The following is a 72,089-nucleotide window of genomic DNA, read 5'->3' on the forward strand; positions in this document are numbered from 1 at the left end:
TGTCATAGGCTGATGTATTACAGAGTCAGCAGAAGAAGTCGAGGATTCATCAGATGATGATAAGTCACGAGCGTAGAACGACTTATTCATCTCAAACTTATTTGGCGTTTTCAATAGCTTCCTCTTATTTGGGGGCGTGCTTTCCTCATCTGAATCATTCGGGGTTGAATAACCCTCTGATGTATCGGATTCCTGAGATCCCCTTTTACATTGCGCAGATTTATGTAAAAGAGCGGAGTCTTGCCCCATAATACTATTTTCGCCTTGAGATTGGGATATATGCATATCGCAAGCCTGGTCTCCATGGGATATAACAGCTTTTGGGGTTGGGAGGGCAGGCACTTTATCAGCATACTTATTACTAGAGTGCAGCATTTTCCTGTGCTCCTCCTCCAATATGGCCGACTGAGCACATGCTGCTATGGCAGGCCTCTTCTGGGCATCAGCGCTTTCAACGGGGGGTACTTTTGACTCTGCGGGCTGCCTCTGCATCTGAGGGTCCCACTGAACTGTAATAGAGTTCTTTTTAGGGACTGCGCCCAAATCCCCCTTAGCAAGCTGTGGGACTTTCCCTTCTGCCCCAACCAATATGGCCGCCGTCCCTGCACTCTGTATTTTAGCTGCCAGCAATATCTCATTTTTATCCTCCACCTTCCCCTTTAAATGATCAGTGTTACGGAGCGCTGCCGGCTCCTTACTCACTGCGGTCAGCTCAGCTGATCTTCCTGAAGCTGCCGCTGCTCTCTGGCCGGGATCTCTGCTCCGCTGGCTGTCATCCAAGATGGCCACCGCTACCTCTCCCCTCGTGCTGCGGCCGCTGCGCTCCGCAGCATCACCTTCCTGCCGCTCCGATCCTTTAGCCCCGAGGCTCATCTTGTTCCCCGACATCTCCTTGCTCTTTATCTTCTTGTCGGGTTTTGCCATGTCGCGTGTACCGGCGCTGGATCCCTCACAAGCCGAGGCCGACACCGGAGCTTCCACTAAGCGCTGCTGGCCATCAGCGCTGCAAGCCACGCCTCCGCCGTTGATTTTCTATGGGAATTGCAGAAATGACTTCTAAGCCTCAAAATAATGACTTTTTTTCCTAAGGTGGTAGGAATGAAACTCAGTGCGGGCTGGATGGGGTCCCCCCTGGGCACCGCAGACCTAAGCTTGTTTAACTCCTACCTCTTAAAGGGACCGAGAAAAAATGACCTTTTCTGCACTCCAATGTAAGTCAATGGGGCGATTTTTTGGCTATGTGCTAGAAATGAAATGCAGTGCGGATTGGATGACAGGCACCCTAGGCACCCAGGATCGGCTTTAGTTTCACGTGTATCTCTTAAGCCGGCAGAGAAAACCCACCTGATATGCGCTCCACACAATTGAATAGAGACGCCGTTGATTTTCTATGGGAATTGCAGAAATGACTTCTAAGCCTCAAAATAATGACTTTTTTTCCTAAGGTGGTAGGAATGAAACTCAGTGCGGGCTGGATGGGGTCCCCCCTGGGCACCGCAGACCTAAGCTTGTTTAACTCCTACCTCTTAAAGGGACCGAGAAAAAATGACCTTTTCTGCACTCCAATGTAAGTCAATGGGGCGATTTTTTGGCTATGTGCTAGAAATGAAATTCAGTGCGGATTGGATGACAGGCACCCTAGGCACCCAGGATCGGCTTTAGTTTCACGTGTATCTCTTAAGCCGGCAGAGAAAACCCACCTGATATGCGCTCCACACAATTGAATTAGAGACGCCGTTGATTTTCTATGGGAATTGCAGAAATGACTTCTAAGCCTCAAAATAATGACTTTTTTTCCTAAGGTGGTAGGAATGAAACTCAGTGCGGGCTGGATGGGGTCCCCCCTGGGCACCGCAGACCTAAGCTTGTTTAACTCCTACCTCTTAAAGGGACCGAGAAAAAATGACCTTTTCTGCACTCCAATGTAAGTCAATGGGGCGATTTTTTGGCTATGTGCTAGAAATGAAATTCAGTGCGGATTGGATGACAGGCACCCTAGGCACCCAGGATCAGCTTTAGTTTCACGTGTATCTCTTAAGCCGGCAGAGAAAACCCACCTGATATGCGCTCCACACAATTGAATTAGAGACGCCGTTGATTTTCTATGGGAATTGCAGAAATGACTTCTAAGCCTCAAAATAATGACTTTTTTTCCTAAGGTGGTAGGAATGAAACTCAGTGCGGGCTGGATGGGGTCCCCCCTGGGCACCGCAGACCTAAGCTTGTTTAACTCCTACCTCTTAAAGGGACCGAGAAAAAATGACCTTTTCTGCACTCCAATGTAAGTCAATGGGGCGATTTTTTGGCTATGTGCTAGAAATGAAATTCAGTGCGGATTGGATGACAGGCACCCTAGGCACCCAGGATCAGGCTTTAGTTTCACGTGTATCTCTTAAGCCGGCAGAGAAAACCCACCTGATATGCGCTCCACACAATTGAATAGAGACGCCGTTGATTTTCTATGGGAATTGCAGAAATGACTTCTAAGCCTCAAAATAATGACTTTTTTTCCTAAGGTGGTAGGAATGAAACTCAGTGCGGGCTGGATGGGGTCCCCCCTGGGCACCGCAGACCTAAGCTTGTTTAACTCCTACCTCTTAAAGGGACCGAGAAAAAATGACCTTTTCTGCACTCCAATGTAAGTCAATGGGGCGATTTTTTTGGCTATGTGCTAGAAATGAAATTCAGTGCGGATTGGATGACAGGCACCCTAGGCACCCAGGATCAGCTTTAGTTTCACGTGTATCTCTTAAGCCGGCAGAGAAAACCCACCTGATATGCGCTCCACACAATTGAATAGAGACGCCGTTGATTTTCTATGGGAATTGCAGAAATGACTTCTAAGCCTCAAAATAATGACTTTTTTTCCTAAGGTGGTAGGAATGAAACTCAGTGCGGGCTGGATGGGGTCCCCCCTGGGCACCGCAGACCTAAGCTTGTTTAACTCCTACCTCTTAAAGGGACCGAGAAAAAATGACCTTTTCTGCACTCCAATGTAAGTCAATGGGGCGATTTTTTGGCTATGTGCTAGAAATGAAATGCAGTGCGGATTGGATGACAGGCACCCTAGGCACCCAGGATCGGCTTTAGTTTCACGTGTATCTCTTAAGCCGGCAGAGAAAACCCACCTGATATGCGCTCCACACAATTGAATTAGAGACGCCGTTGATTTTCTATGGGAATTGCAGAAATGACTTCTAAGCCTCAAAATAATGACTTTTTTTCCTAAGGTGGTAGGAATGAAACTCAGTGCGGGCTGGATGGGGTCCCCCCTGGGCACCGCAGACCTAAGCTTGTTTAACTCCTACCTCTTAAAGGGACCGAGAAAAAATGACCTTTTCTGCACTCCAATGTAAGTCAATGGGGCGATTTTTTGGCTATGTGCTAGAAATGAAATTCAGTGCGGATTGGATGACAGGCACCCTAGGCACCCAGGATCGGCTTTAGTTTCACGTGTATCTCTTAAGCCGGCAGAGAAAACCCACCTGATATGCGCTCCACACAATTGAATTAGAGACGCCGTTGATTTTCTATGGGAATTGCAGAAATGACTTCTAAGCCTCAAAATAATGACTTTTTTTCCTAAGGTGGTAGGAATGAAACTCAGTGCGGGCTGGATGGGGTCCCCCCTGGGCACCGCAGACCTAAGCTTGTTTAACTCCTACCTCTTAAAGGGACCGAGAAAAAATGACCTTTTCTGCACTCCAATGTAAGTCAATGGGGCGATTTTTTGGCTATGTGCTAGAAATGAAATGCAGTGCGGATTGGATGACAGGCACCCTAGGCACCCAGGATCGGCTTTAGTTTCACGTGTATCTCTTAAGCCGGCAGAGAAAACCCACCTGATATGCGCTCCACACAATTGAATAGAGACGCCGTTGATTTTCTATGGGAATTGCAGAAATGACTTCTAAGCCTCAAAATAATGACTTTTTTTCCTAAGGTGGTAGGAATGAAACTCAGTGCGGGCTGGATGGGGTCCCCCCTGGGCACCGCAGACCTAAGCTTGTTTAACTCCTACCTCTTAAAGGGACCGAGAAAAAATGACCTTTTCTGCACTCCAATGCAAGTCAATGGGGCGATTTTTTGGCTATGTGCTAGAAATGAAATGCAGTGCGGATTGGATGACAGGCACCCTAGGCACCCAGGATCGGCTTTAGTTTCACGTGTATCTCTTAAGCCGGCAGAGAAAACCCACCTGATATGCGCTCCACACAATTGAATTAGAGACGCCGTTGATTTTCTATGGGAATTGCAGAAATGACTTCTAAGCCTCAAAATAATGACTTTTTTTCCTAAGGTGGTAGGAATGAAACTCAGTGCGGGCTGGATGGGGTCCCCCCTGGGCACCGCAGACCTAAGCTTGTTTAACTCCTACCTCTTAAAGGGACCGAGAAAAAATGACCTTTTCTGCACTCCAATGTAAGTCAATGGGGCGATTTTTTGGCTATGTGCTAGAAATGAAATTCAGTGCGGATTGGATGACAGGCACCCTAGGCACCCAGGATCGGCTTTAGTTTCACGTGTATCTCTTAAGCCGGCAGAGAAAACCCACCTGATATGCGCTCCACACAATTGAATAGAGACGCCATTGATTTTCTATGGGAATTGCAGAAATGACTTCTAAGCCTCAAAATAATGACTTTTTTTCCTAAGGTGGTAGGAATGAAACTCAGTGCGGGCTGGATGGGGTCCCCCCTGGGCACCGCAGACCTAAGCTTGTTTAACTCCTACCTCTTAAAGGGACCGAGAAAAAATGACCTTTTCTGCACTCCAATGTAAGTCAATGGGGCGATTTTTTGGCTATGTGCTAGAAATGAAATTCAGTGCGGATTGGATGACAGGCACCCTAGGCACCCAGGATCAGCTTTAGTTTCACGTGTATCTCTTAAGCCGGCAGAGAAAACCCACCTGATATGCGCTCCACACAATTGAATTAGAGACGCCGTTGATTTTCTATGGGAATTGCAGAAATGACTTCTAAGCCTCAAAATAATGACTTTTTTTCCTAAGGTGGTAGGAATGAAACTCAGTGCGGGCTGGATGGGGTCCCCCCTGGGCACCGCAGACCTAAGCTTGTTTAACTCCTACCTCTTAAAGGGACCGAGAAAAAATGACCTTTTCTGCACTCCAATGTAAGTCAATGGGGCGATTTTTTGGCTATGTGCTAGAAATGAAATGCAGTGCGGATTGGATGACAGGCACCCTAGGCACCCAGGATCGGCTTTAGTTTCACGTGTATCTCTTAAGCCGGCAGAGAAAACCCACCTGATATGCGCTCCACACAATTGAATTAGAGACGCCGTTGATTTTCTATGGGAATTGCAGAAATGACTTCTAAGCCTCAAAATAATGACTTTTTTTCCTAAGGTGGTAGGAATGAAACTCAGTGCGGGCTGGATGGGATCCCCCCTGGGCACCGCAGACCTAAGCTTGTTTAACTCCTACCTCTTAAAGGGACCGAGAAAAAATGACCTTTTCTGCACTCCAATGTAAGTCAATGGGGCGATTTTTTGGCTATGTGCTAGAAATGAAATGCAGTGCGGATTGGATGACAGGCACCCTAGGCACCCAGGATCGGCTTTAGTTTCACGTGTATCTCTTAAGCCGGCAGAGAAAACCCACCTGATATGCGCTCCACACAATTGAATAGAGACGCCGTTGATTTTCTATGGGAATTGCAGAAATGACTTCTAAGCCTCAAAATAATGACTTTTTTTCCTAAGGTGGTAGGAATGAAACTCAGTGCGGGCTGGATGGGGTCCCCCCTGGGCACCGCAGACCTAAGCTTGTTTAACTCCTACCTCTTAAAGGGACCGAGAAAAAATGACCTTTTCTGCACTCCAATGTAAGTCAATGGGGCGATTTTTTGGCTATGTGCTAGAAATGAAATGCAGTGCGGATTGGATGACAGGCACCCTAGGCACCCAGGATCGGCTTTAGTTTCACGTGTATCTCTTAAGCCGGCAGAGAAAACCCACCTGATATGCGCTCCACACAATTGAATTAGAGACGCCGTTGATTTTCTATGGGAATTGCAGAAATGACTTCTAAGCCTCAAAATAATGACTTTTTTTCCTAAGGTGGTAGGAATGAAACTCAGTGCGGGCTGGATGGGGTCCCCCCTGGGCACCGCAGACCTAAGCTTGTTTAACTCCTACCTCTTAAAGGGACCGAGAAAAAATGACCTTTTCTGCACTCCAATGTAAGTCAATGGGGCGATTTTTTGGCTATGTGCTAGAAATGAAATGCAGTGCGGATTGGATGACAGGCACCCTAGGCACCCAGGATCGGCTTTAGTTTCACGTGTATCTCTTAAGCCGGCAGAGAAAACCCACCTGATATGCGCTCCACACAATTGAATTAGAGACGCCGTTGATTTTCTATGGGAATTGCAGAAATGACTTCTAAGCCTCAAAATAATGACTTTTTTTCCTAAGGTGGTAGGAATGAAACTCAGTGCGGGCTGGATGGGGTCCCCCCTGGGCACCGCAGACCTAAGCTTGTTTAACTCCTACCTCTTAAAGGGACCGAGAAAAAATGACCTTTTCTGCACTCCAATGTAAGTCAATGGGGCGATTTTTGGCTATGTGCTAGAAATGAAATTCAGTGCGGATTGGATGACAGGCACCCTAGGCACCCAGGATCAGCTTTAGTTTCACGTGTATCTCTTAAGCCGGCAGAGAAAACCCACCTAATATGCGCTCCACACAATTGAATAGAGACGCCGTTGATTTTCTATGGGAATTGCAGAAATGACTTCTAAGCCTCAAAATAATGACTTTTTTTCCTAAGGTGGTAGGAATGAAACTCAGTGCGGGCTGGATGGGGTCCCCCCTGGGCACCGCAGACCTAAGCTTGTTTAACTCCTACCTCTTAAAGGGACCGAGAAAAAATGACCTTTTCTGCACTCCAATGTAAGTCAATGGGGCGATTTTTTGGCTATGTGCTAGAAATGAAATTCAGTGCGGATTGGATGACAGGCACCCTAGGCACCCAGGATCAGCTTTAGTTTCACGTGTATCTCTTAAGCCGGCAGAGAAAACCCACCTGATATGCGCTCCACACAATTGAATAGAGACGCCGTTGATTTTCTATGGGAATTGCAGAAATGACTTCTAAGCCTCAAAATAATGACTTTTTTTCCTAAGGTGGTAGGAATGAAACTCAGTGCGGGCTGGATGGGGTCCCCCCTGGGCACCGCAGACCTAAGCTTGTTTAACTCCTACCTCTTAAAGGGACCGAGAAAAAATGACCTTTTCTGCACTCCAATGTAAGTCAATGGGGCGATTTTTTGGCTATGTGCTAGAAATGAAATTCAGTGCGGATTGGATGACAGGCACCCTAGGCACCCAGGATCAGCTTTAGTTTCACGTGTATCTCTTAAGCCGGCAGAGAAAACCCACCTGATATGCGCTCCACACAATTGAATAGAGACGCCATTGATTTTCTATGGGAATTGCAGAAATGACTTCTAAGCCTCAAAATAATGACTTTTTTTCCTAAGGTGGTAGGAATGAAACTCAGTGCGGGCTGGATGGGGTCCCCCCTGGGCACCGCAGACCTAAGCTTGTTTAACTCCTACCTCTTAAAGGGACCGAGAAAAAATGACCTTTTCTGCACTCCAATGTAAGTCAATGGGGCGATTTTTTGGCTATGTGCTAGAAATGAAATGCAGTGCGGATTGGATGACAGGCACCCTAGGCACCCAGGATCGGCTTTAGTTTCACGTGTATCTCTTAAGCCGGCAGAGAAAACCCACCTGATATGCGCTCCACACAATTGAATTAGAGACGCCGTTGATTTTCTATGGGAATTGCAGAAATGACTTCTAAGCCTCAAAATAATGACTTTTTTTCCTAAGGTGGTAGGAATGAAACTCAGTGCGGGCTGGATGGGGTCCCCCCTGGGCACCGCAGACCTAAGCTTGTTTAACTCCTACCTCTTAAAGGGACCGAGAAAAAATGACCTTTTCTGCACTCCAATGCAAGTCAATGGGGCGATTTTTTGGCTATGTGCTAGAAATGAAATTCAGTGCGGATTGGATGACAGGCACCCTAGGCACCCAGGATCGGCTTTAGTTTCACGTGTATCTCTTAAGCCGGCAGAGAAAACCCACCTGATATGCGCTCCACACAATTGAATAGAGACGCCGTTGATTTTCTATGGGAATTGCAGAAATGACTTCTAAGCCTCAAAATAATGACTTTTTTTCCTAAGGTGGTAGGAATGAAACTCAGTGCGGGCTGGATGGGGTCCCCCCTGGGCACCGCAGACCTAAGCTTGTTTAACTCCTACCTCTTAAAGGGACCGAGAAAAAATGACCTTTTCTGCACTCCAATGTAAGTCAATGGGGCGATTTTTTGGCTATGTGCTAGAAATGAAATGCAGTGCGGATTGGATGACAGGCACCCTAGGCACCCAGGATCGGCTTTAGTTTCACGTGTATCTCTTAAGCCGGCAGAGAAAACCCACCTGATATGCGCTCCACACAATTGAATAGAGACGCCATTGATTTTCTATGGGAATTGCAGAAATGACTTCTAAGCCTCAAAATAATGACTTTTTTTCCTAAGGTGGTAGGAATGAAACTCAGTGCGGGCTGGATGGGGTCCCCCCTGGGCACCGCAGACCTAAGCTTGTTTAACTCCTACCTCTTAAAGGGACCGAGAAAAAATGACCTTTTCTGCACTCCAATGTAAGTCAATGGGGCGATTTTTTGGCTATGTGCTAGAAATGAAATGCAGTGCGGATTGGATTACAGGCACCCTAGGCACCCAGGATCAAGCCAAGTTTCACGTGTATCTCTTAAGCCGGCAGAGAAAACCCACCTGATATGCGCTCCACACAATTGAATTAGAGACGCCGTTGATTTTCTATGGGAATTGCAGAAATGACTTCTAAGCCTCAAAATAATGACTTTTTTTCCTAAGGTGGTAGGAATGAAACTCAGTGCGGGCTGGATGGGGTCCCCCCTGGGCACCGCAAACCTAAGCTTGTTTAACTCCTACCTCTTAAAGGGACCGAGAAAAAATGACCTTTTCTGCACTCCAATGCAAGTCAATGGGGCGATTTTTTGGCTATGTGCTAGAAATGAAATTCAGTGCGGATTGGATGACAGGCACCCTAGGCACCCAGGATCAGCTTTAGTTTCACGTGTATCTCTTAAGCCGGCAGAGAAAACCCACCTGATATGCGCTCCACACAATTGAATAGAGACGCCGTTGATTTTCTAACAAATTTAAATTTTATTAAAGAAATTAAGGATTAACAAAAAGCACCATAATAATGCAATCTAGAAGCTACAATAACAACTTAACGGTGAATTAAGGAGAGGAGTAGGTAAAGAGAAAGGGGAGATAAAGGGGAAGGGAAAAAATAAAAAGAGGGGTCAGGGGGTCATCATGGAAATCAAATCTACCGTTAAATTTTTAATGCAGAGTAACAATAGGTAGTTTATATTACATATCCGGGTGTGTTTCCATAAGATACCATATAAGCATGCTAAGTCTCACCTCTTAAATGACCTTACATAGGATAAGGATAGGGTAGAAACCATCCCAAAATAAACAAAGATAGGGTAGTAAGTGTGAACTAGAAAAAGAGATAGAATTGTGCATGAGTACTGCGGTTGTGTACTAATAAGGCCCATGGCCTATCTTATTCCTATCTTCTTTATAGATATCATCTCATGTCCAACAGTAGACACAACGTACCTTTATAATTGTCGTTGGCAACACAGAGGCACCGATCAGATCAAGGCTTCAAGAATTGGCTTCTTCTATGAAGTATGGACTAAACGAACGTCAATGTTCCTCCGTATGATGTATGTAAATGCTTACTACTTTATATTGTCACTCTGTGGATCTATCTATGTTGTGTGATTGGTGGGATCTGAACTCAATAAAAATTTATATTGATCTGATTCTTTAAAATTTACCCAGTTAATCCATTTAGTGTGAAATTTCTTCCCCATATCCAAGTCTTCTGATACTAATTCTTCTAATCGATGTATCATATTTACTTCATCAACCCATTCAGAGATATGGGGTGCTGAAGTAGATCTCCACTTTCTCGCTATTATTGCTCTAGCTGCGGTCAGGAGAATACCAACCATAGAGTTTTTCACAGTGTGTCTCTGTCCTGGGATCATTGATAATAAAACTTGTTTGGGCTGATTATCCACCTGTATATCCACGATGTTGTTTATGATATTAATTACATCTGACCAGAATCTTTTTGCTATGGGACAATCCCACCATATGTGTAACATAGTGCCTCTCCCCACACCACACCTCCAGCAGAGATCGCTACGATTCGGGTACATTGAAGCTAATTTGGCCGGTACAAGGTACCATCTAGCCAAAATTTTAAAGTTCCTCTCTTGTATTTTGCAAGAGATGGAAGTCTTGTGCGTTATATAAAAGGCCATAGAGACCTCCTCAGATGTAAAGGAGACCTCTAGTTCCCTTTCCCAACTTGTGAGGTAATCCGGGCGAGATTCCTCATCACTAGATACCAGTAATTTATAAATCACTGACACTGCCTTAGACGTGGCGGAAGGAGAGACACATAATTCTTCAAAGGGCAATAGATTCCTGACCAATCTGAGTGTATTTTTCTGTCTTTCAATAAACGAAACTAACTGTGCGTATTGGAGTCGTACTGTTTCCACTGGAAGAGCTTCTCTTTCCTCCTTAAAAGGGAGGTCCTCTAGTTGTTTAACACCGTTCTTGGAAAGTAGTGAGTGAAATGTGATGTTCCCTTCAGTAGGAATACCTAAGAAGGAGCTTTTGTGTAAGGCTGGAAGGAATCTCAAATTTCTGCCTAATGGTATAAGGGGGCCGTCCGGTTTAAATTGTTCAGACACCATATGTTTGGGAGAATTTATTAAAGATGCAATGGAGGCACTAATTGGAGATGAATATATAGATCTAATATCCTTCAAAATGTCTTTAGGGGTCCACAAGATAGCTGCTGGTTCAAAATTTGTAATATGTGCTTCCAATTGTATCCACAATTTGTCATTTCTATGTTTGAAAGCATCCAACACCCTATTCAGAATAGCCGCCTGGTAGTATGCTTTACAACTTGGTAATGTTAAACCCCCCTCTAATTTGGGTCTGATGAGTGTCTTGGAAGCTATGCGTGCAGGTTTTTGGGCCCAAACAAATTTAGTGAAGGTCGAGTTCATCCTGGATAGATAGGGCTGCTTCAAGGTTGCCGGTACCGCTTGAAATAAATACAACAAGCGTGGCAGAACATTCATTTTTAGAATATTAATCCTTCCTATCCAGGAGAACTCCTTCCTTTCCCACCCTCCCATATCACTTTTTATTTTTTTCAATAAGGGGTCAAAGTTCTCTTTTATTATGGTTTCTGGGGAAGTCGCTATTTGTGTCCCTAAATAGCTAAGTGCATTTGTCCTCCAATTAAACGGGTAATTTTCCATTAAATGTTTCCTGATCTCGTCTGATAGGGCGATGGTAAGCGCCTCACATTTGTTTACATTAAGTTTATAATTACTATGAAGGGCAAATTCCTCAATGGTGGCCAATAGGGAGGGCAAGGATGTATGTGGCTGTGTAATAAAAAGGAGAAGATCATCTGCATAAGCTGAGCAGACATGGTGTCTTTTCCCTAACCTGATACCTCTAATGTCCGGATTGTTTCTTATCGAGATCAGCAAGTGTTCCATGCATAAAACATAGAGTATTGGTGAAAGAGGGCATCCCTGACGTGTTCCATTTCTAATATTTATTGTACGGGATAATGTGCCATTAATTTTTAATTTAGCGGTGGGGTTATTATAAAGTGCCATTATTTTAGATGTTAGATTTGGGCCTAATCCAATTTGTTTTAGCGAGAGCTCCAGAAACCTCCAATCGACCCTATCAAACGCTTTCTCGGCATCTAGAGCAAGAAGCACTGTGCCGAGTTTTGTGTTGTGTGAGTAATTAGCAAGAGCAAACGCTCTAAGCGTATTGTCTCTTGCTTCTCTGTTTTGAATAAATCCCACTTGATCCGGATCGATTAAAGACCCCAAGAGCCCCGCAAGTCTATTTGCAATGATTTTTGAGTATATTTTTGTGTCTACGTTCAGTAAGGAGATCGGCCTATAGTTGTTACAAGAGCTAGAGTCCTTGCCTTCTTTCGGGATTACTGTAATGAATGCTTCTAAAGCTGATGGAGGAAATTTTTGCAATGTGGAGATGGAGTTAAATGCTTTTAGGAGATATGGAGATATGAAATCTAAAAATAATTTATAAAATTTAGCTGTGTAACCATCTGGGCCCGGAGATTTGCCATTTGGAAGATTTTTAATGACTTCTTTAATCTCAATTAACGTGAAATCTTTATCTAGCATACTACTCTCATCAGGGGATATTTCAGGGAGTCTAGTTTTGTTGATATACTCTGTCAGGGAATCAGAAGAGGACGCTATATCTGAAGATCTGTTGTTCTTGGGAAGCTGATATAATTTATCATAAAATTTTTTAAATGTGTCTGAGATTTCTTCTGTCTTATATGTGATCATCCCTTTTGTATTTCTGATAGAGGGTATGATATTAGCCGTTCTTTTATTTTTTAGGGCGTTTGCCAAAAATCTACTAGGCCTGTTACTCCAAATATAAAAACTCTTACCACAAATTTGTACAGTTCTTTTATACTGCTCGTGGATTATATCCTTTATTTTGCTTCTAGTTTCATTCAGCTCTATTAACGTCTCTGACAGCAAGGACTTTTTATGTACAGCTTCTAAGTCGTTCAATTTGGATAAGAGGCCATTCAGCTTTTTTGTTTTGTCCCTTTTAAGTCTTGCCCCGTGTGAAATCAAAATACCCCTTGTAGAGGCCTTAAAGGCTTCCCACTTAAAAACATCTGCAGTAGAATCTCCTTTATGCGCCTGTTCAAAAATATCAAATGTGTTTTTGAGGTCTGCAACACAAGCCGCATCATCTAACAGAGACTCATTCAATCTCCATATCGCAGCCGGCTTCTTTTTAGGAAGAAGGGCCAAAGTGGTGTGAACTGGTGCGTGATCAGACAGGACTATATTTCCTATTATGGCGTCTTTAACTGAACTCAGAAGGGAATGTGCTGTGAAAATATAATCCAGTCTAGAGTATGAGGCGGTTGGGGCTGAAAAAAAAGAATAATCTCTTCCAGTGGCATTCAGCAGTCTCCATGAATCATACAATTTAAGCTCCCTCAAGGATTTTTGGATCTTTTTAATTTCTCTAAAGGCAATTTTTGTTTTACCCGATGATGTGTCTACCAGCGGATTCATAGGAATATTAAAATCCCCTCCAAGTAGTATCTGACCCTTCGCAAATATTTGTAGCGTGTTAAGTGTCTCAGTGATAAATTTGGCCTGATTTTGGTTTGGAGCATATAGGTTTGCTAAGGTTAGTGTCTCTTCTGCAATTATGCAATTGATAAAAATATATCTGGCCTCTGGATCGATTTTTACATCTACTAGTTTGTAAGGAAGTGTTCTATGGATGCCTATAGAGACCCCCTTTGTCTTTTTATCGGGGGAGGTTGCGTGAAACCAGTTTGGGAAATATCTATTTTTCCCTAGGTCAGGGATTTTGCCTGTTTTAAAATGGGTTTCTTGAAGCATAACTATGTGTGATTTCCTTTTATGTAGTGAGTATAGTATGTTTGAGCGTTTTTCAGGTGTATTAAACCCATTAACGTTTAATGTTGTGATGGTGATGTCTGTCATCGTGCTTGTGCGAATGTATGACTTACAATTGGGCGGATGTCTATGTCTGTCGTGTTGTCTTGTTCTTGTCGTTCAGAGATGTCCTCTGTGTTGCCAAGGACTGTTCGTAACCACAACCGCAGGAGGATGAAGGGTGAAGGGAAGGACTAGACGGAACTAGGAAAAAGGAGAAGATAAGATTAAGCACTTCAGAAAGAAAAATACAATCAATATAAACAGATAAAATTAAACAACGGAAAAGAAAAAAAAAAAAAATAAAAAAAACTAAACTAACAAAAAAAAGCGATATAAATCGCAAGGAACTATTTATGACAATTAGTCAATGAGTCTTGTTAAGCAAGACAAACTATTGGGAGGGTGGGTTGGAACGTTGATAGGCCTAAATGAGAACAAAAGTGTCTTGGCCTATTCTACATCATAATATCGTTTAGGAGGGAATAGAAAAGCAATGTAATTAAAATATTTATTAGAAAGTCCTACATGGAATCTTTTGTTAAATCATCTATCCAAAAATCCCATTACCTATTACCCATATAGATAGCAACCCTCGAGCTCCAAGGCAAATGATAATTATCTAAAATATGTTAAAACAACAAACAGAAGCTCCAGGATTGCTACCAATCTAATAAAGTCCTTCCTCTAAAACACTTCTCTATCACTATTGGAACTATCCTTAGTACTGACGTTTAAACAATAACATATCTGAGTAAAACTAACAATCAGCTGCTACTCAAGGAGGAAAAAATGCACAGCAACAAAAACATCATATAAACAACTTAGTCAGGGAGTAGCATCTCGGTCCAATCTTCAACGCGGTCCAGGCTGTTGATTCCTCTGCGTCTTCCTCTCCCTCTCTCTTTTCGGCAGTGGTGGCATGTCCCGTCTCTCAACATCATCTGTGTCTTCAGGTCTTGATCTCGAAATATAGCTAGGCGGAGGTAGTATCATGGTCTCATGAAGATCGCACCATTCATGGAGGTAGAGATTTTGAAGCTTTAACACTGTCAGGAACTCCGGCAGGTCCTTGGGTTCTCTTAAAATAAGAGTGCTTCCCTCAAATCTCACAGATAAAGAAAACGGAAATCCCCACTTATATGGAATATTGAGCTCCTGCAATTTTTGCGTAAGTGGTCTCAGCGTAGCTCTTTGTCTCAGGGTCAGTAGTGATAAATCTGTAAAAAGCTGGATCTTCGCACCATTAAAATCAATATTATGGATTTCTCTCGCCCTCTTCATGATGTCTTCCTTTAGTGCGTAATAATGCACTCTGCATATGGTATCTCTAGGCCTTCTTGAATCTTTTCCCTTTGGCTTTAGAGCTCGATGAACCCTATCAAGTTCTATGTGGGTATCAAGGGATCTTCCTAGAATCTTGTTGAATAATGAAGACACCGCACCATATAGTTCCGCAGACTTAACCTCCTCTGGTAGCCCTCTAATCCTTATATTGTTACGACGACTCCTATTCTCGACGTCATCAAGTCTGAGGGTTATCATCTTCTGTGAAATTTTTAGGGTTTCTGTAATGTAGGTCAATTCCCTTATTTTATCCTCGTGTTTCGTCTGAGATTTTTCAATGCCCACTGTTTTTTTTTCCAGGATTGTAACTTTATCCTGCACCTCAGTGAGATCTCTTTTCCATGCTGCCTTAAGATCTTTTCCTAGATTATTCAAATCTTGCTTGGTAGGGATTAGCGACAGCAACGCCTGTAGCTCAGGATGACCCTGTAAGGCCTTCATAGCATTTTCCGAAGTGGCTGTATGCACATGCACATTTGTCATAGGCTGATGTATTACAGAGTCAGCAGAGGAGGTCGAGGATTCATCAGATGATGATAAGTCATGAGCGTAGAACGACTTATTCATCTCCAACTTATTTGGCGTTTTCAATAGCTTCCTCTTATTTGGGGGCGTGCTTTCCTCATCTGAATCATACGGAGTTGAATAACCCTCTGAAACATCGGCTTCCTGCGATCCCCTTTTACATTGGGGCTGGGAGTGCAAACACTTTATCAGTAAGCTTATTACTAGAGTGCAGCCTTTTCCTGTGCTCCTCATCCAATATGGCCGACTGAGCACATGCTGCTATGGCAGGCCTCTCTTGGGCATCAGCGCATTCAACAGGGAGTACTTTTAAATCTGCGGGCTGCCTCTGCATCAGCGGGTCCCATTGAACAGTAATAGAGTTCTTTTTAGGGACTGCACCCAAATCCCCTTTAGCAAACTGTGGGACTTTCCCATCTGCCCCAACCAATATGGCCGCCGTCCCTGCACTCTGATTTTTAGCTGTTTGAAACATCACATTTAAATCCTCCACCTTCCCCTTTAAATGATCCGAGCCACGGAGCGCTGCCGGCTCCTTACTCACTGCGGTCAGCTCAGCTGATTTTTCCGAAGCTGCCGCTGTTCTCTGGCCGGGATCTCTCCTCCGCTGGCTGTCATCCAAGATGGCCACCGCTACTTCTCCCCTCGTGCTGTGGCCGCTCCGCTCCGCAGCATCCCCTTCCAGCTGCTCTGCTCCTTTATCCCCGAGGCTCATCTTGTTCCCCGACATCTCCTTGATCTTTTTCTTCTTGTCGGGTTTTGCCATTTTGCATGTGCCGGCGCTGAATCCCTCACAATCGGAGGCCGACACCGGAGCTTTCACTCAGCGCTGCTGGCCATCAGCGCTGCAAGCCACGCCTCGCCGTTGATTTTCTATGGGAATTGCAGAAATGACTTCTAAGCCTCAAAATAATGACTTTTTTTTCCTAAGGTGGTAGGAATGAAACTCAGTGCGGGCTGGATGGGGTCCCCCCTGGGCACCGCAGACCTAAGCTTGTTTAACTCCTACCTCTTAAAGGGACCGAGAAAAAATGACCTTTTCTGCACTCCAATGTAAGTCAATGGGGCGATTTTTTGGCTATGTGCTAGAAATGAAATGCAGTGCGGATTGGATGACAGGCACCCTAGGCACCCAGGATCGGCTTTAGTTTCACGTGTATCTCTTAAGCCGGCAGAGAAAACCCACCTTATATGCGCTCCACACAATTGAATAGAGACGCCGTTGATTTTCTATGGGAATTGCAGAAATGACTTCTAAGCCTCAAAATAATGACTTTTTTTCCTAAGGTGGTAGGAATAAAACTCAGTGCGGGCTGGATGGGGTCCCCCCTGGGCACCGCAGACCTAAGCTTGTTTAACTCCTACCTCTTAAAGGGACCGAGAAAAAATGACCTTTTCTGCACTCCAATGTAAGTCAATGGGGCGATTTTTTTGGCTATGTGCTAGAAATGAAATGCAGTGCGGATTGGATGACAGGCACCCTAGGCACCCAGGATCGGCTTTAGTTTCACGTGTATCTCTTAAGCCGGCAGAGAAAACCCACCTGATATGCGCTCCACACAATTGAATTAGAGACGCCGTTGATTTTCTATGGGAATTGCAGAAATGACTTCTAAGCCTCAAAATAATGACTTTTTTTCCTAAGGTGGTAGGAATGAAACTCAGTGCGGGCTGGATGGGGTCCCCCCTGGGCACCGCAGACCTAAGCTTGTTTAACTCCTACCTCTTAAAGGGACCGAGAAAAAATGACCTTTTCTGCACTCCAATGTAAGTCAATGGGGCGATTTTTGGGCTATGTGCTAGAAATGAAATTCAGTGCGGATTGGATGACAGGCACCCTAGGCACCCAGGATCAGCTTTAGTTTCACGTGTATCTCTTAAGCCGGCAGAGAAAACCCACCTGATATGCGCTCCACACAATTGAATAGAGACGCCGTTGATTTTCTATGGGAATTGCAGAAATGACTTCTAAGCCTCAAAATAATGACTTTTTTTCCTAAGGTGGTAGGAATGAAACTCAGTGCGGGCTGGATGGGGTCCCCCCTGGGCACCGCAGACCTAAGCTTGTTTAACTCCTACCTCTTAAAGGGACCGAGAAAAAATGACCTTTTCTGCACTCCAATGTAAGTCAATGGGGCGATTTTTTGGCTATGTGCTAGAAATGAAATGCAGTGCGGATTGGATGACAGGCACCCTAGGCACCCAGGATCGGCTTTAGTTTCACGTGTATCTCTTAAGCCGGCAGAGAAAACCCACCTGATATGCGCTCCACACAATTGAATTAGAGACGCCGTTGATTTTCTATGGGAATTGCAGAAATGACTTCTAAGCCTCAAAATAATGACTTTTTTTCCTAAGGTGGTAGGAATGAAACTCAGTGCGGGCTGGATGGGGTCCCCCCTGGGCACCGCAGACCTAAGCTTGTTTAACTCCTACCTCTTAAAGGGACCGAGAAAAAATGACCTTTTCTGCACTCCAATGTAAGTCAATGGGGCGATTTTTTGGCTATGTGCTAGAAATGAAATGCAGTGCGGATTGGATGACAGGCACCCTAGGCACCCAGGATCGGCTTTAGTTTCACGTGTATCTCTTAAGCCGGCAGAGAAAACCCACCTGATATGCGCTCCACACAATTGAATTAGAGACGCCGTTGATTTTCTATGGGAATTGCAGAAATGACTTCTAAGCCTCAAAATAATGACTTTTTTTCCTAAGGTGGTAGGAATGAAACTCAGTGCGGGCTGGATGGGGTCCCCCCTGGGCACCGCAGACCTAAGCTTGTTTAACTCCTACCTCTTAAAGGGACCGAGAAAAAATGACCTTTTCTGCACTCCAATGTAAGTCAATGGGGCGATTTTTTGGCTATGTGCTAGAAATGAAATGTAGTGCGGATTGGATGACAGGCACCCTAGGCACCCAGGATCGGCTTTAGTTTCACGTGTATCTCTTAAGCCGGCAGAGAAAACCCACCTGATATGCGCTCCACACAATTGAATTAGAGACGCCGTTGATTTTCTATGGGAATTGCAGAAATGACTTCTAAGCCTCAAAATAATGACTTTTTTTCCTAAGGTGGTAGGAATGAAACTCAGTGCGGGCTGGATGGGGTCCCCCCTGGGCACCGCAGACCTAAGCTTGTTTAACTCCTACCTCTTAAAGGGACCGAGAAAAAATGACCTTTTCTGCACTCCAATGTAAGTCAATGGGGCGATTTTTTGGCTATGTGCTAGAAATGAAATGCAGTGCGGATTGGATGACAGGCACCCTAGGCACCCAGGATCGGCTTTAGTTTCACGTGTATCTCTTAAGCCGGCAGAGAAAACCCACCTGATATGCGCTCCACACAATTGAATTAGAGACGCCGTTGATTTTCTATGGGAATTGCAGAAATGACTTCTAAGCCTCAAAATAATGACTTTTTTTTCCTAAGGTGGTAGGAATGAAACTCAGTGCGGGCTGGATGGGGTCCCCCCTGGGCACCGCAAACCTAAGCTTGTTTAACTCCTACCTCTTAAAGGGACCGAGAAAAAATGACCTTTTCTGCACTCCAATGCAAGTCAATGGGGCGATTTTTTGGCTATGTGCTAGAAATGAAATTCAGTGCGGATTGGATGACAGGCACCCTAGGCACCCAGGATCAGCTTTAGTTTCACGTGTATCTCTTAAGCCGGCAGAGAAAACCCACCTGATATGCGCTCCACACAATTGAATAGAGACGCCGTTGATTTTCTATGGGAATTGCAGAAATGACTTCTAAGCCTCAAAATAATGACTTTTTTTCCTAAGGTGGTAGGAATGAAACTCAGTGCGGGCTGGATGGGGTCCCCCCTGGGCACCGCAGACCTAAGCTTGTTTAACTCCTACCTCTTAAAGGGACCGAGAAAAAATGACCTTTTCTGCACTCCAATGTAAGTCAATGGGGCGATTTTTTGGCTATGTGCTAGAAATGAAATGCAGTGCGGATTGGATGACAGGCACCCTAGGCACCCAGGATCGGCTTTAGTTTCACGTGTATCTCTTAAGCCGGCAGAGAAAACCCACCTGATATGCGCTCCACACAATTGAATTAGAGACGCCGTTGATTTTCTATGGGAATTGCAGAAATGACTTCTAAGCCTCAAAATAATGACTTTTTTTCCTAAGGTGGTAGGAATGAAACTCAGTGCGGGCTGGATGGGGTCCCCCCTGGGCACAGCAGACCTAAGCTTGTTTAACTCCTACCTCTTAAAGGGACCGAGAAAAAATGACCTTTTCTGCACTCCAATGTAAGTCAATGGGGCGATTTTTGGGCTATGTGCTAGAAATGAAATGCAGTGCGGATTGGATGACAGGCACCCTAGGCACCCAGGATCAGCTTTAGTTTCACGTGTATCTCTTAAGCCGGCAGAGAAAACCCACCTGATATGCGCTCCACACAATTGAATAGAGACGCCGTTGATTTTCTATGGGAATTGCAGAAATGACTTCTAAGCCTCAAAATAATGACTTTTTTTCCTAAGGTGGTAGGAATGAAACTCAGTGCGGGCTGGATGGGGTCCCCCCTGGGCACCGCAGACCTAAGCTTGTTTAACTCCTACCTCTTAAAGGGACCGAGAAAAAATGACCTTTTCTGCACTCCAATGTAAGTCAATGGGGCGATTTTTTTGGCTATGTGCTAGAAATGAAATGCAGTGCGGATTGGATGACAGGCACCCTAGGCACCCAGGATCGGCTTTAGTTTCACGTGTATCTCTTAAGCCGGCAGAGAAAACCCACCTGATATGCGCTCCACACAATTGAATTAGAGACGCCGTTGATTTTCTATGGGAATTGCAGAAATGACTTCTAAGCCTCAAAATAATGACTTTTTTTCCTAAGGTGGTAGGAATGAAACTCAGTGCGGGCTGGATGGGGTCCCCCCTGGGCACCGCAGACCTAAGCTTGTTTAACTCCTACCTCTTAAAGGGACCGAGAAAAAATGACCTTTTCTGCACTCCAATGTAAGTCAATGGGGCGATTTTTTGGGCTATGTGCTAGAAATGAAATGCAGTGCGGATTGGATGACAGGCACCCTAGGCACCCAGGATCAGCTTTAGTTTCACGTGTATCTCTTAAGCCGGCAGAGAAAACCCACCTGATATGCGCTCCACACAATTGAATAGAGACGCCGTTGATTTTCTATGGGAATTGCAGAAATGACTTCTAAGCCTCAAAATAATGACTTTTTTTCCTAAGGTGGTAGGAATGAAACTCAGTGCGGGCTGGATGGGGTCCCCCCTGGGCACCGCAGACCTAAGCTTGTTTAACTCCTACCTCTTAAAGGGACCGAGAAAAAATGACCTTTTCTGCACTCCAATGTAAGTCAATGGGGCGATTTTTTTGGCTATGTGCTAGAAATGAAATGCAGTGCGGATTGGATGACAGGCACCCTAGGCACCCAGGATCGGCTTTAGTTTCACGTGTATCTCTTAAGCCGGCAGAGAAAACCCACCTGATATGCGCTCCACACAATTGAATTAGAGACGCCGTTGATTTTCTATGGGAATTGCAGAAATGACTTCTAAGCCTCAAAATAATGACTTTTTTTCCTAAGGTGGTAGGAATGAAACTCAGTGCGGGCTGGATGGGGTCCCCCCTGGGCACCGCAGACCTAAGCTTGTTTAACTCCTACCTCTTAAAGGGACCGAGAAAAAATGACCTTTTCTGCACTCCAATGTAAGTCAATGGGGCGATTTTTGGGCTATGTGCTAGAAATGAAATTCAGTGCGGATTGGATGACAGGCACCCTAGGCACCCAGGATCAGCTTTAGTTTCACGTGTATCTCTTAAGCCGGCAGAGAAAACCCACCTGATATGCGCTCCACACAATTGAATAGAGACGCCGTTGATTTTCTATGGGAATTGCAGAAATGACTTCTAAGCCTCAAAATAATGACTTTTTTTCCTAAGGTGGTAGGAATGAAACTCAGTGCGGGCTGGATGGGGTCCCCCCTGGGCACCGCAGACCTAAGCTTGTTTAACTCCTACCTCTTAAAGGGACCGAGAAAAAAATGACCTTTTCTGCACTCCAATGTAAGTCAATGGGGCGATTTTTTGGCTATGTGCTAGAAATGAAATGCAGTGCGGATTGGATGACAGGCACCCTAGGCACCCAGGATCGGCTTTAGTTTCACGTGTATCTCTTAAGCCGGCAGAGAAAACCCACCTGATATGCGCTCCACACAATTGAATTAGAGACGCCGTTGATTTTCTATGGGAATTGCAGAAATGACTTCTAAGCCTCAAAATAATGACTTTTTTTCCTAAGGTGGTAGGAATGAAACTCAGTGCGGGCTGGATGGGGTCCCCCCTGGGCACCGCAGACCTAAGCTTGTTTAACTCCTACCTCTTAAAGGGACCGAGAAAAAATGACCTTTTCTGCACTCCAATGTAAGTCAATGGGGCGATTTTTTGGCTATGTGCTAGAAATGAAATGCAGTGCGGATTGGATGACAGGCACCCTAGGCACCCAGGATCGGCTTTAGTTTCACGTGTATCTCTTAAGCCGGCAGAGAAAACCCACCTGATATGCGCTCCACACAATTGAATTAGAGACGCCGTTGATTTTCTATGGGAATTGCAGAAATGACTTCTAAGCCTCAAAATAATGACTTTTTTTCCTAAGGTGGTAGGAATGAAACTCAGTGCGGGCTGGATGGGGTCCCCCCTGGGCACCGCAGACCTAAGCTTGTTTAACTCCTACCTCTTAAAGGGACCGAGAAAAAATGACCTTTTCTGCACTCCAATGTAAGTCAATGGGGCGATTTTTTGGCTATGTGCTAGAAATGAAATGCAGTGCGGATTGGATGACAGGCACCCTAGGCACCCAGGATCGGCTTTAGTTTCACGTGTATCTCTTAAGCCGGCAGAGAAAACCCACCTGATATGCGCTCCACACAATTGAATTAGAGACGCCGTTGATTTTCTATGGGAATTGCAGAAATGACTTCTAAGCCTCAAAATAATGACTTTTTTTCCTAAGGTGGTAGGAATGAAACTCAGTGCGGGCTGGATGGGGTCCCCCCTGGGCACCGCAGACCTAAGCTTGTTTAACTCCTACCTCTTAAAGGGACCGAGAAAAAATGACCTTTTCTGCACTCCAATGTAAGTCAATGGGGCGATTTTTGGGCTATGTGCTAGAAATGAAATTCAGTGCGGATTGGATGACAGGCACCCTAGGCACCCAGGATCAGCTTTAGTTTCACGTGTATCTCTTAAGCCGGCAGAGAAAACCCACCTGATATGCGCTCCACACAATTGAATAGAGACGCCGTTGATTTTCTATGGGAATTGCAGAAATGACTTCTAAGCCTCAAAATAATGACTTTTTTTCCTAAGGTGGTAGGAATGAAACTCAGTGCGGGCTGGATGGGGTCCCCCCTGGGCACCGCAGACCTAAGCTTGTTTAACTCCTACCTCTTAAAGGGACCGAGAAAAAAATGACCTTTTCTGCACTCCAATGTAAGTCAATGGGGCGATTTTTTGGCTATGTGCTAGAAATGAAATGCAGTGCGGATTGGATGACAGGCACCCTAGGCACCCAGGATCGGCTTTAGTTTCACGTGTATCTCTTAAGCCGGCAGAGAAAACCCACCTGATATGCGCTCCACACAATTGAATTAGAGACGCCGTTGATTTTCTATGGGAATTGCAGAAATGACTTCTAAGCCTCAAAATAATGACTTTTTTTCCTAAGGTGGTAGGAATGAAACTCAGTGCGGGCTGGATGGGGTCCCCCCTGGGCACCGCAGACCTAAGCTTGTTTAACTCCTACCTCTTAAAGGGACCGAGAAAAAATGACCTTTTCTGCACTCCAATGTAAGTCAATGGGGCGATTTTTTGGCTATGTGCTAGAAATGAAATGCAGTGCGGATTGGATGACAGGCACCCTAGGCACCCAGGATCGGCTTTAGTTTCACGTGTATCTCTTAAGCCGGCAGAGAAAACCCACCTGATATGCGCTCCACACAATTGAATTAGAGACGCCGTTGATTTTCTATGGGAATTGCAGAAATGACTTCTAAGCCTCAAAATAATGACTTTTTTTCCTAAGGTGGTAGGAATGAAACTCAGTGCGGGCTGGATGGGGTCCCCCCTGGGCACCGCAGACCTAAGCTTGTTTAACTCCTACCTCTTAAAGGGACCGAGAAAAAATGACCTTTTCTGCACTCCAATGTAAGTCAATGGGGCGATTTTTTGGCTATGTGCTAGAAATGAAATGCAGTGCGGATTGGATGACAGGCACCCTAGGCACCCAGGATCGGCTTTAGTTTCACGTGTATCTCTTAAGCCGGCAGAGAAAACCCACCTGATATGCGCTCCACACAATTGAATTAGAGACGCCGTTGATTTTCTATGGGAATTGCAGAAATGACTTCTAAGCCTCAAAATAATGACTTTTTTTCCTAAGGTGGTAGGAATGAAACTCAGTGCGGGCTGGATGGGGTCCCCCCTGGGCACCGCAGACCTAAGCTTGTTTAACTCCTACCTCTTAAAGGGACCGAGAAAAAATGACCTTTTCTGCACTCCAATGTAAGTCAATGGGGCGATTTTTTTGGCTATGTGCTAGAAATGAAATGCAGTGCGGATTGGATGACAGGCACCCTAGGCACCCAGGATCGGCTTTAGTTTCACGTGTATCTCTTAAGCCGGCAGAGAAAACCCACCTGATATGCTCTCCACACAATTGAATAGAGACGCCGTTGATTTTCTATGGGAATTGCAGAAATGACTTCTAAGCCTCAAAATAATGACTTTTTTTCCTAAGGTGGTAGGAATGAAACTCAGTGCGGGCTGGATGGGGTCCCCCCATGGGCACCGCAGACCTAAGCTTGTTTAACTCCTACCTCTTAAAGGGACCGAGAAAAAATGACCTTTTCTGCACTCCAATGTAAGTCAATGGGGCGATTTTTTGGCTATGTGCTAGAAATGAAATGCAGTGCGGATTGGATGACAGGCACCCTAGGCACCCAGGATCGGCTTTAGTTTCACGTGTATCTCTTAAGCCGGCAGAGAAAACCCACCTGATATGCGCTCCACACAATTGAATTAGAGACGCCGTTGATTTTCTATGGGAATTGCAGAAATGACTTCTAAGCCTCAAAATAATGACTTTTTTTCCTAAGGTGGTAGGAATGAAACTCAGTGCGGGCTGGATGGGGTCCCCCCTGGGCACAGCAGACCTAAGCTTGTTTAACTCCTACCTCTTAAAGGGACCGAGAAAAAATGACCTTTTCTGCACTCCAATGTAAGTCAATGGGGCGATTTTTTGGCTATGTGCTAGAAATGAAATGCAGTGCGGATTGGATGACAGGCACCCTAGGCACCCAGGATCAGCTTTAGTTTCACGTGTATCTCTTAAGCCGGCAGAGAAAACCCACCTGATATGCGCTCCACACAATTGAATAGAGACGCCGTTGATTTTCTATGGGAATTGCAGAAATGACTTCTAAGCCTCAAAATAATGACTTTTTTTCCTAAGGTGGTAGGAATGAAACTCAGTGCGGGCTGGATGGGGTCCCCCCCTGGGCACCGCAGACCTAAGCTTGTTTAACTCCTACCTCTTAAAGGGACCGAGAAAAAATGACCTTTTCTGCACTCCAATGTAAGTCAATGGGGCGATTTTTTTGGCTATGTGCTAGAAATGAAATGCAGTGCGGATTGGATGACAGGCACCCTAGGCACCCAGGATCGGCTTTAGTTTCACGTGTATCTCTTAAGCCGGCAGAGAAAACCCACCTGATATGCGCTCCACACAATTGAATTAGAGACGCCGTTGATTTTCTATGGGAATTGCAGAAATGACTTCTAAGCCTCAAAATAATGACTTTTTTTCCTAAGGTGGTAGGAATGAAACTCAGTGCGGGCTGGATGGGGTCCCCCCTGGGCACCGCAGACCTAAGCTTGTTTAACTCCTACCTCTTAAAGGGACCGAGAAAAAAATGACCTTTTCTGCACTCCAATGTAAGTCAATGGGGCGTTTTTTTGGCTATGTGCTAGAAATGAAATGCAGTGCGGATTGGATGACAGGCACCCTAGGCACCCAGGATCAGCTTTAGTTTCACGTGTATCTCTTAAGCCGGCAGAGAAAACCCACCTGATATGCGCTCCACACAATTGAATAGAGACGCCGTTGATTTTCTATGGGAATTGCAGAAATGACTTCTAAGCCTCAAAATAATGACTTTTTTTTCCTAAGGTGGTAGGAATGAAACTCAGTGCGGGCTGGATGGGGTCCCCCCTGGGCACCGCAGACCTAAGCTTGTTTAACTCCTACCTCTTAAAGGGACCGAGAAAAAATGACCTTTTCTGCACTCCAATGTAAGTCAATGGGGCGATTTTTTGGCTATGTGCTAGAAATGAAATTCAGTGCGGATTGGATGACAGGCACCCTAGGCACCCAGGATCGGCTTTAGTTTCACGTGTATCTCTTAAGCCGGCAGAGAAAACCCACCTTATATGCGCTCCACACAATTGAATAGAGACGCCGTTGATTTTCTATGGGAATTGCAGAAATGACTTCTAAGCCTCAAAATAATGACTTTTTTTCCTAAGGTGGTAGGAATGAAACTCAGTGCGGGCTGGATGGGGTCCCCCCTGGGCACCGCAGACCTAAGCTTGTTTAACTCCTACCTCTTAAAGGGACCGAGAAAAAATGACCTTTTCTGCACTCCAATGTAAGTCAATGGGGCGATTTTTTGGCTATGTGCTAGAAATGAAATTCAGTGCGGATTGGATGACAGGCACCCTAGGCACCCAGGATCGGCTTTAGTTTCACGTGTATCTCTTAAGCCGGCAGAGAAAACCCACCTGATATGCGCTCCACACAATTGAATAGAGACGCCGTTGATTTTCTATGGGAATTGCAGAAATGACTTCTAAGCCTCAAAATAATGACTTTTTTTCCTAAGGTGGTAGGAATGAAACTCAGTGCGGGCTGGATGGGGTCCCCCCTGGGCACCGCAGACCTAAGCTTGTTTAACTCCTACCTCTTAAAGGGACCGAGAAAAAATGACCTTTTCTGCACTCCAATGTAAGTCAATGGGGCGATTTTTTGGCTATGTGCTAGAAATGAAATTCAGTGCGGATTGGATGACAGGCACCCTAGGCACCCAGGATCGGCTTTAGTTTCACGTGTATCTCTTAAGCCGGCAGAGAAAACCCACCTGATATGCGCTCCACACAATTGAATAGAGACGCCGTTGATTTTCTATGGGAATTGCAGAAATGACTTCTAAGCCTCAAAATAATGACTTTTTTTCCTAAGGTGGTAGGAATGAAACTCAGTGCGGGCTGGATGGGGTCCCCCCTGGGCACCGCAGACCTAAGCTTGTTTAACTCCTACCTCTTAAAGGGACCGAGAAAAAATGACCTTTTCTGCACTCCAATGTAAGTCAATGGGGCGATTTTTTGGCTATGTGCTAGAAATGAAATTCAGTGCGGATTGGATGACAGGCACCCTAGGCACCCAGGATCGGCTTTAGTTTCACGTGTATCTCTTAAGCCGGCAGAGAAAACCCACCTGATATGCGCTCCACACAATTGAATAGAGACGCCGTTGATTTTCTATGGGAATTGCAGAAATGACTTCTAAGCCTCAAAATAATGACTTTTTTTCCTAAGGTGGTAGGAATGAAACTCAGTGCGGGCTGGATGGGGTCCCCCCTGGGCACCGCAGACCTAAGCTTGTTTAACTCCTACCTCTTAAAGGGACCGAGAAAAAATGACCTTTTCTGCACTCCAATGTAAGTCAATGGGGCGATTTTTTGGCTATGTGCTAGAAATGAAATTCAGTGCGGATTGGATGACAGGCACCCTAGGCACCCAGGATCGGCTTTAGTTTCACGTGTATCTCTTAAGCCGGCAGAGAAAACCCACCTGATATGCGCTCCACACAATTGAATAGAGACGCCGTTGATTTTCTATGGGAATTGCAGAAATGACTTCTAAGCCTCAAAATAATGACTTTTTTTCCTAAGGTGGTAGGAATGAAACTCAGTGCGGGCTGGATGGGGTCCCCCCTGGGCACCGCAGACCTAAGCTTGTTTAACTCCTACCTCTTAAAGGGACCGAGAAAAAATGACCTTTTCTGCACTCCAATGTAAGTCAATGGGGCGATTTTTTGGCTATGTGCTAGAAATGAAATTCAGTGCGGATTGGATGACAGGCACCCTAGGCACCCAGGATCGGCTTTAGTTTCACGTGTATCTCTTAAGCCGGCAGAGAAAACCCACCTGATATGCGCTCCACACAATTGAATAGAGACGCCGTTGATTTTCTATGGGAATTGCAGAAATGACTTCTAAGCCTCAAAATAATGACTTTTTTTCCTAAGGTGGTAGGAATGAAACTCAGTGCGGGCTGGATGGGGTCCCCCCTGGGCACCGCAGACCTAAGCTTGTTTAACTCCTACCTCTTAAAGGGACCGAGAAAAAATGACCTTTTCTGCACTCCAATGTAAGTCAATGGGGCGATTTTTTGGCTATGTGCTAGAAATGAAATTCAGTGCGGATTGGATGACAGGCACCCTAGGCACCCAGGATCGGCTTTAGTTTCACGTGTATCTCTTAAGCCGGCAGAGAAAACCCACCTGATATGCGCTCCACACAATTGAATAGAGACGCCGTTGATTTTCTATGGGAATTGCAGAAATGACTTCTAAGCCTCAAAATAATGACTTTTTTTCCTAAGGTGGTAGGAATGAAACTCAGTGCGGGCTGGATGGGGTCCCCCCTGGGCACCGCAGACCTAAGCTTGTTTAACTCCTACCTCTTAAAGGGACCGAGAAAAAATGACCTTTTCTGCACTCCAATGTAAGTCAATGGGGCGATTTTTTGGCTATGTGCTAGAAATGAAATTCAGTGCGGATTGGATGACAGGCACCCTAGGCACCCAGGATCGGCTTTAGTTTCACGTGTATCTCTTAAGCCGGCAGAGAAAACCCACCTGATATGCGCTCCACACAATTGAATAGAGACGCCGTTGATTTTCTATGGGAATTGCAGAAATGACTTCTAAGCCTCAAAATAATGACTTTTTTTCCTAAGGTGGTAGGAATGAAACTCAGTGCGGGCTGGATGGGGTCCCCCCTGGGCACCGCAGACCTAAGCTTGTTTAACTCCTACCTCTTAAAGGGACCGAGAAAAAATGACCTTTTCTGCACTCCAATGTAAGTCAATGGGGCGATTTTTTGGCTATGTGCTAGAAATGAAATTCAGTGCGGATTGGATGACAGGCACCCTAGGCACCCAGGATCGGCTTTAGTTTCACGTGTATCTCTTAAGCCGGCAGAGAAAACCCACCTGATATGCGCTCCACACAATTGAATAGAGACGCCGTTGATTTTCTATGGGAATTGCAGAAATGACTTCTAAGCCTCAAAATAATGACTTTTTTTCCTAAGGTGGTAGGAATGAAACTCAGTGCGGGCTGGATGGGGTCCCCCCTGGGCACCGCAGACCTAAGCTTGTTTAACTCCTACCTCTTAAAGGGACCGAGAAAAAATGACCTTTTCTGCACTCCAATGTAAGTCAATGGGGCGATTTTTTGGCTATGTGCTAGAAATGAAATTCAGTGCGGATTGGATGACAGGCACCCTAGGCACCCAGGATCGGCTTTAGTTTCACGTGTATCTCTTAAGCCGGCAGAGAAAACCCACCTGATATGCGCTCCACACAATTGAATAGAGACGCCGTTGATTTTCTATGGGAATTGCAGAAATGACTTCTAAGCCTCAAAATAATGACTTTTTTTCCTAAGGTGGTAGGAATGAAACTCAGTGCGGGCTGGATGGGGTCCCCCCTGGGCACCGCAGACCTAAGCTTGTTTAACTCCTACCTCTTAAAGGGACCGAGAAAAAATGACCTTTTCTGCACTCCAATGTAAGTCAATGGGGCGATTTTTTGGCTATGTGCTAGAAATGAAATTCAGTGCGGATTGGATGACAGGCACCCTAGGCACCCAGGATCGGCTTTAGTTTCACGTGTATCTCTTAAGCCGGCAGAGAAAACCCACCTGATATGCGCTCCACACAATTGAATAGAGACGCCGTTGATTTTCTATGGGAATTGCAGAAATGACTTCTAAGCCTCAAAATAATGACTTTTTTTCCTAAGGTGGTAGGAATGAAACTCAGTGCGGGCTGGATGGGGTCCCCCCTGGGCACCGCAGACCTAAGCTTGTTTAACTCCTACCTCTTAAAGGGACCGAGAAAAAATGACCTTTTCTGCACTCCAATGTAAGTCAATGGGGCGATTTTTTGGCTATGTGCTAGAAATGAAATTCAGTGCGGATTGGATGACAGGCACCCTAGGCACCCAGGATCGGCTTTAGTTTCACGTGTATCTCTTAAGCCGGCAGAGAAAACCCACCTGATATGCGCTCCACACAATTGAATAGAGACGCCGTTGATTTTCTATGGGAATTGCAGAAATGACTTCTAAGCCTCAAAATAATGACTTTTTTTCCTAAGGTGGTAGGAATGAAACTCAGTGCGGGCTGGATGGGGTCCCCCCTGGGCACCGCAGACCTAAGCTTGTTTAACTCCTACCTCTTAAAGGGACCGAGAAAAAATGACCTTTTCTGCACTCCAATGTAAGTCAATGGGGCGATTTTTTGGCTATGTGCTAGAAATGAAATTCAGTGCGGATTGGATGACAGGCACCCTAGGCACCCAGGATCGGCTTTAGTTTCACGTGTATCTCTTAAGCCGGCAGAGAAAACCCACCTGATATGCGCTCCACACAATTGAATAGAGACGCCGTTGATTTTCTATGGGAATTGCAGAAATGACTTCTAAGCCTCAAAATAATGACTTTTTTTCCTAAGGTGGTAGGAATGAAACTCAGTGCGGGCTGGATGGGGTCCCCCCTGGGCACCGCAGACCTAAGCTTGTTTAACTCCTACCTCTTAAAGGGACCGAGAAAAAATGACCTTTTCTGCACTCCAATGTAAGTCAATGGGGCGATTTTTTGGCTATGTGCTAGAAATGAAATTCAGTGCGGATTGGATGACAGGCACCCTAGGCACCCAGGATCGGCTTTAGTTTCACGTGTATCTCTTAAGCCGGCAGAGAAAACCCACCTGATATGCGCTCCACACAATTGAATAGAGACGCCGTTGATTTTCTATGGGAATTGCAGAAATGACTTCTAAGCCTCAAAATAATGACTTTTTTTCCTAAGGTGGTAGGAATGAAACTCAGTGCGGGCTGGATGGGGTCCCCCCTGGGCACCGCAGACCTAAGCTTGTTTAACTCCTACCTCTTAAAGGGACCGAGAAAAAATGACCTTTTCTGCACTCCAATGTAAGTCAATGGGGCGATTTTTTGGCTATGTGCTAGAAATGAAATTCAGTGCGGATTGGATGACAGGCACCCTAGGCACCCAGGATCGGCTTTAGTTTCACGTGTATCTCTTAAGCCGGCAGAGAAAACCCACCTGATATGCGCTCCACACAATTGAATAGAGACGCCGTTGATTTTCTATGGGAATTGCAGAAATGACTTCTAAGCCTCAAAATAATGACTTTTTTTCCTAAGGTGGTAGGAATGAAACTCAGTGCGGGCTGGATGGGGTCCCCCCTGGGCACCGCAGACCTAAGCTTGTTTAACTCCTACCTCTTAAAGGGACCGAGAAAAAATGACCTTTTCTGCACTCCAATGTAAGTCAATGGGGCGATTTTTTGGCTATGTGCTAGAAATGAAATTCAGTGCGGATTGGATGACAGGCACCCTAGGCACCCAGGATCGGCTTTAGTTTCACGTGTATCTCTTAAGCCGGCAGAGAAAACCCACCTGATATGCGCTCCACACAATTGAATAGAGACGCCGTTGATTTTCTATGGGAATTGCAGAAATGACTTCTAAGCCTCAAAATAATGACTTTTTTTCCTAAGGTGGTAGGAATGAAACTCAGTGCGGGCTGGATGGGGTCCCCCCTGGGCACCGCAGACCTAAGCTTGTTTAACTCCTACCTCTTAAAGGGACCGAGAAAAAATGACCTTTTCTGCACTCCAATGTAAGTCAATGGGGCGATTTTTTGGCTATGTGCTAGAAATGAAATTCAGTGCGGATTGGATGACAGGCACCCTAGGCACCCAGGATCGGCTTTAGTTTCACGTGTATCTCTTAAGCCGGCAGAGAAAACCCACCTGATATGCGCTCCACACAATTGAATAGAGACGCCGTTGATTTTCTATGGGAATTGCAGAAATGACTTCTAAGCCTCAAAATAATGACTTTTTTTCCTAAGGTGGTAGGAATGAAACTCAGTGCGGGCTGGATGGGGTCCCCCCTGGGCACCGCAGACCTAAGCTTGTTTAACTCCTACCTCTTAAAGGGACCGAGAAAAAATGACCTTTTCTGCACTCCAATGTAAGTCAATGGGGCGATTTTTTGGCTATGTGCTAGAAATGAAATTCAGTGCGGATTGGATGACAGGCACCCTAGGCACCCAGGATCGGCTTTAGTTTCACGTGTATCTCTTAAGCCGGCAGAGAAAACCCACCTGATATGCGCTCCACACAATTGAATAGAGACGCCAGTTGATTTTCTATGGGAATTGCAGAAATGACTTCTAAGCCTCAAAATAATGACTTTTTTTCCTAAGGTGGTAGGAATGAAACTCAGTGCGGGCTGGATGGGGTCCCCCCTGGGCACCGCAGACCTAAGCTTGTTTAACTCCTACCTCTTAAAGGGACCGAGAAAAAATGACCTTTTCTGCACTCCAATGTAAGTCAATGGGGCGATTTTTTGGCTATGTGCTAGAAATGAAATTCAGTGCGGATTGGATGACAGGCACCCTAGGCACCCAGGATCGGCTTTAGTTTCACGTGTATCTCTTAAGCCGGCAGAGAAAACCCACCTGATATGCGCTCCACACAATTGAATAGAGACGCCGTTGATTTTCTATGGGAATTGCAGAAATGACTTCTAAGCCTCAAAATAATGACTTTTTTTCCTAAGGTGGTAGGAATGAAACTCAGTGCGGGCTGGATGGGGTCCCCCCTGGGCACCGCAGACCTAAGCTTGTTTAACTCCTACCTCTTAAAGGGACCGAGAAAAAATGACCTTTTCTGCACTCCAATGTAAGTCAATGGGGCGATTTTTTGGCTATGTGCTAGAAATGAAATTCAGTGCGGATTGGATGACAGGCACCCTAGGCACCCAGGATCGGCTTTAGTTTCACGTGTATCTCTTAAGCCGGCAGAGAAAACCCACCTGATATGCGCTCCACACAATTGAATAGAGACGCCGTTGATTTTCTATGGGAATTGCAGAAATGACTTCTAAGCCTCAAAATAATGACTTTTTTTCCTAAGGTGGTAGGAATGAAACTCAGTGCGGGCTGGATGGGGTCCCCCCTGGGCACCGCAGACCTAAGCTTGTTTAACTCCTACCTCTTAAAGGGACCGAGAAAAAATGACCTTTTCTGCACTCCAATGTAAGTCAATGGGGCGATTTTTTGGCTATGTGCTAGAAATGAAATTCAGTGCGGATTGGATGACAGGCACCCTAGGCACCCAGGATCGGCTTTAGTTTCACGTGTATCTCTTAAGCCGGCAGAGAAAACCCACCTGATATGCGCTCCACACAATTGAATAGAGACGCCGTTGATTTTCTATGGGAATTGCAGAAATGACTTCTAAGCCTCAAAATAATGACTTTTTTTCCTAAGGTGGTAGGAATGAAACTCAGTGCGGGCTGGATGGGGTCCCCCCTGGGCACCGCAGACCTAAGCTTGTTTAACTCCTACCTCTTAAAGGGACCGAGAAAAAATGACCTTTTCTGCACTCCAATGTAAGTCAATGGGGCGATTTTTTGGCTATGTGCTAGAAATGAAATTCAGTGCGGATTGGATGACAGGCACCCTAGGCACCCAGGATCGGCTTTAGTTTCACGTGTATCTCTTAAGCCGGCAGAGAAAACCCACCTGATATGCGCTCCACACAATTGAATAGAGACGCCGTAGGAATTTTGATACTTACCTAACGGGAAATTCCTGTTCTTGAAGTCCGTAGGCGGCACACCATGGGTTAAGTCTAGGATCCCGAGTGCAAGGCAGAAGAGACATGCTCAGCAGTATCCAATCAAAAAAGGACACATGGTATAAGAGGCCGGATCAACCACACCAACACAGAGTTCGTATGCAGCAGTATATTTAATAAGGGAGGGTGTGTTGTGCCCCCAAAGGACATCAAGAACAGGAATTTCCCGTTAGGTAAGTATCAAAATTCCTACGTTCTTGCAGTCCTAAGGCGGCACACCATGGGACCAACACAGCAGTGTAAAGCACACACGGGTGGGAAATAAATCCAATACTTAGACACTAGTACTTTTCTGCTTAAGGCTGCTTTTTAGGGATAAAAATCCCGTAGAAGGAGGTAAAAAAGGTCAAGCTTTTCTTAAACATGAAGCAGCTCTCAGCCCTCTTGAAGAACGATCTTGAAATCCAGGCCAGTCAACTGACATGGCCCTGCTGAATAAGCTGTAGTCCCATCTAGAGCTTGAGGAATAAGAAGTGAACAAGCCATAAGCACTATTTTTATATTTCTTGAGGCTGTGAAGTTCTCCTTTTCCCGCAGAAACAAATAACCAGGTTTCCCAGAAGTAGCACTTCTATCATCCAGGGGATTGATTGAAGCATCTGAAGAAGCGTCTGAAGGAGGAAAGATAATCCTTGAACCATGGCTAATTGCTAATTTAAGCCAACTTGGAGGAGAAAGATTGGAAGCCAACCATCTTCTGAACAGAACGGGCTAAAGACACACAGAGACCTTTTGGAGATTTTCCAATTGTCTGCTGTAGTCCAAAGCAATCTATCGTGTTAAGCTAAAAAGCTCCAAAGCCTCCCCATATTCTCAGCCGGAAAGATCCCGGCGAGATAGGGGGCTGAACCAAAACCATCCTAGGAGGGGCGTTCCAGGCTGAGGCGAGTGATTCGTCCAAACTAAAGATATTTTGGACTTGAAAACCAGATGTCTGGTATGTTACTTCCCTTCTTCGTACAAATAAACAGCAGAGTTATAAGCTGGAACTGAAACCATATATCCCTGGTAAATGATTTAACAAAATAGTCAGGTATCAAGGGTCCCCTTGACCGCCTGTACGGGTCCGGAGAACACGCCCTGTGAATATAGATAGCTTAAAAAAATGGAAAGGAGTGTATGAATAACACACATGAGCATACTGTACAACAGACGGCATACTATAAGGGTAGAACGGACCTCCGAGCCGGTTTGTCAGAAATGACAAGTTTCTGTATAGCTAAGAGTTGTTCCTTGGATACTAGAATCTATTGGAGAGGCTGTACACAAGGTAGGCAAAAAAAGAGAAACCAGATAGTTACTCACTTATTAGGAGGGACGCTGTCCAACATCAGGGATTATGTCATTCTATGGCAGCCGGACCACACCAAAGGGAAGGGAAAAGAGCTGCACTCTCGGTCCCGGATTCTCTCCTCTTCCTCAGCGGTAGTCGGATTCAGAGAGGAGAACTTCAAAAGCCAGGGAACCCCCGGTCTGAATACATACCAAAGTATCAGGACACACCTGTTCCCGCAATATCCATAGAATGGTGGCTCTTGGAAAAAGACCATTGATAGGGCTGGTGTAATCTGTGATTCCTCCTGCTACGTTCTGGCAGGAGAAATAAATCTGAAAACAACAACTCCTAGAAAAACAGCCAGCATCAAAAAAACAATATACATAGTCTCCCTTAGAATGTCGGTATTAACAATACTAGGAGGCTTCCCTGTAAAGCCCGTGGAGAAGGAGAATCGCCTAAAAAAAGGTTCTCCCCGCTAAGCTAGGAGTAGACTGCCGCAGGGAAAGACATTGAGACAATTCTTCCTAGCCGCATAAAGAAAAACACACCGAACAGGTTAGATGACAAAAAGTAATACATCCCAGATCCCATAAACGGGGATAATGTGGAAAACACATACAGTAAACATTTATCATGACTAATGGTCAATGATATGAGCTAGGCTTGCATCGCAAGGTATCCCATCGAGGCTGTGATGATCCTAAACAGGGTAGACAGTCACTTATGTGTGTAATGAAACCCAAGTCTTGAATTGTGGGGCTACCATCACAGACAGGGATTAGTATCCTACTTACGAGACTCCTAGAGTGTAGCTCACTAAGCTCAGGTAACAAAAATTTTTTTTTTTTTTTTTTTTCAGCAGGCAAGCAGATAATTTAAAGTCTCATAACAAGAGACTAATGTGCCGGAATATTATTCTTACATTATTGAGAGAGTGGCGATGTAGCGACCAGCAGATAACGAGCAGCCGCCTTCTGGAGTATACTGTTTCCGGAGCAGCACATATCCACTATAGTGGCAGAGTATGCTAAGCAAAAACTGGACTGGAGGTGGCGGCGGGTTAACAGAGGAGAACTGGTACTGATAATTCCAGTAGCAGGATGTCAGTAAAGAATCGTGGCGGTTTCACAGTTCAGTCCGGGGTCCACCGTTTAGTCGGACTAGCGATACACAGCCCCAACATCCCTAGGGTCCCTCTTCCAAAGTCTCAGCTGTAGTAGTGACACACAGCCAAATCCTTTATCGGATTTCCTCTCAGTCCTAATAAAGAAACTCCTGCAAAAAAGGATGAAAGACAGAGGGGATAATGAGGTACTTACCATAGAGCTAAGTATATAGATCATCACTGATAGCTTGAAGCCATTATAGGGCGAGCAAGGCCCACTGTTCACTTTGTACGCACAGCAAAGTTGTGCTTCTGGAAGCCAGTTCCTCGTGCTTTCAATGGCGGGAACTCTCCCGTGGAACGGGTATGGACTTCCTGGCGCACTCCCCCCTAAAAAAGAGCTTTTTTACCCTTCTCCCTGAAAAAACGGGGTGCAGGTAACGAGAAAGTACACACAGAAAACACATTTTCCAGTACTTAGCTTTAGAGGCATAATGGCCGCCGCTCCCGACTTCCGAGACTCCGGCTCCTCGTGTCTCCGTCAGCGGGGAAAATTTCAGCATGGCAGAGAACACCTCCTTGTGCGTTAATCTGCAGGTGGACTGTGATGGTGCTCATTGAACACCAGCTGCACGTGCATTAGTCGTCCGCATGAAAAGTCAGATGGCTAATTTTTGCGCCAGAAGTTTAAACTCTGCATCCAATAAAGAGGATTGTAGCATGGAGGTATCAGACCTGCCCCCAGTAGACATAGTTGCATACACAAGTAATGTGTGATAGTGACGGGAATAAAAACACCGTCATCCAAGGGCATGATAGGTAAACAATAACATGTCCCCTGTGTGATCTGGATGTATGCAGGTCTGAATCCGTTCATCGAGTAGGGGACGGCAAAAGACAGGGAAACAAATCCTGCGTCATCTGAATGCAAGCAGGTCTGACAACCGATCGTCCAAAGGAGGATGGTGCAGATCAGGATAAATAAGAGTTGGGAGAACCATAGATTATAGTTCTGATTGCTATCCTGATGTCTTTCAGGGCGAGACCGAGACTGTAAACTGCAGAGTGGTCACCAAGTCTGTCACGCGTTGTGTCCACAACACTGTTCAAGCAAATCCATCAGTTCAGGCAATCTCCGCAGAATGATCCTCATGGAAGAAACTGATGATAGGGCTGTCAAAATCTGTGACTTCCTCCTGCTGATGTATCCTTTGGCAGGAGAGTTCATTCTGAAACAGAAAATAGAAACAGAAAACAGCCAGAGCAACAGAAAGGGATATATATGCGAGTACGATAAAGGGCACAAAATGTTAAACAACCCAGTGAACAAACCCCCAGAACTACCGCAGAAGGGGAAAGGCATATGACTTGACTACTCCACTCATCAGGGCGCAGACAATACAGAACCCTCCCATCTGCTATAGTGTAAGATGGGAGTGGAAGCAGAAACATAACACAGGGGGAAAAACTCTTATACGAACACAAAAATAGAGTATAATAGTATCAGTATAATAAATCAGTACAACTGGTGGAAATATCCCCGAGTTGCAGAAAAAAATTCCAATTCCCCCTATGTGTTCACAGCAAAATAGCAGATTAGAACAGTGATCTCCCAATATATAACAGCTAGGGGATTCCCCTCAGAGTTAGAGGAGAGAGAGAGCAGACAAAATGCTCCAAACTCAATACAAAGTATAAACCACGCCCTAGGGGCGTGGCTGCTGGGGAAGGATGAATGACATAGAGACTACTCTCCCAGCAGAGCTCAGTGATACACAGAGATCTCCCAATGAAAAGTTAGCATGATGGGAGTGAGAGTAGTAAAACAAGCTCATCATCAAACACAGTTACAGAATCATATATATACCGCTGTAACCCTTGCTAACTCTGATCAACTGATAAGGAGGGGAAAACAGAAATAATAAATAAAAACCCTCAGGTAATTTCCCATAAGCTACGCAGCAAAAGGGCGCGCACATAAACGCCTGCTGTCAGCACCTACTCTTTAGCTGAAAAAAGGAAGGCACAGAGACCGGGATGCCGATGCAGAGCCCGTAATTTAGGCACCAACTACCTAAATGAGGAGGCCGGTAATTAACGTTGCATAATGTGTGACAGACGGAAACATACACACCCTCTATTTCAGCATGACAGGCGATAGCGGAAAGGGTATTCAGTGTGGCAGGAAGCTCCCAGCACGCTGGAACGCAGGTGGACCGCACGCCGGCACCTCGTGCATAGAGTGGCGGGGGGAATTCCAGCACGGGCGTCTTTGGCGCCAAAATTCAGATTACCAACCTGCCCCCATATTGGCAATGCCAGAAATCACCATAACACGGCTAAGTGAATAATAAACGGGAAAACACCACCATCAGATAACCTGATAGGTGTTATACACTCACCATGTCCCGCGGCATGTAGGTCCTCCCAGAGGACGTAGTAGGTAGACAGGAGCCATGCATCAAATGAATGTATGGTGGTCCGTACCTTAGGTCCTCCGCATATCAGGTCATCTGCATGTCCAGGTCATCACCGGGAGGACTTGTCCCGCGGCATGTAGGTCCTGTCCCATTCATCCCCAGAGGACGGAGTAGGTAGACAGGAACCATGCATCAATGAATGTAATGGTGGGTCCGCACATTAGGTCCTCCGCATATCGGGTCATCTGCATGTCAGGTCATCACCGGGAGGACTTGTCCCGCGGCATGTAGGTCCTGTCCCATTCATCCCCAGAGGACGGAGTAGGTAGACAGGACCTTGCACCAAATGAATGTATGGTGGTCCCGCACATTATGGTCCTCCGCATATCAGGTCATCTGCAGGTCAGGTCATCTCCGGGAGGACTGTGCGGACAGGGATCGAAAAAGAGATTGGGAGAACCATATATTATAGTCCTGAGTCCAACTCTAGATCCCATCCAGGGCATGACAGATCAAGGGCAGACTGCAACACTGTAGCCTGGTCTCCAAGTCTGAAACATGCGTTGTGCGAGCAAACACTGCTCAGAGCAAATCTGAAAAAAAACACAAAGAAAACAAGTGTAAATTAAGTGCAAAAACACATAATTGTCTCTTCCTACTTGCAGAAGGAAAAAAAACCTCTGTGTTGGTGTGGTTGATCCGGCCTCTTATACCATGTGTCCTTTTTTGATTGGATACTGGCTGAGGCATGTCTTCTTCTGCCTTGCACTCGGGATCCTAGACTTAACCCATGGTGTGCCGCCTTAGGACTGCAAGAACGTTGATTTTCTATGGGAATTGCAGAAATGACTTCTAAGCCTCAAAATAATGACTTTTTTTCCTAAGGTGGTAGGAATGAAACTCAGTGCGGGCTGGATGGGGTCCCCCCTGGGCACCGCAGACCTAAGCTTGTTTAACTCCTACCTCTTAAAGGGACCGAGAAAAAATGACCTTTTCTGCACTCCAATGTAAGTCAATGGGGCGATTTTTTGGCTATGTGCTAGAAATGAAATTCAGTGCGGATTGGATGACAGGCACCCTAGGCACCCAGGATCGGCTTTAGTTTCACGTGTATCTCTTAAGCCGGCAGAGAAAACCCACCTGATATGCGCTCCACACAATTGAATAGAGACGCCGTTGATTTTCTATGGGAATTGCAGAAATGACTTCTAAGCCTCAAAATAATGACTTTTTTTCCTAAGGTGGTAGGAATGAAACTCAGTGCGGGCTGGATGGGGTCCCCCCTGGGCACCGCAGACCTAAGCTTGTTTAACTCCTACCTCTTAAAGGGACCGAGAAAAAATGACCTTTTCTGCACTCCAATGTAAGTCAATGGGGCGATTTTTTGGCTATGTGCTAGAAATGAAATTCAGTGCGGATTGGATGACAGGCACCCTAGGCACCCAGGATCGGCTTTAGTTTCACGTGTATCTCTTAAGCCGGCAGAGAAAACCCACCTGATATGCGCTCCACACAATTGAATAGAGACGCCGTTGATTTTCTATGGGAATTGCAGAAATGACTTCTAAGCCTCAAAATAATGACTTTTTTTCCTAAGGTGGTAGGAATGAAACTCAGTGCGGGCTGGATGGGGTCCCCCCTGGGCACCGCAGACCTAAGCTTGTTTAACTCCTACCTCTTAAAGGGACCGAGAAAAAATGACCTTTTCTGCACTCCAATGTAAGTCAATGGGGCGATTTTTTGGCTATGTGCTAGAAATGAAATTCAGTGCGGATTGGATGACAGGCACCCTAGGCACCCAGGATCGGCTTTAGTTTCACGTGTATCTCTTAAGCCGGCAGAGAAAACCCACCTGATATGCGCTCCACACAATTGAATAGAGACGCCGTTGATTTTCTATGGGAATTGCAGAAATGACTTCTAAGCCTCAAAATAATGACTTTTTTTCCTAAGGTGGTAGGAATGAAACTCAGTGCGGGCTGGATGGGGTCCCCCCTGGGCACCGCAGACCTAAGCTTGTTTAACTCCTACCTCTTAAAGGGACCGAGAAAAAATGACCTTTTCTGCACTCCAATGTAAGTCAATGGGGCGATTTTTTGGCTATGTGCTAGAAATGAAATTCAGTGCGGATTGGATGACAGGCACCCTAGGCACCCAGGATCGGCTTTAGTTTCACGTGTATCTCTTAAGCCGGCAGAGAAAACCCACCTGATATGCGCTCCACACAATTGAATAGAGACGCCGTTGATTTTCTATGGGAATTGCAGAAATGACTTCTAAGCCTCAAAATAATGACTTTTTTTCCTAAGGTGGTAGGAATGAAACTCAGTGCGGGCTGGATGGGGTCCCCCCTGGGCACCGCAGACCTAAGCTTGTTTAACTCCTACCTCTTAAAGGGACCGAGAAAAAATGACCTTTTCTGCACTCCAATGTAAGTCAATGGGGCGATTTTTTGGCTATGTGCTAGAAATGAAATTCAGTGCGGATTGGATGACAGGCACCCTAGGCACCCAGGATCGGCTTTAGTTTCACGTGTATCTCTTAAGCCGGCAGAGAAAACCCACCTGATATGCGCTCCACACAATTGAATAGAGACGCCGTTGATTTTCTATGGGAATTGCAGAAATGACTTCTAAGCCTCAAAATAATGACTTTTTTTCCTAAGGTGGTAGGAATGAAACTCAGTGCGGGCTGGATGGGGTCCCCCCTGGGCACCGCAGACCTAAGCTTGTTTAACTCCTACCTCTTAAAGGGACCGAGAAAAAATGACCTTTTCTGCACTCCAATGTAAGTCAATGGGGCGATTTTTTGGCTATGTGCTAGAAATGAAATTCAGTGCGGATTGGATGACAGGCACCCTAGGCACCCAGGATCGGCTTTAGTTTCACGTGTATCTCTTAAGCCGGCAGAGAAAACCCACCTGATATGCGCTCCACACAATTGAATAGAGACGCCGTTGATTTTCTATGGGAATTGCAGAAATGACTTCTAAGCCTCAAAATAATGACTTTTTTTCCTAAGGTGGTAGGAATGAAACTCAGTGCGGGCTGGATGGGGTCCCCCCTGGGCACCGCAGACCTAAGCTTGTTTAACTCCTACCTCTTAAAGGGACCGAGAAAAAATGACCTTTTCTGCACTCCAATGTAAGTCAATGGGGCGATTTTTTGGCTATGTGCTAGAAATGAAATTCAGTGCGGATTGGATGACAGGCACCCTAGGCACCCAGGATCGGCTTTAGTTTCACGTGTATCTCTTAAGCCGGCAGAGAAAACCCACCTGATATGCGCTCCACACAATTGAATAGAGACGCCGTTGATTTTCTATGGGAATTGCAGAAATGACTTCTAAGCCTCAAAATAATGACTTTTTTTCCTAAGGTGGTAGGAATGAAACTCAGTGCGGGCTGGATGGGGTCCCCCCTGGGCACCGCAGACCTAAGCTTGTTTAACTCCTACCTCTTAAAGGGACCGAGAAAAAATGACCTTTTCTGCACTCCAATGTAAGTCAATGGGGCGATTTTTTGGCTATGTGCTAGAAATGAAATTCAGTGCGGATTGGATGACAGGCACCCTAGGCACCCAGGATCGGCTTTAGTTTCACGTGTATCTCTTAAGCCGGCAGAGAAAACCCACCTGATATGCGCTCCACACAATTGAATAGAGACGCCGTTGATTTTCTATGGGAATTGCAGAAATGACTTCTAAGCCTCAAAATAATGACTTTTTTTCCTAAGGTGGTAGGAATGAAACTCAGTGCGGGCTGGATGGGGTCCCCCCTGGGCACCGCAGACCTAAGCTTGTTTAACTCCTACCTCTTAAAGGGACCGAGAAAAAATGACCTTTTCTGCACTCCAATGTAAGTCAATGGGGCGATTTTTTGGCTATGTGCTAGAAATGAAATTCAGTGCGGATTGGATGACAGGCACCCTAGGCACCCAGGATCGGCTTTAGTTTCACGTGTATCTCTTAAGCCGGCAGAGAAAACCCACCTGATATGCGCTCCACACAATTGAATAGAGACGCCGTTGATTTTCTATGGGAATTGCAGAAATGACTTCTAAGCCTCAAAATAATGACTTTTTTTCCTAAGGTGGTAGGAATGAAACTCAGTGCGGGCTGGATGGGGTCCCCCCTGGGCACCGCAGACCTAAGCTTGTTTAACTCCTACCTCTTAAAGGGACCGAGAAAAAATGACCTTTTCTGCACTCCAATGTAAGTCAATGGGGCGATTTTTTGGCTATGTGCTAGAAATGAAATTCAGTGCGGATTGGATGACAGGCACCCTAGGCACCCAGGATCGGCTTTAGTTTCACGTGTATCTCTTAAGCCGGCAGAGAAAACCCACCTGATATGCGCTCCACACAATTGAATAGAGACGCCGTTGATTTTCTATGGGAATTGCAGAAATGACTTCTAAGCCTCAAAATAATGACTTTTTTTCCTAAGGTGGTAGGAATGAAACTCAGTGCGGGCTGGATGGGGTCCCCCCTGGGCACCGCAGACCTAAGCTTGTTTAACTCCTACCTCTTAAAGGGACCGAGAAAAAATGACCTTTTCTGCACTCCAATGTAAGTCAATGGGGCGATTTTTTGGCTATGTGCTAGAAATGAAATTCAGTGCGGATTGGATGACAGGCACCCTAGGCACCCAGGATCGGCTTTAGTTTCACGTGTATCTCTTAAGCCGGCAGAGAAAACCCACCTGATATGCGCTCCACACAATTGAATAGAGACGCCGTTGATTTTCTATGGGAATTGCAGAAATGACTTCTAAGCCTCAAAATAATGACTTTTTTTCCTAAGGTGGTAGGAATGAAACTCAGTGCGGGCTGGATGGGGTCCCCCCTGGGCACCGCAGACCTAAGCTTGTTTAACTCCTACCTCTTAAAGGGACCGAGAAAAAATGACCTTTTCTGCACTCCAATGTAAGTCAATGGGGCGATTTTTTGGCTATGTGCTAGAAATGAAATTCAGTGCGGATTGGATGACAGGCACCCTAGGCACCCAGGATCGGCTTTAGTTTCACGTGTATCTCTTAAGCCGGCAGAGAAAACCCACCTGATATGCGCTCCACACAATTGAATAGAGACGCCGTTGATTTTCTATGGGAATTGCAGAAATGACTTCTAAGCCTCAAAATAATGACTTTTTTTCCTAAGGTGGTAGGAATGAAACTCAGTGCGGGCTGGATGGGGTCCCCCCTGGGCACCGCAGACCTAAGCTTGTTTAACTCCTACCTCTTAAAGGGACCGAGAAAAAATGACCTTTTCTGCACTCCAATGTAAGTCAATGGGGCGATTTTTTGGCTATGTGCTAGAAATGAAATTCAGTGCGGATTGGATGACAGGCACCCTAGGCACCCAGGATCGGCTTTAGTTTCACGTGTATCTCTTAAGCCGGCAGAGAAAACCCACCTGATATGCGCTCCACACAATTGAATAGAGACGCCGTTGATTTTCTATGGGAATTGCAGAAATGACTTCTAAGCCTCAAAATAATGACTTTTTTTCCTAAGGTGGTAGGAATGAAACTCAGTGCGGGCTGGATGGGGTCCCCCCTGGGCACCGCAGACCTAAGCTTGTTTAACTCCTACCTCTTAAAGGGACCGAGAAAAAATGACCTTTTCTGCACTCCAATGTAAGTCAATGGGGCGATTTTTTGGCTATGTGCTAGAAATGAAATTCAGTGCGGATTGGATGACAGGCACCCTAGGCACCCAGGATCGGCTTTAGTTTCACGTGTATCTCTTAAGCCGGCAGAGAAAACCCACCTGATATGCGCTCCACACAATTGAATAGAGACGCCGTTGATTTTCTATGGGAATTGCAGAAATGACTTCTAAGCCTCAAAATAATGACTTTTTTTCCTAAGGTGGTAGGAATGAAACTCAGTGCGGGCTGGATGGGGTCCCCCCTGGGCACCGCAGACCTAAGCTTGTTTAACTCCTACCTCTTAAAGGGACCGAGAAAAAATGACCTTTTCTGCACTCCAATGTAAGTCAATGGGGCGATTTTTTGGCTATGTGCTAGAAATGAAATTCAGTGCGGATTGGATGACAGGCACCCTAGGCACCCAGGATCGGCTTTAGTTTCACGTGTATCTCTTAAGCCGGCAGAGAAAACCCACCTGATATGCGCTCCACACAATTGAATAGAGACGCCGTTGATTTTCTATGGGAATTGCAGAAATGACTTCTAAGCCTCAAAATAATGACTTTTTTTCCTAAGGTGGTAGGAATGAAACTCAGTGCGGGCTGGATGGGGTCCCCCCTGGGCACCGCAGACCTAAGCTTGTTTAACTCCTACCTCTTAAAGGGACCGAGAAAAAATGACCTTTTCTGCACTCCAATGTAAGTCAATGGGGCGATTTTTTGGCTATGTGCTAGAAATGAAATTCAGTGCGGATTGGATGACAGGCACCCTAGGCACCCAGGATCGGCTTTAGTTTCACGTGTATCTCTTAAGCCGGCAGAGAAAACCCACCTGATATGCGCTCCACACAATTGAATAGAGACGCCGTTGATTTTCTATGGGAATTGCAGAAATGACTTCTAAGCCTCAAAATAATGACTTTTTTTCCTAAGGTGGTAGGAATGAAACTCAGTGCGGGCTGGATGGGGTCCCCCCTGGGCACCGCAGACCTAAGCTTGTTTAACTCCTACCTCTTAAAGGGACCGAGAAAAAATGACCTTTTCTGCACTCCAATGTAAGTCAATGGGGCGATTTTTTGGCTATGTGCTAGAAATGAAATTCAGTGCGGATTGGATGACAGGCACCCTAGGCACCCAGGATCGGCTTTAGTTTCACGTGTATCTCTTAAGCCGGCAGAGAAAACCCACCTGATATGCGCTCCACACAATTGAATAGAGACGCCGTTGATTTTCTATGGGAATTGCAGAAATGACTTCTAAGCCTCAAAATAATGACTTTTTTTCCTAAGGTGGTAGGAATGAAACTCAGTGCGGGCTGGATGGGGTCCCCCCTGGGCACCGCAGACCTAAGCTTGTTTAACTCCTACCTCTTAAAGGGACCGAGAAAAAATGACCTTTTCTGCACTCCAATGTAAGTCAATGGGGCGATTTTTTGGCTATGTGCTAGAAATGAAATTCAGTGCGGATTGGATGACAGGCACCCTAGGCACCCAGGATCGGCTTTAGTTTCACGTGTATCTCTTAAGCCGGCAGAGAAAACCCACCTGATATGCGCTCCACACAATTGAATAGAGACGCCGTTGATTTTCTATGGGAATTGCAGAAATGACTTCTAAGCCTCAAAATAATGACTTTTTTTCCTAAGGTGGTAGGAATGAAACTCAGTGCGGGCTGGATGGGGTCCCCCCTGGGCACCGCAGACCTAAGCTTGTTTAACTCCTACCTCTTAAAGGGACCGAGAAAAAATGACCTTTTCTGCACTCCAATGTAAGTCAATGGGGCGATTTTTTGGCTATGTGCTAGAAATGAAATTCAGTGCGGATTGGATGACAGGCACCCTAGGCACCCAGGATCGGCTTTAGTTTCACGTGTATCTCTTAAGCCGGCAGAGAAAACCCACCTGATATGCGCTCCACACAATTGAATAGAGACGCCGTTGATTTTCTATGGGAATTGCAGAAATGACTTCTAAGCCTCAAAATAATGACTTTTTTTCCTAAGGTGGTAGGAATGAAACTCAGTGCGGGCTGGATGGGGTCCCCCCTGGGCACCGCAGACCTAAGCTTGTTTAACTCCTACCTCTTAAAGGGACCGAGAAAAAATGACCTTTTCTGCACTCCAATGTAAGTCAATGGGGCGATTTTTTGGCTATGTGCTAGAAATGAAATTCAGTGCGGATTGGATGACAGGCACCCTAGGCACCCAGGATCGGCTTTAGTTTCACGTGTATCTCTTAAGCCGGCAGAGAAAACCCACCTGATATGCGCTCCACACAATTGAATAGAGACGCCGTTGATTTTCTATGGGAATTGCAGAAATGACTTCTAAGCCTCAAAATAATGACTTTTTTTCCTAAGGTGGTAGGAATGAAACTCAGTGCGGGCTGGATGGGGTCCCCCCTGGGCACCGCAGACCTAAGCTTGTTTAACTCCTACCTCTTAAAGGGACCGAGAAAAAATGACCTTTTCTGCACTCCAATGTAAGTCAATGGGGCGATTTTTTGGCTATGTGCTAGAAATGAAATTCAGTGCGGATTGGATGACAGGCACCCTAGGCACCCAGGATCGGCTTTAGTTTCACGTGTATCTCTTAAGCCGGCAGAGAAAACCCACCTGATATGCGCTCCACACAATTGAATAGAGACGCCGTTGATTTTCTATGGGAATTGCAGAAATGACTTCTAAGCCTCAAAATAATGACTTTTTTTCCTAAGGTGGTAGGAATGAAACTCAGTGCGGGCTGGATGGGGTCCCCCCTGGGCACCGCAGACCTAAGCTTGTTTAACTCCTACCTCTTAAAGGGACCGAGAAAAAATGACCTTTTCTGCACTCCAATGTAAGTCAATGGGGCGATTTTTTGGCTATGTGCTAGAAATGAAATTCAGTGCGGATTGGATGACAGGCACCCTAGGCACCCAGGATCGGCTTTAGTTTCACGTGTATCTCTTAAGCCGGCAGAGAAAACCCACCTGATATGCGCTCCACACAATTGAATAGAGACGCCGTTGATTTTCTATGGGAATTGCAGAAATGACTTCTAAGCCTCAAAATAATGACTTTTTTTCCTAAGGTGGTAGGAATGAAACTCAGTGCGGGCTGGATGGGGTCCCCCCTGGGCACCGCAGACCTAAGCTTGTTTAACTCCTACCTCTTAAAGGGACCGAGAAAAAATGACCTTTTCTGCACTCCAATGTAAGTCAATGGGGCGATTTTTTGGCTATGTGCTAGAAATGAAATTCAGTGCGGATTGGATGACAGGCACCCTAGGCACCCAGGATCGGCTTTAGTTTCACGTGTATCTCTTAAGCCGGCAGAGAAAACCCACCTGATATGCGCTCCACACAATTGAATAGAGACGCCGTTGATTTTCTATGGGAATTGCAGAAATGACTTCTAAGCCTCAAAATAATGACTTTTTTTCCTAAGGTGGTAGGAATGAAACTCAGTGCGGGCTGGATGGGGTCCCCCCTGGGCACCGCAGACCTAAGCTTGTTTAACTCCTACCTCTTAAAGGGACCGAGAAAAAATGACCTTTTCTGCACTCCAATGTAAGTCAATGGGGCGATTTTTTGGCTATGTGCTAGAAATGAAATTCAGTGCGGATTGGATGACAGGCACCCTAGGCACCCAGGATCGGCTTTAGTTTCACGTGTATCTCTTAAGCCGGCAGAGAAAACCCACCTGATATGCGCTCCACACAATTGAATAGAGACGCCGTTGATTTTCTATGGGAATTGCAGAAATGACTTCTAAGCCTCAAAATAATGACTTTTTTTCCTAAGGTGGTAGGAATGAAACTCAGTGCGGGCTGGATGGGGTCCCCCCTGGGCACCGCAGACCTAAGCTTGTTTAACTCCTACCTCTTAAAGGGACCGAGAAAAAATGACCTTTTCTGCACTCCAATGTAAGTCAATGGGGCGATTTTTTGGCTATGTGCTAGAAATGAAATTCAGTGCGGATTGGATGACAGGCACCCTAGGCACCCAGGATCGGCTTTAGTTTCACGTGTATCTCTTAAGCCGGCAGAGAAAACCCACCTGATATGCGCTCCACACAATTGAATAGAGACGCCGTTGATTTTCTATGGGAATTGCAGAAATGACTTCTAAGCCTCAAAATAATGACTTTTTTTCCTAAGGTGGTAGGAATGAAACTCAGTGCGGGCTGGATGGGGTCCCCCCTGGGCACCGCAGACCTAAGCTTGTTTAACTCCTACCTCTTAAAGGGACCGAGAAAAAATGACCTTTTCTGCACTCCAATGTAAGTCAATGGGGCGATTTTTTGGCTATGTGCTAGAAATGAAATTCAGTGCGGATTGGATGACAGGCACCCTAGGCACCCAGGATCGGCTTTAGTTTCACGTGTATCTCTTAAGCCGGCAGAGAAAACCCACCTGATATGCGCTCCACACAATTGAATAGAGACGCCGTTGATTTTCTATGGGAATTGCAGAAATGACTTCTAAGCCTCAAAATAATGACTTTTTTTCCTAAGGTGGTAGGAATGAAACTCAGTGCGGGCTGGATGGGGTCCCCCCTGGGCACCGCAGACCTAAGCTTGTTTAACTCCTACCTCTTAAAGGGACCGAGAAAAAATGACCTTTTCTGCACTCCAATGTAAGTCAATGGGGCGATTTTTTGGCTATGTGCTAGAAATGAAATTCAGTGCGGATTGGATGACAGGCACCCTAGGCACCCAGGATCGGCTTTAGTTTCACGTGTATCTCTTAAGCCGGCAGAGAAAACCCACCTGATATGCGCTCCACACAATTGAATAGAGACGCCGTTGATTTTCTATGGGAATTGCAGAAATGACTTCTAAGCCTCAAAATAATGACTTTTTTTCCTAAGGTGGTAGGAATGAAACTCAGTGCGGGCTGGATGGGGTCCCCCCTGGGCACCGCAGACCTAAGCTTGTTTAACTCCTACCTCTTAAAGGGACCGAGAAAAAATGACCTTTTCTGCACTCCAATGTAAGTCAATGGGGCGATTTTTTGGCTATGTGCTAGAAATGAAATTCAGTGCGGATTGGATGACAGGCACCCTAGGCACCCAGGATCGGCTTTAGTTTCACGTGTATCTCTTAAGCCGGCAGAGAAAACCCACCTGATATGCGCTCCACACAATTGAATAGAGACGCCGTTGATTTTCTATGGGAATTGCAGAAATGACTTCTAAGCCTCAAAATAATGACTTTTTTTCCTAAGGTGGTAGGAATGAAACTCAGTGCGGGCTGGATGGGGTCCCCCCTGGGCACCGCAGACCTAAGCTTGTTTAACTCCTACCTCTTAAAGGGACCGAGAAAAAATGACCTTTTCTGCACTCCAATGTAAGTCAATGGGGCGATTTTTTGGCTATGTGCTAGAAATGAAATTCAGTGCGGATTGGATGACAGGCACCCTAGGCACCCAGGATCGGCTTTAGTTTCACGTGTATCTCTTAAGCCGGCAGAGAAAACCCACCTGATATGCGCTCCACACAATTGAATAGAGACGCCGTTGATTTTCTATGGGAATTGCAGAAATGACTTCTAAGCCTCAAAATAATGACTTTTTTTCCTAAGGTGGTAGGAATGAAACTCAGTGCGGGCTGGATGGGGTCCCCCCTGGGCACCGCAGACCTAAGCTTGTTTAACTCCTACCTCTTAAAGGGACCGAGAAAAAATGACCTTTTCTGCACTCCAATGTAAGTCAATGGGGCGATTTTTTGGCTATGTGCTAGAAATGAAATTCAGTGCGGATTGGATGACAGGCACCCTAGGCACCCAGGATCGGCTTTAGTTTCACGTGTATCTCTTAAGCCGGCAGAGAAAACCCACCTGATATGCGCTCCACACAATTGAATAGAGACGCCGTTGATTTTCTATGGGAATTGCAGAAATGACTTCTAAGCCTCAAAATAATGACTTTTTTTCCTAAGGTGGTAGGAATGAAACTCAGTGCGGGCTGGATGGGGTCCCCCCTGGGCACCGCAGACCTAAGCTTGTTTAACTCCTACCTCTTAAAGGGACCGAGAAAAAATGACCTTTTCTGCACTCCAATGTAAGTCAATGGGGCGATTTTTTGGCTATGTGCTAGAAATGAAATTCAGTGCGGATTGGATGACAGGCACCCTAGGCACCCAGGATCGGCTTTAGTTTCACGTGTATCTCTTAAGCCGGCAGAGAAAACCCACCTGATATGCGCTCCACACAATTGAATAGAGACGCCGTTGATTTTCTATGGGAATTGCAGAAATGACTTCTAAGCCTCAAAATAATGACTTTTTTTCCTAAGGTGGTAGGAATGAAACTCAGTGCGGGCTGGATGGGGTCCCCCCTGGGCACCGCAGACCTAAGCTTGTTTAACTCCTACCTCTTAAAGGGACCGAGAAAAAATGACCTTTTCTGCACTCCAATGTAAGTCAATGGGGCGATTTTTTGGCTATGTGCTAGAAATGAAATTCAGTGCGGATTGGATGACAGGCACCCTAGGCACCCAGGATCGGCTTTAGTTTCACGTGTATCTCTTAAGCCGGCAGAGAAAACCCACCTGATATGCGCTCCACACAATTGAATAGAGACGCCGTTGATTTTCTATGGGAATTGCAGAAATGACTTCTAAGCCTCAAAATAATGACTTTTTTTCCTAAGGTGGTAGGAATGAAACTCAGTGCGGGCTGGATGGGGTCCCCCCTGGGCACCGCAGACCTAAGCTTGTTTAACTCCTACCTCTTAAAGGGACCGAGAAAAAATGACCTTTTCTGCACTCCAATGTAAGTCAATGGGGCGATTTTTTGGCTATGTGCTAGAAATGAAATTCAGTGCGGATTGGATGACAGGCACCCTAGGCACCCAGGATCGGCTTTAGTTTCACGTGTATCTCTTAAGCCGGCAGAGAAAACCCACCTGATATGCGCTCCACACAATTGAATAGAGACGCCGTTGATTTTCTATGGGAATTGCAGAAATGACTTCTAAGCCTCAAAATAATGACTTTTTTTCCTAAGGTGGTAGGAATGAAACTCAGTGCGGGCTGGATGGGGTCCCCCCTGGGCACCGCAGACCTAAGCTTGTTTAACTCCTACCTCTTAAAGGGACCGAGAAAAAATGACCTTTTCTGCACTCCAATGTAAGTCAATGGGGCGATTTTTTGGCTATGTGCTAGAAATGAAATTCAGTGCGGATTGGATGACAGGCACCCTAGGCACCCAGGATCGGCTTTAGTTTCACGTGTATCTCTTAAGCCGGCAGAGAAAACCCACCTGATATGCGCTCCACACAATTGAATAGAGACGCCGTTGATTTTCTATGGGAATTGCAGAAATGACTTCTAAGCCTCAAAATAATGACTTTTTTTCCTAAGGTGGTAGGAATGAAACTCAGTGCGGGCTGGATGGGGTCCCCCCTGGGCACCGCAGACCTAAGCTTGTTTAACTCCTACCTCTTAAAGGGACCGAGAAAAAATGACCTTTTCTGCACTCCAATGTAAGTCAATGGGGCGATTTTTTGGCTATGTGCTAGAAATGAAATTCAGTGCGGATTGGATGACAGGCACCCTAGGCACCCAGGATCGGCTTTAGTTTCACGTGTATCTCTTAAGCCGGCAGAGAAAACCCACCTGATATGCGCTCCACACAATTGAATAGAGACGCCGTTGATTTTCTATGGGAATTGCAGAAATGACTTCTAAGCCTCAAAATAATGACTTTTTTTCCTAAGGTGGTAGGAATGAAACTCAGTGCGGGCTGGATGGGGTCCCCCCTGGGCACCGCAGACCTAAGCTTGTTTAACTCCTACCTCTTAAAGGGACCGAGAAAAAATGACCTTTTCTGCACTCCAATGTAAGTCAATGGGGCGATTTTTTGGCTATGTGCTAGAAATGAAATTCAGTGCGGATTGGATGACAGGCACCCTAGGCACCCAGGATCGGCTTTAGTTTCACGTGTATCTCTTAAGCCGGCAGAGAAAACCCACCTGATATGCGCTCCACACAATTGAATAGAGACGCCGTTGATTTTCTATGGGAATTGCAGAAATGACTTCTAAGCCTCAAAATAATGACTTTTTTTCCTAAGGTGGTAGGAATGAAACTCAGTGCGGGCTGGATGGGGTCCCCCTGGGCACCGCAGACCTAAGCTTGTTTAACTCCTACCTCTTAAAGGGACCGAGAAAAAATGACCTTTTCTGCACTCCAATGTAAGTAAATGGGGCGATTTTTTGGCTATGTGCTAGAAATGAAATTCAGTGCGGATTGGATGACAGGCACCCTAGGCACCCAGGATCGGCTTTAGTTTCACGTGTATCTCTTAAGCCGGCAGAGAAAACCCACCTGATATGCGCTCCACACAATTGAATAGAGACGCCGTTGATTTTCTATGGGAATTGCAGAAATGACTTCTAAGCCTCAAAATAATGACTTTTTTTCCTAAGGTGGTAGGAATGAAACTCAGTGCGGGCTGGATGGGGTCCCCCCTGGGCACCGCAGACCTAAGCTTGTTTAACTCCTACCTCTTAAAGGGACCGAGAAAAAATGACCTTTTCTGCACTCCAATGTAAGTCAATGGGGCGATTTTTTGGCTATGTGCTAGAAATGAAATTCAGTGCGGATTGGATGACAGGCACCCTAGGCACCCAGGATCGGCTTTAGTTTCACGTGTATCTCTTAAGCCGGCAGAGAAAACCCACCTGATATGCGCTCCACACAATTGAATAGAGACGCCGTTGATTTTCTATGGGAATTGCAGAAATGACTTCTAAGCCTCAAAATAATGACTTTTTTTCCTAAGGTGGTAGGAATGAAACTCAGTGCGGGCTGGATGGGGTCCCCCCTGGGCACCGCAGACCTAAGCTTGTTTAACTCCTACCTCTTAAAGGGACCGAGAAAAAATGACCTTTTCTGCACTCCAATGTAAGTCAATGGGGCGATTTTTTGGCTATGTGCTAGAAATGAAATTCAGTGCGGATTGGATGACAGGCACCCTAGGCACCCAGGATCGGCTTTAGTTTCACGTGTATCTCTTAAGCCGGCAGAGAAAACCCACCTGATATGCGCTCCACACAATTGAATAGAGACGCCGTTGATTTTCTATGGGAATTGCAGAAATGACTTCTAAGCCTCAAAATAATGACTTTTTTTCCTAAGGTGGTAGGAATGAAACTCAGTGCGGGCTGGATGGGGTCCCCCCTGGGCACCGCAGACCTAAGCTTGTTTAACTCCTACCTCTTAAAGGGACCGAGAAAAAATGACCTTTTCTGCACTCCAATGTAAGTCAATGGGGCGATTTTTTGGCTATGTGCTAGAAATGAAATTCAGTGCGGATTGGATGACAGGCACCCTAGGCACCCAGGATCGGCTTTAGTTTCACGTGTATCTCTTAAGCCGGCAGAGAAAACCACCTGATATGCGCTCCACACAATTGAATAGAGACGCCGTTGATTTTCTATGGGAATTGCAGAAATGACTTCTAAGCCTCAAAATAATGACTTTTTTTCCTAAGGTGGTAGGAATGAAACTCAGTGCGGGCTGGATGGGGTCCCCCCTGGGCACCGCAGACCTAAGCTTGTTTAACTCCTACCTCTTAAAGGGACCGAGAAAAAATGACCTTTTCTGCACTCCAATGTAAGTCAATGGGGCGATTTTTTGGCTATGTGCTAGAAATGAAATTCAGTGCGGATTGGATGACAGGCACCCTAGGCACCCAGGATCGGCTTTAGTTTCACGTGTATCTCTTAAGCCGGCAGAGAAAACCCACCTGATATGCGCTCCACACAATTGAATAGAGACGCCGTTGATTTTCTATGGGAATTGCAGAAATGACTTCTAAGCCTCAAAATAATGACTTTTTTTCCTAAGGTGGTAGGAATGAAACTCAGTGCGGGCTGGATGGGGTCCCCCCTGGGCACCGCAGACCTAAGCTTGTTTAACTCCTACCTCTTAAAGGGACCGAGAAAAAATGACCTTTTCTGCACTCCAATGTAAGTCAATGGGGCGATTTTTTGGCTATGTGCTAGAAATGAAATTCAGTGCGGATTGGATGACAGGCACCCTAGGCACCCAGGATCGGCTTTAGTTTCACGTGTATCTCTTAAGCCGGCAGAGAAAACCCACCTGATATGCGCTCCACACAATTGAATAGAGACGCCGTTGATTTTCTATGGGAATTGCAGAAATGACTTCTAAGCCTCAAAATAATGACTTTTTTTCCTAAGGTGGTAGGAATGAAACTCAGTGCGGGCTGGATGGGGTCCCCCCTGGGCACCGCAGACCTAAGCTTGTTTAACTCCTACCTCTTAAAGGGACCGAGAAAAAATGACCTTTTCTGCACTCCAATGTAAGTCAATGGGGCGATTTTTTGGCTATGTGCTAGAAATGAAATTCAGTGCGGATTGGATGACAGGCACCCTAGGCACCCAGGATCGGCTTTAGTTTCACGTGTATCTCTTAAGCCGGCAGAGAAAACCCACCTGATATGCGCTCCACACAATTGAATAGAGACGCCGTTGATTTTCTATGGGAATTGCAGAAATGACTTCTAAGCCTCAAAATAATGACTTTTTTTCCTAAGGTGGTAGGAATGAAACTCAGTGCGGGCTGGATGGGGTCCCCCCTGGGCACCGCAGACCTAAGCTTGTTTAACTCCTACCTCTTAAAGGGACCGAGAAAAAATGACCTTTTCTGCACTCCAATGTAAGTCAATGGGGCGATTTTTTGGCTATGTGCTAGAAATGAAATTCAGTGCGGATTGGATGACAGGCACCCTAGGCACCCAGGATCGGCTTTAGTTTCACGTGTATCTCTTAAGCCGGCAGAGAAAACCCACCTGATATGCGCTCCACACAATTGAATAGAGACGCCGTTGATTTTCTATGGGAATTGCAGAAATGACTTCTAAGCCTCAAAATAATGACTTTTTTTCCTAAGGTGGTAGGAATGAAACTCAGTGCGGGCTGGATGGGGTCCCCCCTGGGCACCGCAGACCTAAGCTTGTTTAACTCCTACCTCTTAAAGGGACCGAGAAAAAATGACCTTTTCTGCACTCCAATGTAAGTCAATGGGGCGATTTTTTGGCTATGTGCTAGAAATGAAATTCAGTGCGGATTGGATGACAGGCACCCTAGGCACCCAGGATCGGCTTTAGTTTCACGTGTATCTCTTAAGCCGGCAGAGAAAACCCACCTGATATGCGCTCCACACAATTGAATAGAGACGCCGTTGATTTTCTATGGGAATTGCAGAAATGACTTCTAAGCCTCAAAATAATGACTTTTTTTCCTAAGGTGGTAGGAATGAAACTCAGTGCGGGCTGGATGGGGTCCCCCCTGGGCACCGCAGACCTAAGCTTGTTTAACTCCTACCTCTTAAAGGGACCGAGAAAAAATGACCTTTTCTGCACTCCAATGTAAGTCAATGGGGCGATTTTTTGGCTATGTGCTAGAAATGAAATTCAGTGCGGATTGGATGACAGGCACCCTAGGCACCCAGGATCGGCTTTAGTTTCACGTGTATCTCTTAAGCCGGCAGAGAAAACCCACCTGATATGCGCTCCACACAATTGAATAGAGACGCCGTTGATTTTCTATGGGAATTGCAGAAATGACTTCTAAGCCTCAAAATAATGACTTTTTTTCCTAAGGTGGTAGGAATGAAACTCAGTGCGGGCTGGATGGGGTCCCCCCTGGGCACCGCAGACCTAAGCTTGTTTAACTCCTACCTCTTAAAGGGACCGAGAAAAAATGACCTTTTCTGCACTCCAATGTAAGTCAATGGGGCGATTTTTTGGCTATGTGCTAGAAATGAAATTCAGTGCGGATTGGATGACAGGCACCCTAGGCACCCAGGATCGGCTTTAGTTTCACGTGTATCTCTTAAGCCGGCAGAGAAAACCCACCTGATATGCGCTCCACACAATTGAATAGAGACGCCGTTGATTTTCTATGGGAATTGCAGAAATGACTTCTAAGCCTCAAAATAATGACTTTTTTTCCTAAGGTGGTAGGAATGAAACTCAGTGCGGGCTGGATGGGGTCCCCCCTGGGCACCGCAGACCTAAGCTTGTTTAACTCCTACCTCTTAAAGGGACCGAGAAAAAATGACCTTTTCTGCACTCCAATGTAAGTCAATGGGGCGATTTTTTGGCTATGTGCTAGAAATGAAATTCAGTGCGGATTGGATGACAGGCACCCTAGGCACCCAGGATCGGCTTTAGTTTCACGTGTATCTCTTAAGCCGGCAGAGAAAACCCACCTGATATGCGCTCCACACAATTGAATAGAGACGCCGTTGATTTTCTATGGGAATTGCAGAAATGACTTCTAAGCCTCAAAATAATGACTTTTTTTCCTAAGGTGGTAGGAATGAAACTCAGTGCGGGCTGGATGGGGTCCCCCCTGGGCACCGCAGACCTAAGCTTGTTTAACTCCTACCTCTTAAAGGGACCGAGAAAAAATGACCTTTTCTGCACTCCAATGTAAGTCAATGGGGCGATTTTTTGGCTATGTGCTAGAAATGAAATTCAGTGCGGATTGGATGACAGGCACCCTAGGCACCCAGGATCGGCTTTAGTTTCACGTGTATCTCTTAAGCCGGCAGAGAAAACCCACCTGATATGCGCTCCACACAATTGAATAGAGACGCCGTTGATTTTCTATGGGAATTGCAGAAATGACTTCTAAGCCTCAAAATAATGACTTTTTTTCCTAAGGTGGTAGGAATGAAACTCAGTGCGGGCTGGATGGGGTCCCCCCTGGGCACCGCAGACCTAAGCTTGTTTAACTCCTACCTCTTAAAGGGACCGAGAAAAAATGACCTTTTCTGCACTCCAATGTAAGTCAATGGGGCGATTTTTTGGCTATGTGCTAGAAATGAAATTCAGTGCGGATTGGATGACAGGCACCCTAGGCACCCAGGATCGGCTTTAGTTTCACGTGTATCTCTTAAGCCGGCAGAGAAAACCCACCTGATATGCGCTCCACACAATTGAATAGAGACGCCGTTGATTTTCTATGGGAATTGCAGAAATGACTTCTAAGCCTCAAAATAATGACTTTTTTTCCTAAGGTGGTAGGAATGAAACTCAGTGCGGGCTGGATGGGGTCCCCCCTGGGCACCGCAGACCTAAGCTTGTTTAACTCCTACCTCTTAAAGGGACCGAGAAAAAATGACCTTTTCTGCACTCCAATGTAAGTCAATGGGGCGATTTTTTGGCTATGTGCTAGAAATGAAATTCAGTGCGGATTGGATGACAGGCACCCTAGGCACCCAGGATCGGCTTTAGTTTCACGTGTATCTCTTAAGCCGGCAGAGAAAACCCACCTGATATGCGCTCCACACAATTGAATAGAGACGCCGTTGATTTTCTATGGGAATTGCAGAAATGACTTCTAAGCCTCAAAATAATGACTTTTTTTCCTAAGGTGGTAGGAATGAAACTCAGTGCGGGCTGGATGGGGTCCCCCCTGGGCACCGCAGACCTAAGCTTGTTTAACTCCTACCTCTTAAAGGGACCGAGAAAAAATGACCTTTTCTGCACTCCAATGTAAGTCAATGGGGCGATTTTTTGGCTATGTGCTAGAAATGAAATTCAGTGCGGATTGGATGACAGGCACCCTAGGCACCCAGGATCGGCTTTAGTTTCACGTGTATCTCTTAAGCCGGCAGAGAAAACCCACCTGATATGCGCTCCACACAATTGAATAGAGACGCCGTTGATTTTCTATGGGAATTGCAGAAATGACTTCTAAGCCTCAAAATAATGACTTTTTTTCCTAAGGTGGTAGGAATGAAACTCAGTGCGGGCTGGATGGGGTCCCCCCTGGGCACCGCAGACCTAAGCTTGTTTAACTCCTACCTCTTAAAGGGACCGAGAAAAAATGACCTTTTCTGCACTCCAATGTAAGTCAATGGGGCGATTTTTTGGCTATGTGCTAGAAATGAAATTCAGTGCGGATTGGATGACAGGCACCCTAGGCACCCAGGATCGGCTTTAGTTTCACGTGTATCTCTTAAGCCGGCAGAGAAAACCCACCTGATATGCGCTCCACACAATTGAATAGAGACGCCGTTGATTTTCTATGGGAATTGCAGAAATGACTTCTAAGCCTCAAAATAATGACTTTTTTTCCTAAGGTGGTAGGAATGAAACTCAGTGCGGGCTGGATGGGGTCCCCCCTGGGCACCGCAGACCTAAGCTTGTTTAACTCCTACCTCTTAAAGGGACCGAGAAAAAATGACCTTTTCTGCACTCCAATGTAAGTCAATGGGGCGATTTTTTGGCTATGTGCTAGAAATGAAATTCAGTGCGGATTGGATGACAGGCACCCTAGGCACCCAGGATCGGCTTTAGTTTCACGTGTATCTCTTAAGCCGGCAGAGAAAACCCACCTGATATGCGCTCCACACAATTGAATAGAGACGCCGTTGATTTTCTATGGGAATTGCAGAAATGACTTCTAAGCCTCAAAATAATGACTTTTTTTCCTAAGGTGGTAGGAATGAAACTCAGTGCGGGCTGGATGGGGTCCCCCCTGGGCACCGCAGACCTAAGCTTGTTTAACTCCTACCTCTTAAAGGGACCGAGAAAAAATGACCTTTTCTGCACTCCAATGTAAGTCAATGGGGCGATTTTTTGGCTATGTGCTAGAAATGAAATTCAGTGCGGATTGGATGACAGGCACCCTAGGCACCCAGGATCGGCTTTAGTTTCACGTGTATCTCTTAAGCCGGCAGAGAAAACCCACCTGATATGCGCTCCACACAATTGAATAGAGACGCCGTTGATTTTCTATGGGAATTGCAGAAATGACTTCTAAGCCTCAAAATAATGACTTTTTTTCCTAAGGTGGTAGGAATGAAACTCAGTGCGGGCTGGATGGGGTCCCCCCTGGGCACCGCAGACCTAAGCTTGTTTAACTCCTACCTCTTAAAGGGACCGAGAAAAAATGACCTTTTCTGCACTCCAATGTAAGTCAATGGGGCGATTTTTTGGCTATGTGCTAGAAATGAAATTCAGTGCGGATTGGATGACAGGCACCCTAGGCACCCAGGATCGGCTTTAGTTTCACGTGTATCTCTTAAGCCGGCAGAGAAAACCCACCTGATATGCGCTCCACACAATTGAATAGAGACGCCGTTGATTTTCTATGGGAATTGCAGAAATGACTTCTAAGCCTCAAAATAATGACTTTTTTTCCTAAGGTGGTAGGAATGAAACTCAGTGCGGGCTGGATGGGGTCCCCCCTGGGCACCGCAGACCTAAGCTTGTTTAACTCCTACCTCTTAAAGGGACCGAGAAAAAATGACCTTTTCTGCACTCCAATGTAAGTCAATGGGGCGATTTTTTGGCTATGTGCTAGAAATGAAATTCAGTGCGGATTGGATGACAGGCACCCTAGGCACCCAGGATCGGCTTTAGTTTCACGTGTATCTCTTAAGCCGGCAGAGAAAACCCACCTGATATGCGCTCCACACAATTGAATAGAGACGCCGTTGATTTTCTATGGGAATTGCAGAAATGACTTCTAAGCCTCAAAATAATGACTTTTTTTCCTAAGGTGGTAGGAATGAAACTCAGTGCGGGCTGGATGGGGTCCCCCCTGGGCACCGCAGACCTAAGCTTGTTTAACTCCTACCTCTTAAAGGGACCGAGAAAAAATGACCTTTTCTGCACTCCAATGTAAGTCAATGGGGCGATTTTTTGGCTATGTGCTAGAAATGAAATTCAGTGCGGATTGGATGACAGGCACCCTAGGCACCCAGGATCGGCTTTAGTTTCACGTGTATCTCTTAAGCCGGCAGAGAAAACCCACCTGATATGCGCTCCACACAATTGAATAGAGACGCCGTTGATTTTCTATGGGAATTGCAGAAATGACTTCTAAGCCTCAAAATAATGACTTTTTTTCCTAAGGTGGTAGGAATGAAACTCAGTGCGGGCTGGATGGGGTCCCCCCTGGGCACCGCAGACCTAAGCTTGTTTAACTCCTACCTCTTAAAGGGACCGAGAAAAAATGACCTTTTCTGCACTCCAATGTAAGTCAATGGGGCGATTTTTTGGCTATGTGCTAGAAATGAAATTCAGTGCGGATTGGATGACAGGCACCCTAGGCACCCAGGATCGGCTTTAGTTTCACGTGTATCTCTTAAGCCGGCAGAGAAAACCCACCTGATATGCGCTCCACACAATTGAATAGAGACGCCGTTGATTTTCTATGGGAATTGCAGAAATGACTTCTAAGCCTCAAAATAATGACTTTTTTTCCTAAGGTGGTAGGAATGAAACTCAGTGCGGGCTGGATGGGGTCCCCCCTGGGCACCGCAGACCTAAGCTTGTTTAACTCCTACCTCTTAAAGGGACCGAGAAAAAATGACCTTTTCTGCACTCCAATGTAAGTCAATGGGGCGATTTTTTGGCTATGTGCTAGAAATGAAATTCAGTGCGGATTGGATGACAGGCACCCTAGGCACCCAGGATCGGCTTTAGTTTCACGTGTATCTCTTAAGCCGGCAGAGAAAACCCACCTGATATGCGCTCCACACAATTGAATAGAGACGCCGTTGATTTTCTATGGGAATTGCAGAAATGACTTCTAAGCCTCAAAATAATGACTTTTTTTCCTAAGGTGGTAGGAATGAAACTCAGTGCGGGCTGGATGGGGTCCCCCCTGGGCACCGCAGACCTAAGCTTGTTTAACTCCTACCTCTTAAAGGGACCGAGAAAAAATGACCTTTTCTGCACTCCAATGTAAGTCAATGGGGCGATTTTTTGGCTATGTGCTAGAAATGAAATTCAGTGCGGATTGGATGACAGGCACCCTAGGCACCCAGGATCGGCTTTAGTTTCACGTGTATCTCTTAAGCCGGCAGAGAAAACCCACCTGATATGCGCTCCACACAATTGAATAGAGACGCCGTTGATTTTCTATGGGAATTGCAGAAATGACTTCTAAGCCTCAAAATAATGACTTTTTTTCCTAAGGTGGTAGGAATGAAACTCAGTGCGGGCTGGATGGGGTCCCCCCTGGGCACCGCAGACCTAAGCTTGTTTAACTCCTACCTCTTAAAGGGACCGAGAAAAAATGACCTTTTCTGCACTCCAATGTAAGTCAATGGGGCGATTTTTTGGCTATGTGCTAGAAATGAAATTCAGTGCGGATTGGATGACAGGCACCCTAGGCACCCAGGATCGGCTTTAGTTTCACGTGTATCTCTTAAGCCGGCAGAGAAAACCCACCTGATATGCGCTCCACACAATTGAATAGAGACGCCGTTGATTTTCTATGGGAATTGCAGAAATGACTTCTAAGCCTCAAAATAATGACTTTTTTTCCTAAGGTGGTAGGAATGAAACTCAGTGCGGGCTGGATGGGGTCCCCCCTGGGCACCGCAGACCTAAGCTTGTTTAACTCCTACCTCTTAAAGGGACCGAGAAAAAATGACCTTTTCTGCACTCCAATGTAAGTCAATGGGGCGATTTTTTGGCTATGTGCTAGAAATGAAATTCAGTGCGGATTGGATGACAGGCACCCTAGGCACCCAGGATCGGCTTTAGTTTCACGTGTATCTCTTAAGCCGGCAGAGAAAACCCACCTGATATGCGCTCCACACAATTGAATAGAGACGCCGTTGATTTTCTATGGGAATTGCAGAAATGACTTCTAAGCCTCAAAATAATGACTTTTTTTCCTAAGGTGGTAGGAATGAAACTCAGTGCGGGCTGGATGGGGTCCCCCCTGGGCACCGCAGACCTAAGCTTGTTTAACTCCTACCTCTTAAAGGGACCGAGAAAAAATGACCTTTTCTGCACTCCAATGTAAGTCAATGGGGCGATTTTTTGGCTATGTGCTAGAAATGAAATTCAGTGCGGATTGGATGACAGGCACCCTAGGCACCCAGGATCGGCTTTAGTTTCACGTGTATCTCTTAAGCCGGCAGAGAAAACCCACCTGATATGCGCTCCACACAATTGAATAGAGACGCCGTTGATTTTCTATGGGAATTGCAGAAATGACTTCTAAGCCTCAAAATAATGACTTTTTTTCCTAAGGTGGTAGGAATGAAACTCAGTGCGGGCTGGATGGGGTCCCCCCTGGGCACCGCAGACCTAAGCTTGTTTAACTCCTACCTCTTAAAGGGACCGAGAAAAAATGACCTTTTCTGCACTCCAATGTAAGTCAATGGGGCGATTTTTTGGCTATGTGCTAGAAATGAAATTCAGTGCGGATTGGATGACAGGCACCCTAGGCACCCAGGATCGGCTTTAGTTTCACGTGTATCTCTTAAGCCGGCAGAGAAAACCCACCTGATATGCGCTCCACACAATTGAATAGAGACGCCGTTGATTTTCTATGGGAATTGCAGAAATGACTTCTAAGCCTCAAAATAATGACTTTTTTTCCTAAGGTGGTAGGAATGAAACTCAGTGCGGGCTGGATGGGGTCCCCCCTGGGCACCGCAGACCTAAGCTTGTTTAACTCCTACCTCTTAAAGGGACCGAGAAAAAATGACCTTTTCTGCACTCCAATGTAAGTCAATGGGGCGATTTTTTGGCTATGTGCTAGAAATGAAATTCAGTGCGGATTGGATGACAGGCACCCTAGGCACCCAGGATCGGCTTTAGTTTCACGTGTATCTCTTAAGCCGGCAGAGAAAACCCACCTGATATGCGCTCCACACAATTGAATAGAGACGCCGTTGATTTTCTATGGGAATTGCAGAAATGACTTCTAAGCCTCAAAATAATGACTTTTTTTCCTAAGGTGGTAGGAATGAAACTCAGTGCGGGCTGGATGGGGTCCCCCCTGGGCACCGCAGACCTAAGCTTGTTTAACTCCTACCTCTTAAAGGGACCGAGAAAAAATGACCTTTTCTGCACTCCAATGTAAGTCAATGGGGCGATTTTTTGGCTATGTGCTAGAAATGAAATTCAGTGCGGATTGGATGACAGGCACCCTAGGCACCCAGGATCGGCTTTAGTTTCACGTGTATCTCTTAAGCCGGCAGAGAAAACCCACCTGATATGCGCTCCACACAATTGAATAGAGACGCCGTTGATTTTCTATGGGAATTGCAGAAATGACTTCTAAGCCTCAAAATAATGACTTTTTTTCCTAAGGTGGTAGGAATGAAACTCAGTGCGGGCTGGATGGGGTCCCCCCTGGGCACCGCAGACCTAAGCTTGTTTAACTCCTACCTCTTAAAGGGACCGAGAAAAAATGACCTTTTCTGCACTCCAATGTAAGTCAATGGGGCGATTTTTTGGCTATGTGCTAGAAATGAAATTCAGTGCGGATTGGATGACAGGCACCCTAGGCACCCAGGATCGGCTTTAGTTTCACGTGTATCTCTTAAGCCGGCAGAGAAAACCCACCTGATATGCGCTCCACACAATTGAATAGAGACGCCGTTGATTTTCTATGGGAATTGCAGAAATGACTTCTAAGCCTCAAAATAATGACTTTTTTTCCTAAGGTGGTAGGAATGAAACTCAGTGCGGGCTGGATGGGGTCCCCCCTGGGCACCGCAGACCTAAGCTTGTTTAACTCCTACCTCTTAAAGGGACCGAGAAAAAATGACCTTTTCTGCACTCCAATGTAAGTCAATGGGGCGATTTTTTGGCTATGTGCTAGAAATGAAATTCAGTGCGGATTGGATGACAGGCACCCTAGGCACCCAGGATCGGCTTTAGTTTCACGTGTATCTCTTAAGCCGGCAGAGAAAACCCACCTGATATGCGCTCCACACAATTGAATAGAGACGCCGTTGATTTTCTATGGGAATTGCAGAAATGACTTCTAAGCCTCAAAATAATGACTTTTTTTCCTAAGGTGGTAGGAATGAAACTCAGTGCGGGCTGGATGGGGTCCCCCCTGGGCACCGCAGACCTAAGCTTGTTTAACTCCTACCTCTTAAAGGGACCGAGAAAAAATGACCTTTTCTGCACTCCAATGTAAGTCAATGGGGCGATTTTTTGGCTATGTGCTAGAAATGAAATTCAGTGCGGATTGGATGACAGGCACCCTAGGCACCCAGGATCGGCTTTAGTTTCACGTGTATCTCTTAAGCCGGCAGAGAAAACCCACCTGATATGCGCTCCACACAATTGAATAGAGACGCCGTTGATTTTCTATGGGAATTGCAGAAATGACTTCTAAGCCTCAAAATAATGACTTTTTTTCCTAAGGTGGTAGGAATGAAACTCAGTGCGGGCTGGATGGGGTCCCCCCTGGGCACCGCAGACCTAAGCTTGTTTAACTCCTACCTCTTAAAGGGACCGAGAAAAAATGACCTTTTCTGCACTCCAATGTAAGTCAATGGGGCGATTTTTTGGCTATGTGCTAGAAATGAAATTCAGTGCGGATTGGATGACAGGCACCCTAGGCACCCAGGATCGGCTTTAGTTTCACGTGTATCTCTTAAGCCGGCAGAGAAAACCCACCTGATATGCGCTCCACACAATTGAATAGAGACGCCGTTGATTTTCTATGGGAATTGCAGAAATGACTTCTAAGCCTCAAAATAATGACTTTTTTTCCTAAGGTGGTAGGAATGAAACTCAGTGCGGGCTGGATGGGGTCCCCCCTGGGCACCGCAGACCTAAGCTTGTTTAACTCCTACCTCTTAAAGGGACCGAGAAAAAATGACCTTTTCTGCACTCCAATGTAAGTCAATGGGGCGATTTTTTGGCTATGTGCTAGAAATGAAATTCAGTGCGGATTGGATGACAGGCACCCTAGGCACCCAGGATCGGCTTTAGTTTCACGTGTATCTCTTAAGCCGGCAGAGAAAACCCACCTGATATGCGCTCCACACAATTGAATAGAGACGCCGTTGATTTTCTATGGGAATTGCAGAAATGACTTCTAAGCCTCAAAATAATGACTTTTTTTCCTAAGGTGGTAGGAATGAAACTCAGTGCGGGCTGGATGGGGTCCCCCCTGGGCACCGCAGACCTAAGCTTGTTTAACTCCTACCTCTTAAAGGGACCGAGAAAAAATGACCTTTTCTGCACTCCAATGTAAGTCAATGGGGCGATTTTTTGGCTATGTGCTAGAAATGAAATTCAGTGCGGATTGGATGACAGGCACCCTAGGCACCCAGGATCGGCTTTAGTTTCACGTGTATCTCTTAAGCCGGCAGAGAAAACCCACCTGATATGCGCTCCACACAATTGAATAGAGACGCCGTTGATTTTCTATGGGAATTGCAGAAATGACTTCTAAGCCTCAAAATAATGACTTTTTTTCCTAAGGTGGTAGGAATGAAACTCAGTGCGGGCTGGATGGGGTCCCCCCTGGGCACCGCAGACCTAAGCTTGTTTAACTCCTACCTCTTAAAGGGACCGAGAAAAAATGACCTTTTCTGCACTCCAATGTAAGTCAATGGGGCGATTTTTTGGCTATGTGCTAGAAATGAAATTCAGTGCGGATTGGATGACAGGCACCCTAGGCACCCAGGATCGGCTTTAGTTTCACGTGTATCTCTTAAGCCGGCAGAGAAAACCCACCTGATATGCGCTCCACACAATTGAATAGAGACGCCGTTGATTTTCTATGGGAATTGCAGAAATGACTTCTAAGCCTCAAAATAATGACTTTTTTTCCTAAGGTGGTAGGAATGAAACTCAGTGCGGGCTGGATGGGGTCCCCCCTGGGCACCGCAGACCTAAGCTTGTTTAACTCCTACCTCTTAAAGGGACCGAGAAAAAATGACCTTTTCTGCACTCCAATGTAAGTCAATGGGGCGATTTTTTGGCTATGTGCTAGAAATGAAATTCAGTGCGGATTGGATGACAGGCACCCTAGGCACCCAGGATCGGCTTTAGTTTCACGTGTATCTCTTAAGCCGGCAGAGAAAACCCACCTGATATGCGCTCCACACAATTGAATAGAGACGCCGTTGATTTTCTATGGGAATTGCAGAAATGACTTCTAAGCCTCAAAATAATGACTTTTTTTCCTAAGGTGGTAGGAATGAAACTCAGTGCGGGCTGGATGGGGTCCCCCCTGGGCACCGCAGACCTAAGCTTGTTTAACTCCTACCTCTTAAAGGGACCGAGAAAAAATGACCTTTTCTGCACTCCAATGTAAGTCAATGGGGCGATTTTTTGGCTATGTGCTAGAAATGAAATTCAGTGCGGATTGGATGACAGGCACCCTAGGCACCCAGGATCGGCTTTAGTTTCACGTGTATCTCTTAAGCCGGCAGAGAAAACCCACCTGATATGCGCTCCACACAATTGAATAGAGACGCCGTTGATTTTCTATGGGAATTGCAGAAATGACTTCTAAGCCTCAAAATAATGACTTTTTTTCCTAAGGTGGTAGGAATGAAACTCAGTGCGGGCTGGATGGGGTCCCCCCTGGGCACCGCAGACCTAAGCTTGTTTAACTCCTACCTCTTAAAGGGACCGAGAAAAAATGACCTTTTCTGCACTCCAATGTAAGTCAATGGGGCGATTTTTTGGCTATGTGCTAGAAATGAAATTCAGTGCGGATTGGATGACAGGCACCCTAGGCACCCAGGATCGGCTTTAGTTTCACGTGTATCTCTTAAGCCGGCAGAGAAAACCCACCTGATATGCGCTCCACACAATTGAATAGAGACGCCGTTGATTTTCTATGGGAATTGCAGAAATGACTTCTAAGCCTCAAAATAATGACTTTTTTTCCTAAGGTGGTAGGAATGAAACTCAGTGCGGGCTGGATGGGGTCCCCCCTGGGCACCGCAGACCTAAGCTTGTTTAACTCCTACCTCTTAAAGGGACCGAGAAAAAATGACCTTTTCTGCACTCCAATGTAAGTCAATGGGGCGATTTTTTGGCTATGTGCTAGAAATGAAATTCAGTGCGGATTGGATGACAGGCACCCTAGGCACCCAGGATCGGCTTTAGTTTCACGTGTATCTCTTAAGCCGGCAGAGAAAACCCACCTGATATGCGCTCCACACAATTGAATAGAGACGCCGTTGATTTTCTATGGGAATTGCAGAAATGACTTCTAAGCCTCAAAATAATGACTTTTTTTCCTAAGGTGGTAGGAATGAAACTCAGTGCGGGCTGGATGGGGTCCCCCCTGGGCACCGCAGACCTAAGCTTGTTTAACTCCTACCTCTTAAAGGGACCGAGAAAAAATGACCTTTTCTGCACTCCAATGTAAGTCAATGGGGCGATTTTTTGGCTATGTGCTAGAAATGAAATTCAGTGCGGATTGGATGACAGGCACCCTAGGCACCCAGGATCGGCTTTAGTTTCACGTGTATCTCTTAAGCCGGCAGAGAAAACCCACCTGATATGCGCTCCACACAATTGAATAGAGACGCCGTTGATTTTCTATGGGAATTGCAGAAATGACTTCTAAGCCTCAAAATAATGACTTTTTTTCCTAAGGTGGTAGGAATGAAACTCAGTGCGGGCTGGATGGGGTCCCCCCTGGGCACCGCAGACCTAAGCTTGTTTAACTCCTACCTCTTAAAGGGACCGAGAAAAAATGACCTTTTCTGCACTCCAATGTAAGTCAATGGGGCGATTTTTTGGCTATGTGCTAGAAATGAAATTCAGTGCGGATTGGATGACAGGCACCCTAGGCACCCAGGATCGGCTTTAGTTTCACGTGTATCTCTTAAGCCGGCAGAGAAAACCCACCTGATATGCGCTCCACACAATTGAATAGAGACGCCGTTGATTTTCGATGGGAATTGCAGAAATGACTTCTAAGCCTCAAAATAATGACTTTTTTTCCTAAGGTGGTAGGAATGAAACTCAGTGCGGGCTGGATGGGGTCCCCCCTGGGCACCGCAGACCTAAGCTTGTTTAACTCCTACCTCTTAAAGGGACCGAGAAAAAATGACCTTTTCTGCACTCCAATGTAAGTCAATGGGGCGATTTTTTGGCTATGTGCTAGAAATGAAATTCAGTGCGGATTGGATGACAGGCACCCTAGGCACCCAGGATCGGCTTTAGTTTCACGTGTATCTCTTAAGCCGGCAGAGAAAACCCACCTGATATGCGCTCCACACAATTGAATAGAGACGCCGTTGATTTTCTATGGGAATTGCAGAAATGACTTCTAAGCCTCAAAATAATGACTTTTTTTCCTAAGGTGGTAGGAATGAAACTCAGTGCGGGCTGGATGGGGTCCCCCCTGGGCACCGCAGACCTAAGCTTGTTTAACTCCTACCTCTTAAAGGGACCGAGAAAAAATGACCTTTTCTGCACTCCAATGTAAGTCAATGGGGCGATTTTTTGGCTATGTGCTAGAAATGAAATTCAGTGCGGATTGGATGACAGGCACCCTAGGCACCCAGGATCGGCTTTAGTTTCACGTGTATCTCTTAAGCCGGCAGAGAAAACCCACCTGATATGCGCTCCACACAATTGAATAGAGACGCCGTTGATTTTCTATGGGAATTGCAGAAATGACTTCTAAGCCTCAAAATAATGACTTTTTTTCCTAAGGTGGTAGGAATGAAACTCAGTGCGGGCTGGATGGGGTCCCCCTGGGCACCGCAGACCTAAGCTTGTTTAACTCCTACCTCTTAAAGGGACCGAGAAAAAATGACCTTTTCTGCACTCCAATGTAAGTCAATGGGGCGATTTTTTGGCTATGTGCTAGAAATGAAATTCAGTGCGGATTGGATGACAGGCACCCTAGGCACCCAGGATCGGCTTTAGTTTCACGTGTATCTCTTAAGCCGGCAGAGAAAACCCACCTGATATGCGCTCCACACAATTGAATAGAGACGCCGTTGATTTTCTATGGGAATTGCAGAAATGACTTCTAAGCCTCAAAATAATGACTTTTTTTCCTAAGGTGGTAGGAATGAAACTCAGTGCGGGCTGGATGGGGTCCCCCCTGGGCACCGCAGACCTAAGCTTGTTTAACTCCTACCTCTTAAAGGGACCGAGAAAAAATGACCTTTTCTGCACTCCAATGTAAGTCAATGGGGCGATTTTTTGGCTATGTGCTAGAAATGAAATTCAGTGCGGATTGGATGACAGGCACCCTAGGCACCCAGGATCGGCTTTAGTTTCACGTGTATCTCTTAAGCCGGCAGAGAAAACCCACCTGATATGCGCTCCACACAATTGAATAGAGACGCCGTTGATTTTCTATGGGAATTGCAGAAATGACTTCTAAGCCTCAAAATAATGACTTTTTTTCCTAAGGTGGTAGGAATGAAACTCAGTGCGGGCTGGATGGGGTCCCCCCTGGGCACCGCAGACCTAAGCTTGTTTAACTCCTACCTCTTAAAGGGACCGAGAAAAAATGACCTTTTCTGCACTCCAATGTAAGTCAATGGGGCGATTTTTTGGCTATGTGCTAGAAATGAAATTCAGTGCGGATTGGATGACAGGCACCCTAGGCACCCAGGATCGGCTTTAGTTTCACGTGTATCTCTTAAGCCGGCAGAGAAAACCCACCTGATATGCGCTCCACACAATTGAATAGAGACGCCGTTGATTTTCTATGGGAATTGCAGAAATGACTTCTAAGCCTCAAAATAATGACTTTTTTTCCTAAGGTGGTAGGAATGAAACTCAGTGCGGGCTGGATGGGGTCCCCCCTGGGCACCGCAGACCTAAGCTTGTTTAACTCCTACCTCTTAAAGGGACCGAGAAAAAATGACCTTTTCTGCACTCCAATGTAAGTCAATGGGGCGATTTTTTGGCTATGTGCTAGAAATGAAATTCAGTGCGGATTGGATGACAGGCACCCTAGGCACCCAGGATCGGCTTTAGTTTCACGTGTATCTCTTAAGCCGGCAGAGAAAACCCACCTGATATGCGCTCCACACAATTGAATAGAGACGCCGTTGATTTTCTATGGGAATTGCAGAAATGACTTCTAAGCCTCAAAATAATGACTTTTTTTCCTAAGGTGGTAGGAATGAAACTCAGTGCGGGCTGGATGGGGTCCCCCCTGGGCACCGCAGACCTAAGCTTGTTTAACTCCTACCTCTTAAAGGGACCGAGAAAAAATGACCTTTTCTGCACTCCAATGTAAGTCAATGGGGCGATTTTTTGGCTATGTGCTAGAAATGAAATTCAGTGCGGATTGGATGACAGGCACCCTAGGCACCCAGGATCGGCTTTAGTTTCACGTGTATCTCTTAAGCCGGCAGAGAAAACCCACCTGATATGCGCTCCACACAATTGAATAGAGACGCCGTTGATTTTCTATGGGAATTGCAGAAATGACTTCTAAGCCTCAAAATAATGACTTTTTTTCCTAAGGTGGTAGGAATGAAACTCAGTGCGGGCTGGATGGGGTCCCCCCTGGGCACCGCAGACCTAAGCTTGTTTAACTCCTACCTCTTAAAGGGACCGAGAAAAAATGACCTTTTCTGCACTCCAATGTAAGTCAATGGGGCGATTTTTTGGCTATGAGCTAGAAATGAAATTCAGTGCGGATTGGATGACAGGCACCCTAGGCACCCAGGATCGGCTTTAGTTTCACGTGTATCTCTTAAGCCGGCAGAGAAAACCCACCTGATATGCGCTCCACACAATTGAATAGAGACGCCGTTGATTTTCTATGGGAATTGCAGAAATGACTTCTAAGCCTCAAAATAATGACTTTTTTTCCTAAGGTGGTAGGAATGAAACTCAGTGCGGGCTGGATGGGGTCCCCCCTGGGCACCGCAGACCTAAGCTTGTTTAACTCCTACCTCTTAAAGGGACCGAGAAAAAATGACCTTTTCTGCACTCCAATGTAAGTCAATGGGGCGATTTTTTGGCTATGTGCTAGAAATGAAATTCAGTGCGGATTGGATGACAGGCACCCTAGGCACCCAGGATCGGCTTTAGTTTCACGTGTATCTCTTAAGCCGGCAGAGAAAACCCACCTGATATGCGCTCCACACAATTGAATAGAGACGCCGTTGATTTTCTATGGGAATTGCAGAAATGACTTCTAAGCCTCAAAATAATGACTTTTTTTCCTAAGGTGGTAGGAATGAAACTCAGTGCGGGCTGGATGGGGTCCCCCCTGGGCACCGCAGACCTAAGCTTGTTTAACTCCTACCTCTTAAAGGGACCGAGAAAAAATGACCTTTTCTGCACTCCAATGTAAGTCAATGGGGCGATTTTTTGGCTATGTGCTAGAAATGAAATTCAGTGCGGATTGGATGACAGGCACCCTAGGCACCCAGGATCGGCTTTAGTTTCACGTGTATCTCTTAAGCCGGCAGAGAAAACCCACCTGATATGCGCTCCACACAATTGAATAGAGACGCCGTTGATTTTCTATGGGAATTGCAGAAATGACTTCTAAGCCTCAAAATAATGACTTTTTTTCCTAAGGTGGTAGGAATGAAACTCAGTGCGGGCTGGATGGGGTCCCCCCTGGGCACCGCAGACCTAAGCTTGTTTAACTCCTACCTCTTAAAGGGACCGAGAAAAAATGACCTTTTCTGCACTCCAATGTAAGTCAATGGGGCGATTTTTTGGCTATGTGCTAGAAATGAAATTCAGTGCGGATTGGATGACAGGCACCCTAGGCACCCAGGATCGGCTTTAGTTTCACGTGTATCTCTTAAGCCGGCAGAGAAAACCCACCTGATATGCGCTCCACACAATTGAATAGAGACGCCGTTGATTTTCTATGGGAATTGCAGAAATGACTTCTAAGCCTCAAAATAATGACTTTTTTTCCTAAGGTGGTAGGAATGAAACTCAGTGCGGGCTGGATGGGGTCCCCCCTGGGCACCGCAGACCTAAGCTTGTTTAACTCCTACCTCTTAAAGGGACCGAGAAAAAATGACCTTTTCTGCACTCCAATGTAAGTCAATGGGGCGATTTTTTGGCTATGTGCTAGAAATGAAATTCAGTGCGGATTGGATGACAGGCACCCTAGGCACCCAGGATCGGCTTTAGTTTCACGTGTATCTCTTAAGCCGGCAGAGAAAACCCACCTGATATGCGCTCCACACAATTGAATAGAGACGCCGTTGATTTTCTATGGGAATTGCAGAAATGACTTCTAAGCCTCAAAATAATGACTTTTTTTCCTAAGGTGGTAGGAATGAAACTCAGTGCGGGCTGGAT

This window comes from Dendropsophus ebraccatus, unplaced genomic scaffold (genome assembly GCF_027789765.1).
Source record: "Dendropsophus ebraccatus isolate aDenEbr1 unplaced genomic scaffold, aDenEbr1.pat pat_scaffold_83_ctg1, whole genome shotgun sequence".
NCBI classification, from domain to species: domain Eukaryota; kingdom Metazoa; phylum Chordata; class Amphibia; order Anura; family Hylidae; genus Dendropsophus; species Dendropsophus ebraccatus.